Source organism: Nelusetta ayraudi, unplaced genomic scaffold, assembly GCF_046127955.1.
Source record: "Nelusetta ayraudi isolate G7.1 ecotype Tasmania unplaced genomic scaffold, CSIRO-AGI_Nayr_v1 ptg000018l, whole genome shotgun sequence".
Taxonomy (NCBI): Eukaryota; Metazoa; Chordata; class Actinopteri; order Tetraodontiformes; family Monacanthidae; genus Nelusetta; species Nelusetta ayraudi.
The window spans coordinates 157,904-228,712 of record NW_027466068.1 but is presented as its reverse complement, the minus strand read 5'-3'; the positions used below and the strand labels follow the sequence as shown (position 1 = coordinate 228,712).

The window sequence follows — 70,809 nt, the reverse complement described above, 5'->3', positions numbered from 1 at the left end:
CCAAATGGAGTTGCCGTAGGACCCCGGGCACATTCCGTAGCCCTAGACAGATTCTGTGCCTACACCAGGAGCAGCCGCAGCCGTAGACTGCGCCGCCATCTTCTCACTAACTGGGCCACTAGTAAGGCCCACGTGAACACAGTTTGCGTTTGCGCAGCAGCAGTTTGGCAGCAGATTCCTTGTCCCGTCGCGCTCTGAGTGCTTCTCCCCACTTTTTTCATGTTTCAAGATGTTACCGGAGCGGAATAAGCAGATGCGTCTTCGGCGGTCCGGGGAGCAAATAAAAGGGCGGCTTGTTGAGTTGAGGTCTAACACGCTGACCAGCGGAGCCGACGCTGGCAAAATATTATCTTTATTGACGCGAACAGGAACGAGTTTCTCCGACAAAACTCGCGAGGACTAAAACAAACAGGGAACTGGTGGCGGGGGGGTAGAGGGGGATAAATAGAAGGCGTCGTCGGCCTCCACATTTCATGTGCGAGTCGCCCCGGAGGGCCATCAGGGCGTCCAAGCCAAACACTTGAAAGTTTGCTCAGTCATAAATTAAACGGCTTGACAGTCGAAAGTGTTCAAGCTAATTTGTCAAATCTGTCTCTCTCTTTTTTTCCCCCTTTCCATCCTTTAAATTCACTGCGGCAGTTTTTCTTTCTTTCCAACCTGACTTCCAGAAACATTGTTCCCACAGGCAAACTCTTTGCTCTGGCCTTCGACGCAGACTCACACACGCTGAAACCAGAATCAACTGTTTTTTTATTTATAATTTCTTCCCTCTGCACTGAAAGAGGCACAAATGAAATGAATTAATTCCAATTCCGAACCGCTGATTTATCTCCCGGGAGGTTGTTTTTTTTTTTTTTGCCGTGAAGGGATTGAGCCGCCAGGAGCCTCCAGGCATCATCAGATCAACGTTTGGGCGGCGTCATCAGCTGGAAGCGGATCGTGTTTTTCCGCGTTAAAGTGGGACGATAATTATTATTGACGTGTTCACGCCAAACGCGCCAGACGGCTGTAAACACGGTTGATGCCTTTCGGCTTAGAGCCGCAGGCAAACAAATGTCAGAGCAGCCAGATAGGGACAACGCCGAGTTCCCATAATGCCCTTCAACTTCGACAGCGAGTGTGGCAGGACTCCCGAAACCAAGCTAGCTTCAGCCGCCTGGTGGAGATTAGCGCCCTTGTGCTAATATAAACACTTAAGTGATGTTCCTTTGGCAGCGGTGGCGCTGGAATCTGGTCTTCTTCTACTTTTCAAATGGTGCGTTTGTTTTGAATGTCCTCTGTTGTCTACACAACCGCTAGCATCAGTTTATATTGACTTTAATCTCAGGATTAATTAGTGTTAAGTACATTTACAACAACTGGGTCGTCCTCAGATGGGCCTTCCAATGAAGTCTCCAGCCATCCCGATCTTCCATGCATCTTGCAAGTTCTCCAGTATTTTCCGCACCCATGTCTTTCTTTAGTACGTCCACGTATCGTGGTGCGATCGGTGTCCGTGCGCTGGTTCCCACAGGACAAGTTTGCTGGTGGTAAGCTCCTGGTGTCTGTGGCCAGTCTCATTCTCCAAGCTGCGATTTTGTCACCGAGCCTTGGTAGCTCCCCATACAGATGTTTGTTGGTAACGTGCTCACTCTGGTTGATGTTCAGTACTGCACGCAGCATTCTGGTGTAGCACCCGTCCAGAGACCTCTGCAGGGTAGGCTTCATGGTCCAGCATTCACACCCATATAGTAGAACAGACTCCACAGCCACACCGAAGAAGCGGAGGTTGGATTTCCATACACTAGCAATACCATTCAGAGCTTTCCATGCAAGCGCCTTCCTTACTTTAAGGTCCTGCTCTGATGAGTTGTCCCATGAGACCAGACATTTGAAGTCACTGACTTCCTTCAGAGCAGTACCTCCTTTTGTCACGAGGGGCAGATGGCCTGGCGAGCTGACGTTGAACGTAATGACCTCAGTTTTCTTGGCATTTAGCCGAAGACCAACCTTGGCACATTCCGTTTCTACTCTGGTCAAGAGCACCCGTGCCTGCTCCACTCTATCAGATATCATTGCGATGTCATCCACATAATCCAGGTTGGCTGGGACTACAGCATGTACTCGTCTAGACTTTCTGGATTAAATAGTAAAGCCAAGGTTCTGCTCCCTTCCTTTGGTGGCAGTGCATAGTCCAGGACTATTATGAAGAGGAAGGGTGCTAGGGTGTCCCCTAGCAACACCCCCGCTAGTATGTCCCACTCTTGGCTGGTACCAGCTGGGGTCACAACCCTGTCCCTGATGCCTTTATCATTTATGAACTCATTTTTATTATTCCATGCTCATACAGCTTTTATATGTGGTTAAGGAGGGAAGATAAGAGTAAACAGCGTAAACATTGCGATTGGTTGAAAACGTTTGACTTTTACCAACAACTCTAGCAGCTCTGAAGATGGTTGAAGGTTTGGCAGAGTTTGACCTTTCAATAACAAACTGTTTTCTTTTTTTGTTTTAGTTCAGTCGTAGCAAAACACGCCAATCACGCTGCACACATCAACGTCGTCATCCTAGGCTAATCACAACTTGAAAGGCACTCGACTTTATCCCCTCCATCTGCGCGGCTTTTTTTACGCTAAGCTAGGCTAGCAAACGCTTAGCGCTAATGGAAAAAAAGTATTCACACGTCCAGATCCCTCTTTTCAACGTCGTGTTTCTGTATAAAAAAGAAAAGAAAAGAAAAAAAAAAAGAAAAAACAGGGTGGGAAAAAAAAGAACATAAACGAGCACATTCCCTGTCAGCCGCTCATTGTTTTGACGTCCTTAATGCGTCTCCGCTGCTCGTCTGCGCAGCCGGCAGCCTCCGCCGTTGTCCTCGTTAAAACCTGCTCTCATCCACAGCCTGACACGTGTCGGCTCCCATCTCTCAACATCGCTTCTGGAGCCACAAACACATCCATCTCCCCCCTCCTGGCCCGTGTGTGTGTGTGTGTGTGAGGAGACAGGCAGGCAGGCAGGCAGGCAGGCAGGCAGGCAGGCAGGCAGGCAGGCAGGCACGCGAGCATGAAATCCAGCGAACCTCCTCTAATTCCTGCTGTAATTTATGGCTCTCAGATGCACGTCAGGCTGAAGCTAAACAAACGGGCCTTTGTCGCTGACAGCAGCCTTTGATCAGGATGAATCGTCGACATGCTGCCGAAACAGATCTGCCCCTCTCCACCGCCGCCGCCACAGGATTCCTGCAGAGATGCACACACATACACACACACACGCACACACATACATGCACACAAGCACATGTGCAGCCCGACAGCGCTGAAAGATTTCCAGAAACACCTCCACTGACACACACACACACACACACGCTCCTCCTCAGCCCTCATCAGTTTACTGTGAACTTACGACCCTGGATAACACCCCATTACTCCCTCCCTCGCTCTCTCTCTCTCTCTCTCTCTCTCTCACACACACACACACACACACACACACACACGCACAGACTCACACAGATGCACGGTTTCGCTGTAGGACATCTTTACAGCAGAACCCAGTGTGCGGAAGTTCTGGGAGGAGAGTCGAGGTCAAGCTGCAGCAGCAACAGCAGCAGCAGCAGAAGAAGAAGACGATAAAAGCTGAACACACACACACACACTAACATGACCTTTACACAACCTGCTGGGCCAGTCAGATCACACACACAGACACACACAGACACAGACACACACAGGCTATCAAGTCTTAACCGGTTTAATGGACTTAAAGGGCAATTCCAACCATTTCTATTTATTCTTTATTCAGTATAATCCACACTATGGGATTTTGCCCCGGAACAGCAGTGAACACACACCTGCACTCAGACCTCACACTCACGTTCACCCGTGTGATTAAACGTGACTTCAGGCGGAGAAACAAACACGGAGGAGGAGGATCAGCTGGGTCGTGTCACACACACTCAGAAACAAGGAAAAAGAAAGTCCTGGCGGAGGAATCCTGTCTCAGAGCCCGGCGACGGCAGGTTGGAGCGGCAGTTTGAAGAGCAATAGCTCAGAGTGAAGAAGAAGAAGATGAGGGAGGAAGAGGAAGAACGAGGTCTTTAGCATTTTGTGACGGTGCGGCGCATCATGCGAGATCCAGGCGTGTTGGTGTTTGGTGGCCTGATGCGTTCAGACGGGAAGGTGGAGGTCGACGACGGCCGCAGCTGCAACTCTGAACCGTAAATATTACCCACAAGTCTGAATTTTGTTTTGTTTTTTCAGGGTGGGGGTGGGTGGGATGGGTGGGAGAAGAAGAGTGGCTGGTGACAGTCACAGCTGAGGGACACTGGAGGTCAGGGAGACTCACACCAGCGGGGACAGCTCACTCAGCAGCACAAGCAAGGACGGGTGTGTGTGTGTGTTTGTGTGGTAAAGTGTTCATTCACATCATCCTCCTGGATTTCTGCAGGACCTTCTGATGATCCGGCCCTGAGGGAACCCCTCCCCTGGGGTTAAAGGGTGGGGGGTGGGGGGAGTGTGGGTGATTAGCTTGCAGCTCTTTGCCGTCACACAGCGAGACGGCAAAGTTATGACACGCACTGCGGAGAGGAGATAGGAGCGACACGTACTCCCCCGGCCGGCCTGGGGTCACGCACTTCTCTATTTCAAAGCAGACGGGGTCGCCGCAGAGCCAGGCCCAGCCCCATGGAAGCCACCAGTCATGTGTGATTTTCCAGTCCAGTGCGCCCTGATAAGCAGGTCCGGGATGTGGCCCCTCCCCCGCCCCTGCCGGCCTTGGAGCCGGTCCACCTTGTGCCCCGGCTTTGTCCTATCATTGGTAACGAGGGCTCATCATCGCCTGCCTGCCTGCCAAAGCCGGCAGCAGCGACACCGCCTCCGCCGCCACCGCCGTCATCCCCGAGCTCGCCGGGGCCCCGGCCCTGCTAAATTATGCTTACCCGCACCATTATTAGACTCATTATAGAGCCATTTGAGTGGCTTTCAGCCTGTCACGGCCGCTCAACTATGTCTTCGACTGGAGTTGATTCCCTTTGACAGGCTTTTCTTAAACTAAAAAGGCAGGGGAGGAGGGGAGCCGGGGGAGGCAGCAGGGGGTGGGGGGGTGGGGCGGGTGGAGGAGAATGCGTCTCGGAGGAGTCAAGCCTGGGCTTTGAAGGCCGATGTCAAGCACTCATTTGTTTTTTTGATGAGGCACATATTGCGGGTTTTGGCACGGCCGACCGTATTTCAAAAGCACGAAAAAAGAGAAAAAAAACCAACATGTTTCTGCATTTGACTTGGAGATGAATATGAATGGCCGGAGGGGCAGGAGAACTGGCAGGTTAAGTCCATCTCTGCCGGTTGTTGACACATTTTTAAACACGGTTGAGAAATGACCCTCATTTCTGGAAACCAAAGGCCTTTCAATTTTACTGCACTTGGCAAACCAACGCGGCTCACTCGGATTTCCAATTGCCTGTCAACCGGCGGGTCTGCCATCCATTTATTTCCCAGGCCGTGTCCCTCCCCCGCCACATCTCTCATCCTGTCAACGCCAGATAGGAAATTCCCCCGGAAGAAACGGGAATCTTGGTTGGGAGCGCCGGTAGAGGGGCTCTGGGGTGGAGAGGGGGGGGGGGGCGAGTACCAACCCCCCGTCCCCTTGTTGGCCCTCGCAGCCAATATCTCTCAATCGGTTTTTGGAACTGAGGCCCTGCGCTCCGGTTCTCCCGCAGTCTCCGCCAAGGACAATAACTCTTTCTCATTTCTCTGGTGAATTTAATAATTTTGCAATTTTTCACTGTCAGCTCTGGTCTTTTGAGGTACTTTATTGAATTTCCTGCTGGACTTGTCCACTTTTGTAGCCTTGCCCTTGCGTGGCTCTTGAATCTTCTCTCCTCGCAAGAAGCACATCCTTTGGACTCTCCTGTCACGTCACTTTCCAAAGAAACACACTTCTGAACCTTGCTGGTTTGTCAGTTTCAATCATTACCTCTTCATCTGGATCCCTCATCATTGTCTTGGATATTTCTTGTTTGGCTTGCCAGCCTCTTGTCGAGAGTAGCCGTGGGATAACGTTGTCATCTGCGGTGCCACTGCTCGTTTGCATCAGCCGGACTGACAGCCAGGCCCGGGCCAGCTCTGCTTCTGATAAAGGCTGATCTAATCCATGCCGCCGTGTACTTTCTCCCACTCAGCCTCCCTGTTCTTGGCACCCGATTGAATTTAAACCCAGAAAACCTCTTGCTCAACCCCCACCACCACCACCATGTGTTTGCAATTCCCCTCTAGGGGGTTATGATTCAACAGCGGCATCATCTCAATTCGTCTCAACGCATGAAGCATAGCAAGAGAAATGAAAAGTGGGAGACAAGACGGCCCTCTTAGTCGCCCTCCTCCCCCATTCTCAGAGGGAACGGCTCCAGTGCACTTGGCGGAGTTGGGATGTGGGAGTTTGAGACGAGAGTGGCACGCTGGCCTAATCACATTACGGGTGCCATATTATGTGTCAAGCTGTCACTTTCAATTTGAGCTGCAGCGGCGGGCCCTGGCTTTACTTCGCATTTATGTTTTGATTGGGATTTGATAGCGACAGCACTGGAACTGCGCGTGCAGGATGCTGTTTGAGCGTGGCGGTCCGAGGACTCCGGTCACATGTTTGCGATTAGCACTGGTTGGGCAGTCCGCGGAGGGTGAAATGCTGGGCAATAGTTCCCGTTGACCTCTTGGCTCCAAGTCATGGCTAATAGTATTCTCCCCCCCGATATCATACGTCTGTCACACTGGTTGACTGGTGGAAGCTGTGACGAAAGGCCGTGGTGGTGGAGTGAGGATTGGAGGAGATAGGGACTGACAAGAGCAAACGAGAGGGTTGGTTGGGTTGTGTGTGGGGAAAAGGGCAGGGCGCGAGTTGGTGCGCAGCCAATTGTTCTCCAATTGAGTGGAATGACTCAGAGGAATTGCAACGGGAGTCAGGTCTTTTGTGCGCAGGCGGATGAAACATTTGAGCGATGGAATTGAAATCCCCTCGTCTCCAAGCAGCTGAGTGTCTGTTTTTACCGCTTTACTCCAGACTGAGCCTCCCCTCAGCTATCTTTGTCCTCCCTTACTCTTGTCTTTAGCCTCTTTCTCACTTCAACTCCAAAACAGGAAAGGTATGTCTAGATGCAGCAAGATTGAATATGTATATATATAATATTGGCTGAACTAACATGCCAAAAACAAGTGTCTTTACACTGAGCTCAGCAGAGGGTTCTAGTGGGAGTTGTGGGGAAAAAGAGTTTTTGAGATAGGAAGGAGTGTTGCCATGGAGGCACTGATGTATCAGAAGGGAGATTTCATAGTCTACTCTAAATCTTCAAATGTGACACACCCTCTACATATAATATATCCTTCAATTACAATACCCGGAATTCATTCCTTCTTGGCAAACTCTACAGATGTTCTGGGTAACAGTGCATGTCTGAAAAGGGTCTTTCTTTGCCTCCCTCCTCTACCCGGTCTCTCACACCATCCCACCATCTGTCTCCCTCTGGTACATCATCTGCTTGGCACCCTGGACCAGGCAGCGACCTGTCAAGGTTGGGACCCCTTTGGAACAAGGCTTTTGACAGTAGAAAGGAAGGCGTGAGCCGAGATGAGAGGCTCGGCTTTGGTGGCCCGCGGTGCATCCTGGGACATCCAGCTGGGCAACTGTCATTTCCAATGGCTTGTCATCTCAATCTCCTCAGAAGGTGTTAAATATTCCCTGCTAGGAGAGGGCTGCCTGATGGCCACACGGCCCAACGAGTCAACCTTGTTTTCTTGCCACAACAGAGCGCCTGGTGTGTGACTTTTTTAAGTGGTAAAACAGGAATTCACTTAGGGTGCAGATGGCGAAAATAGAATAGATCCAGTGTTTAACTCAACATCCAACTCAAATGTCCAGATTTTATTCTTCTTGGATGCTCTTTGAACAACCCCCCTCCGTCATGTTGTCGCTAATCCAACACTAACTCCTCTGGCGACGGTCAGCAATTCTTCCCACTGACATCCTGCATGATTTCTGGCCATGCCAGAAAAGGACAAATGATGTAGCACAAGGACCTGATTATCCAAATGCAGTTACCCAGGCATGTCGTTCAAAGTGCGACCCGCTGGCCGTGCCCAGAGTGCTTCAAATGATCTGATTTATCATGCCTTGTTTGCATTCCAGCGTCTCGCGGACGCTAATGGGCCATAAATCCTGTGCAGATAACATCCGTAGATTAAAGTGAGGAAAAACAGACGGCATAAATCAAAAGGCCAGTCGGTGGAGTCATCTGTTCTTTTAATAACGTGCGCCATTAATTTGAGAGGCAGCCTTCAGCGGCACAATTTCCTCTTCTGCCTCTTTGGCCTATAATTCTTCATTGTAGTCACACATGAGAACCTCATTAAGTTTTAACTCTCCGTGTCTATTGGTATCCTCAAACTGCCGTCTCCCATAAAGAACGCTTCCATGACAAGTTTTGACATGGTCGATTTGGTAGTGTTTTCTCAGTTCAGGGCTCTCCGTGTTATAAATGTAATCCGCTTTATCCAGGATAGAGAAAAAAATCCCCCCAAAAACTGGGGCCTGAGTGATAGTTCCTCCAGTGGTCACAGGCCAATTATCCAGTTTCAAGATCTATAAAACCAGACTTATTTTCTGCCACCGCTGCGGTGTGAGTGTAGAGATCCCTTCATGATTGTCTAGTTGACTAAATGTCCTGAGTTTTACTGCCATTACACAGACATTAATGATTAGTCACCACAGCAGATTATAATGCGCTGTGTCCTGGCAGACGCAGGACCTCTGGCTGTATACAGGTCAAGATTCATTGACAACCGTCTTTTGATTCAGGAGGCTGAACTGTGGGTCTTCGTCAAAATGTGCAGCAGAATTCTCCAACGGGGGCTTTCTTCCCGTTTCAGCCGGTGGGAATGTTCCGCCTGACTAGCTACAGCACGTCTTAGCCCCTAACACTCACAATGGAGACATTTTGGAGGGCTCTGCAGTGCTAAAATTAAAACTGCTCATTGATTTCAAACAATCACAGCCACACATCGTATTTTCGCTGTCTCTACTTCTGACACAAAAAAAGAAACATCATGTCTGTCTTTAGACAGACAGACGGAGCAACATTCGCCCTCACACGGACGCAAGAACACAAACAAACCCATTGACCAACACACACACACACACACACACACACACACACACACACACACACACACACACACACACACACAGCCCAGTGTGAGTGGACTGGACAAAAAAACCCCAGCCCTGTTGGTTTATGAGCACACTCAGCACTTTGCAGCAGTTTTATGAGAAAAAGCAAAAGTTATGGAGTGAAATAAAATATGCTCAGCGTTATTGGCAGCAGGAGGCCCTGTTAATATATCACATTAAAAGCAGAGCAGACCACCCGTTGACATGCAGTGTCAGACCCTGTGAGAACCTCCTGCACTCCACCCTTGTTTTCACACACTTGACAAAAAGTTAAAAAAAAAAAAAAAAGAAAGAAAAAAAAAACCCACACACACGTGAGTGAGTGGAATGTTTTCCCACCTTTGCTTTTCATCCTGCAACCAGCTAACTAACCGTCACAGAGTGGTTGCTCATGCACTGCCAGCACATGTTTCCAGATCCTGGATCCTGGTGGTGGGGAGGTGTTGGGGGGGAGGAAACATCACAGAAGTGGTGTTCCTTCTTTTCTTTCTTTCTAAGAGGGCTTCATTTAAAACGCTGCTTCAGTCAACAGCCTCCTCAGATCCTGCCAGCAGGAGGTTCTCCTCAGAGGAACCCACCCCCCCGACACCCCATCACAGAATAGAGGTGATTACTCCCCCCCACCACCACCTTCCACCTCTTCTTCTCTGCTTCCTTCCAACTCAGCCCCTCTGTTCCCCTTCATGTCTTTCAAAGGTTCCTCCTCCTCCTCCTCCTCCTCCTCCTCCTCCTCCTCCTCCTCCTCCTTCCACTCCTTCAAACAGCTGTTTTGTTCTCGGGGAGAGGTGGGGATGGAAGGGGGGGGGCACTCTATTCCCTGTGTTTTGCCACTTGACCATGGCCCTGGTTTACTGGCAGACTCACCAGCCAGTGTCACTCCTACGGGCCTCGGCTCGGGGCTGCGTTTCTCCTCCTCCTCCTCCACCTTCTCCACCTCCTCCTCAGTCTCGGCTCAGCTCTTTTCAGGAGCCGGCTTTACAAGCTCCTCGCCGCTCTCATCCCCGGCTGATCAAAGAGGCCTGCTCTTCGCCCCCCCTCCCCTCGCAGACAATGCCTGTTCTCAAGGTGCTGTCAGGTTCCCTTCTTTGCTCTAATTTCATCTCTTAAACTTTTTTTTCTCTCTCACCCCCCTCCTCTAATCCCTGCAACCCCCCTGCCTCCCTTCCCTCTTCTTCCTTTGTGCGACCTGTCAGCCGTGACAGTTTGTTGCCAGGAGGGACTTGTGGGAAGGGAAGCTAGGTGCGCTTTTACAAAGAGCCGCCGCCCAGATTCACCTCACTCAGCCTGTCACTCAGAAACATCCCGGCACGCACGGGCGAGGAGGAGGTGATGCACCGGGCTCTTAGTGCGCACACACACACACACACACACACACACACACACACACACACAGACACACAACCACACACTCGCAGGAGCCGGAGACACCTTGACCTTGTGTTTGTTGTGTCACGTAATCCATCAGCGGCGAGGAGGGGGGAGGGGGCGACGGCGATGGTGATGGCGAGCTGTCTGCACCCCCCGACTGCCCGCCTCAGATCACGACTCCAGGAGGAAACGCGGGGCGACAGAGGCGGCGGCGGAGGTGGCGGGGGCGGAGCTGACGGGTCAGCAGGTGATGGACAGGAGCTGACAGGACGCCGACATCTGGGCCGTCGCCTCGGGGAGAAACGAGGCCCCCGAGTGAAACTTGAGGAGACTCCGCCCACTGCATCCGCCGCCGACCACCACCTCGCAAGTCTCATCCCGCACAAAGAGGCGGAGCTGACGGAGGGAAGTGGGCGGAATGAAGAGGGTTTAATTGATAGAAACGAAAGAAAGACGATGAAGAGAGACGTTCTGCCTCGAGGGGGAGAAGACGGTCTGCAAAACATTAATTAGACATTTCTTTTCCTGCCTCTTTCCCTCCCACCACTGTCTGCCCCTCCTCAGGTCTGTGCGGTGGCTCGGAGGAGGAGAACGTCTCCAGGAGGAAGCAGGAGGAGGGCGAGTCTAGGAAATATCTGAGCCTCGCCTGTGAGCAGCAGGTTGGTGGAGGCTGGAAGACCCTCCAGCAACTTCTCCAGCTTTAGCTGAGATTTGCAGAAATAGCTAAACAAACAAACAAACATAATCTTGACTGTCCTTCAAACTTGAGCTTTCAAATCAAAGTCTGATTGGACGCAGAGGAGGACTGCTGTCAGGAAGATTCAGGAACTGAGCTACTGCGGCACGATGTACAGATTCACTCACCGCAGGAGGTTCAAGAGGAAGTGACACAAGTTTCAGATAGCAAATTGTGCATAAAATGCAACCAGGAAATATTCAAGTTATGGATTCCGAGCTTTTGAACAATTCACTTTGCATATGAATTATAGATTCGGAAAGACAGACCGTCCCCAGCAAACGCAGAGACGCACAACAACAACAACAACAAAGGACCCAAAGTCAGATCTTTGTTTTTTCAGATTTTCACCTAACCAAATATAAACACTTATGACTGGTGCAATAGCAGAGTGCTAATGCTAAGTGCTAACAGTGGGGGAAAAAAAGTTTGGCAAAATCCAAACTTGTCTGCAACTGTTTCTGTTTTTTCAATTTTCAGTTTTCCTCTTTTGGAATTATGTGTGTGTGTGTGTGTGTGTGTGTGTGTGTGTGTGTGTGTGTGTGTGTGTGTGTGTGTGTGTGTCTCCTCAGGAACAAGACGCCTCGAGGATTTTGTACGTGATTTTTTTTTTTAATGTCATGCCATATGAAACAGGATCTATTTCACAGAGACGCTGATTATCGTCAGAAAACAGAAGGAAAGTGAACGCTTCGGAATGCGAGACTTTCAATGTGCCGCCGCCTCGCCCTCTGTGAGCGCAGGCTTGAATTCTGAGTATCTCTGACATGTCACACACACACACGCGCACACACACACACACACACACCAACTCTCTCTCTCTTGGCAGCAGACAACACGTTACTTTGATTGACAGCTCCAATCACTCCGTGTCTGTGTTTGCTTGTCAGGTTGAAACTGTGACTGACACTCGGCTCATTGGATGGAGGTCGGGGGTGGGTGGAGGGAGCGAGGGGGTAAGGAGGGTGAGGGTCGGGGAGGAGAGGAGGGGAAGGGGCAAGAAATGAAACGGAAAACAAAATCCTCCCTGCTTGACACCCCTCACCCTCTCCCCCTCACTCCCCCTCACTCCCCCTCCTTCCCTTCCATCATCTTCCCATCGCTGTCATTCCCTTTTTTTCCCCTGCCCGCCCGCAAAATCCGCCGTGATAGCGAATCACGGCAAGCGCCGCCAAATGACAGATAATCCTTTGCCGTTTTATCGCTAAAGCCTCTTCTTCTTATTTTGTCTCGCAGCATGTACGCCTGATGCGATCTGCCAGCCGACGCAAGCTGAGGCACGTCGCTCAGCAAAGACCGGAGGCCGCTCGCCTCCGCAGCCATTTCATAATAGTAACGTTCACCGAGAGGAGGAAGAGAGAGAGACAGACAGACAGACAGACAGAGAAAGAAATAATTTACATGTGTTTAGGGGCTGACGTTCAGCCACCTCATCCTGACCCTGGCTAGAATAAACAGCAGTATAAATAGACGTTGCAGGAAGTAACCAGGGGTTTACGTAATTTTAATATTTTTGGTCCATATTAAAAAAAAAAAAAAAAAAAAAGAATATATGTATATATATATACATATATATATATATATATATATATATATATATATATATATATATATGTATATATATATGTATATATATATATGTATATATATATAAAAAACAGTTTTTTATGGAATAGCAGGTTTGATAAATGCTTTTGATTGGAGTGAAGTTTGCCAGCTAAGTATTGACACCCTTCTGTATGGTGGCTACAGTGGCGGTACTGCAAACAACTCGTTAAAACTTGAGGAGGTTTTATCCATTGAGGTTGTTGAGTTGAGTGACCGGAGCCAAGTGACATTGTGTGGGCGGAGCCAATGGGAGGAACGGAATTTCAAGATATTTTCTTTATGACAAAAGGTGACAAGTGACTCACATAGTACTTACTGACAACTTAGAAACAATAAGAGACAGAGTTTCAGTGGAAACGATCATACGGCTACTCTTCAGTCGTCGAACATTTACGCATACGCTAAACAATGCCGATAATCCCTGAAAACCTACCTGGCAGGTGACGCGCCGAACACCTTCTGGCTGCAGATGGTCTGACAGAAAACTCGGCAGAGGCCCAGAAACCATCAAGTCTGTGGAAAAAAAACAAAAACACAAGAGCAGCTGTTTGAGTCAAACACCATTACAACACAAGTTCCAAGACCAAACAAAAACACACAGGTTTCTGTTAGGAGACTGTCGATTACCCTCCGGACATTATCAGCCTTGAGGCTGCCTGTCACTCAATGAAATCAAAATAAGTGAAAGATGTCGTGACACGTTTGAGCAGGAAGCCAGGCAGCCCGGTAATTTAATCTGTTACAAGTCAATTATTGCCTTCGAAAAAGCACAACGTGTTTTGCCGCACATCTGCATCACGACTGATCTCAAATTACTGCAATTTACTGCTGTCAGACATCACAGCCAACAGCAGAACAGGTCAGTGGAGGGGAGCAACGGAGCCGGCAATGACAAATGTTTGCATCAGGAAAAGTAAGAGGAGGAATTAAGCAGGTGATTTAGCCTGGAAAAAACTGCGCCTGCAGTGACAGGTCGGCCCGAGGAGGCCACTCTGATCCGGGACGAGAACCAAAGACGGGCCAAAAGACAGCCGGTCCTCCTCATTGTAGGGAAACGTTCAGTGCCGCCATGGAGAAATCCCGCCAAGCTGAAAAGCTAAATTCTTCTTCTTCTTCTTCAAACACATTCCTGTCAGTCAGCACACTGGGGACAGGAGACAGCAGAGAAACCTCATCATCCACAGAACCGGAGAAGGACAGGCCGATCTCCAACAGTTCAGGTGTTGAAGTATCCCTGGTTGGTGAACACCTCCCCCTGAACTCTCAGCGCCTTGTTGTGAATGCTTAATACTTCTTTAAATAGTCAATCAAATTTAATTTGTACAGCCCAAGCTCACAACATACAGTTTGCCTCAAAGGTCTTTACTTTATCCTGTCCAGATGCAGACGGCTTACTTTGGATTTACCCTCTACCTCGGAACCGCAAACAAGAGAGTCTGACGGCATTCCGAGGGTCCAAGCACTTCACCGTTGGACCCACAAACGCACAGAAACCTCCAAATCTTTTCTGAATATTGAACATCGAAACACCAGATGTGATGATGAGGTGACTGCACATTTAAAAGCTACATAAAGGTTCCAGAAGGGCCGCAGTAGTTCATGTCACATATGAAAAACGTTGGAGAAGTTCAGGTTGGAGTCAGAGGCTAAACAAACTTGAGCTCCTGTCTGCAGTGAAGGGTGTCGGCTGCTGCGGCTGCCAGGTATTAGCCCAAGCCTGCAGGTTTGTTTTGTGGATTGGGCTGACAGACAAAGGAAAGCAGGTATGAGATCATTTCGTGTGACTCGTCTGGCACGAGGAAATCTTGTTTGCTTGTCAAACTAGACAGATAATGATTCCAGCTTGAACCGCTTCAACTTTGCCTTCCAGTGGAGACTTGAGCTTTGGTTCCCCAAAGGAACCAAAGTCAAGATCTGGAACTGGCTGCTTCTGTTTGGTTCCTCTGGTTTCCCTGGATAGGAACCACTACTCTTTACGCACCTTCATAGTGGGTCTTCCAGTTTAATGGTGCCTCTCTCTGTGTCACTGTGCACCTGCAGCTGCAACGCACTGAGGTTGTTGAGGCAAAAATGACCTTTGGGAGGCATAAATACAGCCAACGCTCGGCTATGTTGATATTCTGCACACGGGTGCACGCTTTAATTTTCTCCCGTCTGTCAAACTCGGCTGGACTGAGAAGACAGGCAATCAGTCAGGAGAAGACCCGCCCACCGCCACCTTCAGCAGGGCCTGCAGAGATAAACGAGCCACGCTGGGCTAGTGGATTCGGTTTTAATAGCACCTCAAACACACAAACACAGGGAATTTACAGCCGGGAACGGAGCCGCCAAGGTTCAGTCAGCAGCCTCTCGCTCTGATTGTTCCCTCTCTTTCTCCACCTCCTTCTTCTTCTTCTTCTCTTCTTTCACGGCCTCTGCAGGACCACCCAGGACACAAATCACTGTCTTATCACTATTTCTAGCATCAGCAGCAACAGATTTAGTTCATTTGGCAGATTAGCAGCACAAAGGCAAACCTCTAACCTGGCACGGCCCATGGAAGGTTTGCGCAGTGTTTTGGATCATCAAGCTGGAAATGATCCTGTAGGACGAGTTCGGAAAAAGGGTGGAAATCACACTAGTGCGGACCAATCAGATGAGCTCTGGTTTGGCCAGGTGACTACGCCTCTAGCCTTCCTACTGGTGCAGGGATAGCTGCTGTTTTTTTTTTTTTTTTTTATCTCTTTATTGTACCAAATTCTTGTTCAAAGTTGTTTTTTTGGTCAGAAATCAAGTCAAAATATTATTTTTTTGATTTATCATCCAGCTCGGATGACAATAGATCTACCACAATACAACAGGAGGCTTGTTAGCGACAGCTAAGCCGGCAGTCTCTTCCTGTATTTCTACTTTGTCTTCTTCTGGGGGTTTGGGCTTGCCGTTTGCACCAGTTGCTTCCTTGTTTTGTCACAGACCAAAAAACATTCATTGGAAATGATATCCAGGAAATTTAACGGCTGATTAAAAGTGTTTGGTGTTGGAAACCTGAGATCAAAAAGCAAGGTGTGATTTTCTGAAATCTCAGTGGTTAGCGACTTCCGCCAAAACCCTTGTCTATCATCACATGTCAACATGATGTAACTGCTGATACCAAGCGCTGCTGTGTGGGTGACACTGCTTTGTCATACGGCTCAAACCCGTCCCACGGTTAATCCAGTTCATCTTGCGGGAAACCATAAGAAAATGTCAAATAAACACAAAGGCCAAGCAAAGCAACTCTTTGTGATGATACATTTTGATCTGTACTTAATCAAAACACACACAGTGAGCAACATAACTGTAATAAACACTCCAACTGGAGTTTTCCCAGCTGTTCCTTCAGTACCAGCAGTGGTTTGCACCAGCAGGACTCGTGCCTCTACTTGTCACTTCTTTGTGCACACTCATCTGTCATTGTTGAGCATTTGAGGAGAACAAGTGTTGTCATCAAACTGCAATGTATAAGGGGAAAAAACATAACGCTCAACAACAAAAAGATGATAGAGTTTGTTTCCTTGGATGGAAGGAGTTCTTTTCTTAAAAGAAAATAAAAAAAGAAGAAAAGCCAAGAGCAAAAAATGCTGTTTATTGTGTAAACAGGAATAATTTCTGTAGTTGCAAGTAAACACCTCACTGAGACACCCGCAGGGTTTCCATTGGAAATGCACAAACTCCAAATAGTGCCAAAAAAAAAAAAAACGGTAACGGAAACACTTGAATTTTGAAAAACTTCTCAAACACCACAAGAAAAGTTTTTATGCTGTCATGAGGCTTTTTTTCCCCAGACGTCTCAATACGGATGTATCTTGGGTGTCATGGAAACTCATTTTGCTTACTTTGACATCACGCGACCCAGCTCAACATCATAAGATGAGTTTGTGTGTTTGTCAAGGTAGGACAGACAGAACCATTGTCTGAACAAGACACAAACCTATGAAAAGTGAAGACATAATGAACACAATCGAACTCCCATAAGATGAGTTTTTTCTTCTTCTATGGAGTCGGTTTTGAAAGTGTCTTAAAGTTTTGACTTTGATGCTACCAACATTTTTAAAGGCACCCTGGCCGAGGAGCCAGGTGGAAGCCGGTAAACTTTTCAAAAACCTCTAAACATTCCACAGCGGAACAGAGCTGCTGGTGTTATTAGTATGAAAGCGTGTGTGTCCTCAGTTATTCACACAACACATGCTGGAGTTCTGTTTCAATTCTTTTTTTTCTTCTTTTTCTTCTCTTCTTTTAATTTCCCCCCGCAAAAATGTTCCGCACGGCTTCTCGACTCTCCTGGAATTCCGCTCATCCATAAAACACCTAATCTCGCTGAAACACACTTTTCCATAAAGGAACCTCATGGCCCAGTTTGGAGCCCGAGCCGCTCTCGTCAACCTCGTCACTGGCGGCGGCACCGCTAACGGCGAGCTTTGAAACAGCAATCAATGCCTTTATACCGCGGGGAGGGCTCGTAAAAGTGTCGTTGGGAGGAATATACGACGCCGTATTTCACTCTCCCCTCCCTATTTTTAAACGCTGAGTTATGGCTGCAGAAATGCGCAGCCATTAAAGGTGATATGATGTATTTTCTGCCTTGTTCGGGAGGCCATTCATCACCCGGGGACCAAAAAGAAAACTGCACTTACTCTTTCACCCCTTTCCTCCGCCGCCCCACCGCCGCTCTCGTCGGCTGTCGCCGGTAATTTACGACACACTGGCGGTGCAGCCTTCTGGCAGGAACCACAGGGCCGGCCGGCTCGCTCTCTTTCTCCCCTGGCAACTAAATAACCTTTCATAGGAGGGCGAGTGAGTGCTGCAAGAAGAAGAAGGTGGACGAGGAAAGAGCGGAAGAAGGCGTAAAAGAAACATCTCCGTCCTGTGGTTAGCATGTTTATGCATTAATAAAGCGTTTCGATTTTTATACTTTTTTTTGGCCTTCCAGGTTGTTTTCAGTTACAATTTCACATATTTTCTTTCCAACTTCCAAGCCAGACGGAACATTTGCCATGTTCTCTGGATTTATCTCACACGTTCATCAGGAGAACAGAAATCTCTCGAAAAAGGGAGGCCAAAACTTTCTTCCCCATCGAATGTGTGCCAACAGTTCAGTCAGACCTGTTGCGAACCGCACGCTCAGCCAGCTAGCTAGCCCTAGCAGCGTCCTATTGGTGCAAAAAGCATGCAAAAGTCTTGCTCCAACATTTTTGGAGTCTGGCGGAAAACAACTTTATGCTCCGTGAAAGACCTCCATAAAGATCCACGCTATACTCCTGAGCAGCGGCCAGGCTAGCAGTCATTTCCTGTATGTCTTCTTCATCCATCTAACTCCCCCCATCCATCACCCTCCCACCTCCCTTCTCCCCCGTCCGCCCCCGTGTGACTGGCACTCTGTCAACTCTGGACAAAATAAAAAAGGACCTGCAATAATTCTCCAGTGCAAACAGTGCTGTCGCTTTTTCTGTAGTCACCAAAGGCAGCGGGTGTGTGTGTGTGTGTGTGTGTGTGTGTGTGTGTGTGTGTGTGTGTGTGTGTGTGTGTGTGTGTGCGCGCGCGCGTGTGTGTCAACAGAGGATTAATCTCTCCGGCTGAGCCAGTAGCTAAGGTCAGCAAGGGAAATATTTCATAAGTGTCAGCTTGGCCCGTAGCCCTGGACGCTGGGTTCGAAATGAGAATTCAGTGTCGTCGCATAACAAACGGCCGAGTGCGACTTTGCAAAAGCTCCCACAGAGAACAAAGTGGGAGTGGGGAAGAGGGGAAGGTGCAGGAGGGCGGAAGGGGGGGGGAGGTTGATGTATTGCACTGCTTCACTTTCATGTATTCGTCTTGCGCAGGTGAATTACGGCCGGGAACGGGCTCGGCGGCGGCGCTATTTTGTGTGTAGTGAGACAAAAATATTTTGGGCCACACCGGGCCCCAAATCTGCTTTTTCCATTTAGGCGGAATCCATAAAAGTAAATCCCGCCGTCTCCGTTTGCCGCATTTAGTTCAATTTTCCGTCGGCTCTTGAAAGGCCTTATTGGCTTTGTCATCTTTCCTGGATTTACAGCTGCAGCAGCAGGTTTTTTCTGCTCCCGCGGTGACCGAGGCCTGGAGGAGGTGGGGAGGGGGCACGCAGACAGATTAACGACGTGGGCGGGGCTTTCATCTGATTGATGTGCCAGAGTTGGAAATTTGCTGATCGGCTTCTGCTTGAAGCACATTGGTTTTTCGATGCCTCCCACTGTGACAACCAGAGGAATCTGCGGTCGGCAGAGTGATTGACGTGAGTGACCCGTGTCGGCGGGACTGGCAGGAAGTTGGCCGCCGCCACATCCCCCCACCCCCATTACCCGAAGACACACTCACTCTCCAGGAATGAAGCAGAGATTGTGCAAGCATTACACACACTTGTACTTTTGTTGTTGCTGTTCTTCCGTCTCCTCTTGAGATTTTCTGATGAGAAAATATGTGAGTGGTTTTGGAGGAAAAGACTGACACACGCACACGCACACACACACACGCGCGCACGCGCGCACACACACACACACACACACACACACACTTTATCATCAGACAAATGACCAAAAAAAAACCCTCCACCACTTGATTTCGTCTTAAATTTCACACAACTTGGCGGGACGATCTGATTGGACCGTCCTCGTCCACTCTGGTTTCTCCGTCTTCCTCCTCCTCTTCACCTACGTGCTCCCGATAAAGTCCCGCTGCTGCTGGTGGAGGACAAAGAGGGCTTTTGTCTCGGCGGCAAGGCCTCGCGGTGCTGTGTTGCGTTATGGGCGACGTGCCTGTCGGCAGGCGAACCTGTCCCAGGTGCTCGGCGAGGAGGGGGCGGCGGGGAATAAAACAGTGCCAATCTGCGAGCGCAGAGAGGGGAAGCCTATTATCCCCGGCGTGATTATAACGCAGACAGATAGACGACAGGTCGGCCGAGTGGATAAGAGCGTCAGGCTGCGAGACGCGAGCGGCTGACAAGAGAGACAATCTCCCCCCGAACTGCAACGATAAGGTTGTCAGCTGAGGCTTTGACTCTCACGCACACGCACGCACACGCACACACACACAGATATACTTTGTAGACAATCAGATTGGCGATAGTGTGTGTGTGTGTGTGCGTGCTACAAAACAACACACACACACACACACACAGTGATGCTATCGTGAGCAGTGTGGGTCGTCTGTTTGTGTTTGTGTAGTTTCCTGTGTGAGTGGAAGCACGTCCCACTGTGAAAGGATTAGTGTGTGCGTGCGCACGTGTGTGTGTGTGTGACAGACAGAGGGAGAGGCAACCGCAGAAAGATAAACGAGGAAGTGTGAATACATTAAGACGGCTGTGTAGATGTTGTTTGTGGACCTTTCAGCTCAAGGAAATCCTTGTTTCAACATTCTGTCCAGGCTGGAATGTTGCCTGTGAGCCTTTTTTTATTGAAGTGTTTGGGTCTAAATGCCATGTCTGCTACACCCCATCAAACTGTCTTAATCCACTTTTTTTTTCCTTTTTGGTTTTATTACAGCGAGAGTGGGGGTGTGAGGGGGACCCAGCGGAGGCAGAGCAGAGCTCCAGCCGGAGGCCTCTGTTCCCATTCCACACACCCCATAAGTCAGTCACAGATAATTAAATAGGAGTTATTTACACTTGTTTTTTTTTCTCCTCCTTCGCCTCCCCGACGCTTTTATGGCTCGGCTCGCCTTCCCTTTGTACAGTGCGACACGCATCCAGAGCCTGGCTGACATCAGCAGAGGCCTGCAGGGGGAGGGACCCGAGTGTGTGCGTGTGCGTTGGGGATAAAACAGGCCCTTATTGTCGTTAAACAGTCTGTGTCCTCGCGGTGCTAATCGTCACACGTTGCACCGACACTTTCCAACACCAGGAGATCAGGATGAGCTTGTTAGCACGACCCGGCGGCGGCAAAGTGGGTCGCATGACTCAAAGAGTCCATCGGGAGCGTTTGGAAGTGGGAGGAGCTTTCACCAACAGTCTGTCTGTCACTTTTAAAGCCTCACAAATCAGATTGCATTTTTTAAAAAGGCGTAGGGGCTGCGAGAAGCTCGAAGCATCCACGCTGACACGGACCCTGCTTACTCGCTCAGCAGCAGCTTCCTGTTTGGCTGTAGCTCCGCCTGCTTCCCCCAGATTCACACTCTGAACATGAACGACTGATGACGATTCAGATCGGAGCTTCTCAAGATGGACGTGTGACCGACAGCACAGCTGAACGCTGGATGCAGTCTTTCATTTATCGTAACTAGTAAACAGGAAGCCAAGTGGTCAGGTCACATTCTGACCGTGCAGGGAAAAATCCCTCACAGCGGAGCTTTTCAAGACAGGCTTCCTAGAAAGTTCTTGAGATCTGTGAAGCGCGGCCGCAGGGTCGCCGCCCTCGGCCCACAGCCACAGCTGTTGCAGAACAGGAGGAAGACGCAGTTCACACCGACGCAGCAACACTCTGGATGTGACCCGTCCTCCCAGATCGGATATTTACACACGGCATCACGCACCGGGTCTTTTTAACGCAGGTGGGGGGGAGGTGGAGGAGTTACGAGCTTCTGCCGAGCGATGGCGTCCGTTACAGGCCTCAGCAGTGCTGTAAATCACAGAAGCCTTTCGACCGGCTTGCATGCGAGTATGTGTGTGCACATATGTGTGTGTGTTTGTGGCCCACTGCTCCTCCAGAACCAAGCCCTTGGCTTTGATACGACCATGCAGAGGCATGGAAATGGCCCCGTCCCTGAGGGCCCCGGGCATGCTGAGAGCGCTCTTTAAGCGGGGAGCCGTCCCCCTTTTCCAAAAAAAAAGAAGAAAAAAAAAGAACCCCACCCCCCCAAAAAAAACATCCACAACAGGAAACGGCCATCAGTCATCGACACGCCGAAACAGCTGTTTCCAGCCGACATCAAGGCAGCAGATGAAAGGAGTCGCTCCCTGTTGTTCGAGCCCTCCCTCGTTTCATTCTCTGGCTGCCTTTGTCCGGCCGTTTCCCAGCGTCCTCCCCCCCCACCCCACCCCCCACCCCTTCTTCTCCTCTGTGGTCCCCCTTTCTCTGAAACTGACCCCTGCCTCCGCCGCCACTACGACCCCGCCCACTCCTACTCGGCAACGACCCTGCCGAGCGCCCACATGATGAAGGGTCCAATCGGCAGAGGTGGGAAGTAATGAAGAACAACAAATGCTTTGTTAGAGGAATTGAACAGATTTTTCAGGTATCTGGGCTTTGACTCCCTTCAATCGTACACAACTATCTGTACTTTCTGCTCCTTACATTGGAAAAATGTACTTTTGTGTTTAAAAGAGTTGAAGATAAAAGTTCTGTTGAAAGTAATTCACGTATTATTATTATTATAGTTGCTGTTGATGTTGCTTGAAGTGGAGCTGTTTGAACTATGCACTTGAATATAAGAGTGGATGATATTTTAGAGGGAGACTATTTTAGAGTACCTTGGCTTTGGGGTCACTGTTCAGTATATTTTCAGAAGAGACAAAAATAAAATTGTTGGAAATTACATTGGTTCTTGATGTTAAAAGTGTCAACATTCAATAATGGCTCACTGGTCAGAACTATAACTGAATGCAGTTTGGTTATGCGGCAGTTGAAAAAAGTAATCGTACTGGGAGTAGCAAAGCTGTTCAAATGCCCATCACGACCTCTGACCCCTGGTCAGTTCAGTCCAGATTGTCCTGTCACACACTTTCCATTTTTCACAAAATGATCAACAAATGTATTGTTTCATCACCCACGTTCATTACTTTTTCCTTAAATTCATTACTCTTACTTTTACTTGAGTAAAAGGGTTAAATCGTTACTTTTACCCGAGTATTTTTTCTCTGTACACAAGTATCCGTCCTTTTACTTGAATACAAAATGTGAATACTTTGCCACCACTGCCAATCCCCAGTGGAGGGGAAACAGGCCTGAAAAAGCCTCGCTGAGATGCCAGGTGGTTCCACGTCACCTGTTTTTTTGCCCGGTGCCGCCGCCGCCGCCACCACCGCCGCCGCCATGGCGCTGACAGACAAACACTTGGTGTTGACAAAGCCGCCGGGACGGTTGCGGCTCGTTGAAGCGTTGAGCGGCGGCGTGCCGGGCGTCGAGTGACGGCCCAGCCAGATGATGACGGGTCAAACAGTGGCGGCGCCGACTGACGCCTCCTCCCTCGCTTCACTTGTCGGCTGCCGTTTCACGAACCTCGGCTATTTTTTTGTTGTTGTTGTTGCAGCCATCAGGAGTGTGTCGCCACTTTTATTGACTGGCTTTCGCCAACGACTGCAGTGAGTAAAACAGCCTTTCACACTAGTTTGTTTTGTTTCCGAGACTCTGGGAGCTCTTTCAGAACCATTGGGGGGGGGGGCTCATGTTTAATAAAGATGCGACTTGGAAGCCCTGCTGCTGCTGCTGCTGCTGTTACCAAGAACATTTATAGCTTTTACATGACACAAGACTTTCTTTTTTTATATTGCAAAATAATTTTCAAATTCATTCATTCATTCATTCATTCATCTTCCATACCCGCTTATTCCTATTCAGGGTCACGGGGGTCTGCTGGAGCCTATCCCAGCTGTCTTAGGGCAAAGGGAGGGTGACACCCTGGACAAGTCGCCAGTTCGTCGCAGGGCAATTTTCAAATTGGGTGTGAGTATTATCAGACAGATTGTCGTGTGAAAGCGACCCTGTTACTTTTAGGACTGAGGTTGATATTTCAGAAAACAAGTTGAGTGGGCAAGTTCCATTTAGAACTATTGGCAAAGTCCACCGTGCTAGAAAGCAGTGCAGAACAACGAGGTTGGCTACGATTCCCTTCTCGTTAAGCTTCTGTTGGAAAGGAAATTTCAGCGAAAAAGTCCAAACGATCAAGTAAACAAACCCGCAGCGACAACCACACAAGGTGTGCTTGAGCTAACTTTGACATTGTGCAAAAACTAAAACTGCTCACAGAACATAAACCTTATGGAAATATCAAAAAGATTCAACCATAGCAATAAGTTTGCACGATAAGCGATTTTGACTGATAGCTGACGCGTGACCCCTAGACCAGAAGGCAGTGGTTCCCACTGTTGAACATCGGAACATTGTGACGCTGTGCAGCAAACATTACGATCATCGACCGAAACTGGATGGGGAAATCACCGAGGATCAGTACCGAGACCGGGAATGCACCAGGATTATGATTGATCAGTGTTTTGGGTGTAAATTGATGTGACTGAAACTCACTTAGTCCTCCAGCTCCAGCTGTTCTGTGTGAAAGGCCTCGTCTGTGACGTAGCCGCTACTGGCTCTGAGCTCCATCTGGGTCGGACTATGTTGCGAAATGTCAAAAAGCGATTAGGGCTCTGAAGAGAAAAAAAGGAGGGGGAGATGAGGGCAACTTCTCTTTCGGCCACTAATCAATGATCCATGACACGACTTCACGTTGATGCCAAGCCTAGACGGAAATCCCCCAACACAACACCACCGGCCATCCGTCTCCGGAAGACACACACACACACACACACACACACACAAACACACACACACACACACACACACACACACACACACACACACACACACACACGCACACACAAAAAAGAACTAGATGAACTTTGCCGTTCATCACACGTTTTTTGATCTCAGTTACATTGACAGAAAACCACCAAAAAAGGAAAGAAGCGTACAGTTATGTGTGACTGCCTGAAACTGAGGATGTCTTTCATGCATATTACCAGCAAATTGAATCACGCCAATTTGTTTTCATCTGGGGGGGAAAAAAAACGGATTAGGGCCCGCAGCAGCTGCACTTCGCTGGATTTAACACAATAAATCCATTACCATACCAGAAACGTCCCGTCAAGAGACAGTTGTTATGACGTCCGGACGTCCAGGACGTTGTGTTTCTACTGCTGCCTGGTCACTCCATGAGCAGGATTTAAAATAAAACTGCACAATCAAATGTGGGAAATCCTGTCTTGTCGATGTTTTACGTTCACTCCACCTGTGACATTACCAGCGTCAGCAATATTAGATTCCAGCGCTCATTCGCTCACCCTCCCTTTCCCAAGCTTGCCAGTGAACTACTGTGACCTTTGCACACATACCTCATCCACCTTCTTCTTCGTTGGTTTATCTGAGGATGCGAGTGTTCACCCTCAATCCGAAACAGGTTTAGAAACATGGCAGTGCAAGATGGCAGCTAACTGGAAGCAAGACCTTTGCTCTCTGCTCTGGCTCTGTTGTTATATATAAATAAGAGCTGTTCAATGGGTAGGAAAATCAAATCTCTTCTTGTACTGTGAGTATAGACTTTTATTAATATATTTACAGGAAGTATTAAGCTTTTACCAATATAATAATCTGAAATCGAGCCAAATTTTACACGCTGGACCTTTAACTAAAGTTAGCTTTTAGGTTTTTGTGCGTAAGCAGACCAGCAAAAAAAAAGTTTCTTCCGTCCATCTGTTTTCTTTTTAATACTAAAACAACCTAAAATTTGAAACGTATCCCTTTGCCTCCTTGACTCTGGATGGATGAGCTCTCAGGTGGAAGCATGACAGCTCGGGGATCAAGTCCAGTTTCTGGACGTTCTGGTGATCATGCGACTACTGCAGGTCAGCGACACCAGCTCACCCCCCCCCCCCCCCTCCCACCAAAAAACAAAAAACAAAAAACAAAAAAACAAAAAACTCCCCTTCTCTCCTCCGCCGTCCCTCCACTCCGCCTCCAACCTTTCCCCGCCCCTCTTTGTGGACACAGACACTTGTGATTGGACAGCGGCGGGCCGCGCTGGAGCCCCTCCCCTTCACGTCTCCGGTATGTGGCAGAGAGAGGAGCGGCACAGCGAGGCTGCAGCAGCACACCGAGAGAGGAGCAGCGCACCAGCGGACGGACTCACGCACAGCGGAGCACAGCTCCGCAAGAGGGATTTTTCCCCCCTTCTTCTTTTCTCTCTTCCTTCCACTTGTTCCGCGTCTTAAAGAGCAGCCTTGGCTTCTCTGTTGAGTTATCTTCTCTCTCCCGTATCTGCACCGGATTAGAGGAATACCCAGGGATTACTAGAGGATGCGACCGGGGCAGTTTCTCGCTCTTTAGAGACAGCTTGGTTCGGACACGGTGGACGCGCCTTCACCTCTGGATTACAGACACGTCCTCCTCCGTTGATTTTTTTTTTCCTCCCCCGCCGTGAAATGCTGCCGGGAAGTGTTGGTTTCGCAGTCGCCGGAGTCCGCTCCTTCGATGCCGCCGTCTTCCTGTGAGTCCTGATCCAGATGAGAGATCCCCCCGTTGGATCTGACGCGCTTTTACGCAGCCAGTCCCCGGAGCGCAGCGGCGATTCGCGCCGCACCGCAGCAGTAGCAGCGTTCGCCCCAGCACGCGCGGATCCTTCCCGACAGGCCAGGAGGCTTCCCATCCGGATCTTAAAGATGTTGACGGCGCACGGCGGCCACTTGCTCCACCCGGAGTACCTCCAGCCTCTCACGTCCGCTCCGGTCAGCATCGAAGTAAGTCCGTCACACAACGACGCCCTTGCCTCGGCTTCTTTCTGCTCTACTCAGACGACGACGTGCGGTTTTGTGACTTTCATCTGAAAAAAAAATCACGCTCTTGTGCACCGGGCGGTGTTTTTATTTTAACATATTTAACGCCATTTTACGCACGGCGATCTTTTTTCTCCACTCGGCGACAGTTCAATAATCAGTGCGAGAAGAGATAAAAATAATAAGAATAATAACACATCTGCTTGTCTGTCCGAACTATGCAGCCCAACTTGTTTTAAACGTAGACTATCGGCCGTCCTCGTGTTCTAAATAGATCATTTGATCCACCTTGTCCTGTCTACAAGTTAATCCACTTCAGAATGAATTACATTTTTGTTAAATTTTTTTCACTAAACTATTTTGATTCTGTATGATCTCTCTAAAAGGATGTTTTTAATATTGAGTCATCTTGAACTGTAATTTTAACCTTTTGTCCTCCGCCCTTTCCAGCTGGATGCCAAGAAGAGTCCTCTGGCTCTGCTGGCCCAGACCTGCTCACAAATTGGCAAACCAGACCCCCCCTCCTCCTCCAAGCTGGCCTCCCTCTCCTCCGGCGCTCTGGGGGACAAGGAATCGTCCGGCCGCTCTTCCAAATCTGGAGAGCAGCACCACTCCCTGGAGGACAAGTCGAGCTTCAAGCCTTACTCCAAGTCCCCGGGCGACTGTCGTAAGGATGTCCCAGTGACGAAGGGGTCTTCGGAAAAAGCGCCTTTCAGGCTTCCTAATGGAAGCTTGGCCGGCAGCGGTGGTGCTGCTGCCCCGTGTCCGCCCTTCCCGCCTCATTCTCGGTCACCCAGCTCCAGCTCCCCTCCCCTGCCACACAGGCAAAGCCACTCCCCCTCCGCCACTTCCGCCGCCACGCAGCCCCTGCTGCATTCCCAGGCCCTGCACACAGACAGCAAACCCAGCGGCTTGGAGTCGGCCAGCTCGGACAATAATAACAGCGCTGGTGTCAAAAAGGACTCGGATGCAACCAAGTCACTGATGGATGTGGCTCAGCTGGCGAACTCCAGCCACGTCCGGGCCAGCGCCAACTCCAGCAACGCCAGCTCCGCCAGCAGCCCGCGGCCGGACAGCAAGGCTGAACTGCAGCCGTCCTCGCAGCCTGGCTTGGCCTCGGGCCACATCGCACCCGTCTCGCCGTTTAAACCAGGACACTCTGTTTTCCCTTTGCCTCCTGCCACAATGGGCTACCACGGTTCCATTGTAGGGGCATACGCAGGCTACCCATCCCAGTTTGTTCCGGGATTGGATCCTACAAAGTCTACTCTGGGGTTAGGACTTCCGGGGAAGCACCCCAGCTCAAGTCCTCTGACGGGGGCCTCGCCTCCGTCCCTGATGCAGGGTTTATGTAGGGACCCGTACTGTCTGACCTACCCCAACGCGCCCCACCTGGGAGGAAGTAACTGCACTAGCTGCGTCCACGACCCCTCCAGCCTCAAGTCCGGCTTCCCCTTGGTATATCCCTCCCATCACCTGCACTCCCTGCACTCCAGCGCCTTGACGTCCAGCACCACCCCCTCCCTGTCCCACCCTCTCTACACCTACGGTTTCATGCTGCCCAACGATCCGCAGCCCCATGCCTGCAACTGGGTCTCGGTTGGTGGCCCCTGCGACAAGCGCTTTGCCACCTCGGAGGAGTTGCTCGCCCATCTGCGCACGCACACCGCACTACATGCGGGGATGGTGGACAGTAAGTTGCTGTCAGCGTACCCACCCTCGTCTACGGCCTCCTGCCACCTCCATCTGCCGCCACACAGCAGCCCCGGCACCCTCCCCAGCTCCTTTTCCCTCAGAGGTTCTCCCTCTTTGGGCCTAGCACGGTACCATCCCTACAGCAAATCCCACCTGAGCGGAGCTCCTGGGCTCGCCATGCCCACCCTCCCCTCTTCCTCGGCCTATTACTCACCCTACGCCCTGTACAGCCAGAGACTGGGATCAGCGTCGGCGCTCGGCTATCAGTGATAAGCAGAGGCGGTGCTGACTGCTACAGTCTGCAGACTCCAACTCTCCAGAGACGCCTGGGAGATGGATTATAAAAAACTGGGGGTCACCTCCAGTGCAGGCACATCGGCCCACCGCCTGCCTGCCTGCCTGCCAGGAATACCACCTGTTAGCCTCAGGATTGTGACTGGCACTCGACCAAAAGGCCAAAGACTACATGATGGAAGGTCTGAGAGCAAAAATAGACCAGAGTCCTTGTTTGTGTGTACAAACTTGGCCAATAAAACAAATTCTGGTTCTGTGGCACAGATCCCATAAGACTTTGGAAGATAGCAAAGCTTGAAAATTATGGAGTTGTGGGATTCTAACAGCAGCCCTGATTTATTATTATTTCTTTTATTCCCTCGATCCAGCCTCTCCCAGAACTGAAAGTCTGTATTTATTTTCCACTCAAGCGCTTGGTATCCAACCCTGGGGGGAGGTGGTGGTGGTGGTGGTGGTGGTGGGGGTGGGACTTTGCTGTCCAAAACATTGAAATTGTTCTGAAGTACTTCTAAGTTCGGGTTTGAAAAAGAGAATGATTTAAGTATAGTACCATTATGCCTATCATATCATACACTCTAAAAATAAAAATGTTGCACCACGATGAAGATGGACTTTGAGGCTTTTATTCTGGGGACCTCTTTTCATCTCTGCTGTCGTGTCTCTCTTCCTCCATCTTACCCAGACTCTGGAGAGTTGCATGTCCACCAGAATAAATCTCAAAATTGTCTAAATGTTTTTTTTTTTGTTTGTTTTCTTATTTGTAAATATGAAAAAGATGTAATATTTTTTCAAGCTTCATTTGTGGGCTTCGCATTCGGGGTGGGGGCATTGTCTGCTGGTATAAATGGTACAAAGATTTAAACCCCACTCTCCCCCAAAAAAATGAAAATGAGTGGGAACAAATAATGATGGCTGTGCTTTCCAATCACCCGAAGAAAACAGGTCTTATTTTGTTTAAAATAAATGATACTTCATTGCATCTGAATTTGTATTTATTCTCTGGCTCGTCACTATTTATAGCATTGTGTGGCACATCCTTGTCAGACGTCATCAGAGAGTCCAGAGTTAATCTTGCCGCGCTGCACTTATCTCAGCCCGTGTATCACCGTGCCGCGCTGTGCAATATTTCATGGCCACTATCGGCTGACAGGACCTTCCCGGGGAGGGCAGCCGGGGTCACATTAGCTCTATTAGCTCGTCTCCAAGGACCGACGCCCCTCTCCATGCCGCCGCCGCCACTTTCCATCACCCTTTTGTTGTCGCCGGTGTAGCTTTTAATTGCCCAAGTCTGCTTGTGAGGCCCGAAAAACAGCTTCCTCAGCAGAGTCGATGGCCCCGGCGGCTCGCTGGGATTCCAATAATGACCTGAGGGAGGCGTCGAGCCTCCATCCCCCCGCCTCCGCCGCTCTTGACGGATTGGCCCGCAACACAAAGGCCAGCGCTGACAATGGGAGGCCGGCTAATAGAGAAATATTCATCAAAGTGCTGACACCTTCCTCTCTGACCTGCCCCAGAGGCCTCTAGGGGGGCATGGTCCTGATGCCGAGGGTCCAGTTACTTTGCTTGCTGTAGATTGTAGTCGGTGTCTACTCCCTTTACAGACCAACTAAAGCGGGAGGCGTCAGCGAGTCTCCAAGAAGAAGAAGTGGCGGCACTGCCATTAGCTCAGCGAGGCTCTAACTCCACTCAGGCTGACAGGGTGTGGCTGGCGCAGGGTGAGGACACTGCAGCCGCCGCCGCCGCCGCCGAGGCTATTGACCCCTCCGACTCCTCCACTCTCGCGCTTCATTAGCGCTCCAGACAGGAGAAAGGCGAGCACAGGTGTCACTTGACAGGACCATTAACAAAATGGATGACCCTCCCCAAACCACATCCAGAACTGCTCCCGCCTACTCGACACACCGGCAAGGTCACAGCGCCCTGATGGCCGCTCTGGGCAACTCCTCAGCTCGCTACGCTCTATTTTCCTTCTTTAGTAAAGGGGCAGGACAGAGTTGTTTGGGTTTTTTTTTTTTTTTTTAATCTCAAGCAGGTCAAGGATGTTCCACCTGTCCTGCAGAAGAGTTGATCCTCTGGACTGTGTTGCCCCCTAAAGGTGTTGTTGTGAAGTGCAGGTGGTGGCCGTTCCTCAGGTTCCTCTCTCCTGCCGTGGTATCCGACTTTGTGTGTGTGTGTGTGTGTGTGTAGGACGGGGAGTGGTGGTGGGCTGGTGTCGCTGCTGGCTGGAATCTGACAGCGACTCGCTGCGGAGGTCACTTAGAGGGGAGAACCTTCCATCTTGTCGGGGAGGCTGGAATTAATTCCGCCACTGCCAGTTTACACTCGTTCATCAAATGCCTCACTATTCTCCCCGTTCCTGCAGTCATCAATCTCCTGCACGGAGCCTCCTCCTCCTCCACCCTAACACACACACACACACACACACTGAAGCAGCTGAGTCAACACACACACACACACACTCCATTCATGTCACCAGTGTGTCTGGAAGAGCTTTTAAAAAGTAGTGATTGAATCCTTTGAGTTTTAATTTTCACCCTATTTTAGCCTTGAAATTGCAAAAGTTTGCAGCTTCTATTTTGTTTGATTTTTTTGTGTTTTTTGTTAAATGTTTTATTTTGAAGAAAAAAAAATAATTTCGCTGTTTTTTTGTTATAATTTACATGATCGAAATAAAGTATTCAATTCAATTCAATTCAATTCAATTCAAAGTTTCATTTGAAGATAATGAAATTCCAAGTTCCAAGTTTAAACACCAGTAGTTAATCCGGTGCTGAACGTAAGGGATGGTTTTGAAAAGACTTGAGTGCCTTTACATCTGAGAAAATGCAGCAAGGTTAAAATAAAAAGCACTGAAAAATACAATCCGAGACTCGTTTTAGTGTTTTGTTTTAAAATAATTAAGTTTCTTCAAAAAGTTGATGGCATCTGTCCTTGACACTCACAAAAATAAAACTGCGCGGTTTTCTTGTTGGCAGAAACGGAAGACAGAATTAAAAAATTCACCCACAATTTGATTTTGCCTTTTAGCACAGAGGGAAATAATAAAATATAATAACAGGTTGTCCTTATAAAGCCACAAGGTTTCAAATAAACAGGAAATATTGTTTCAAATCAAGTTAGTCAGTCATTTATTCGCTGGAACTTAAAAAATGGAAAACGCCCCACCATAAAATAGGTTTGATAGGTTTACTAGCCACAAATCTTTGCAAAACAGGCAGTAAACCCAGCATCAAGTTGGCCTCACAGCTTGTGTACCAGCTGAACCTCAGACCAGAATCTTCTCTCCTCTCCAACGGAGCCGTGACAGTCGCCGGTCCTGCGGCGATGCCGGCGGTGGAGGTGGACCAGTGTTTTCCCTGTGAGCCGGCTGCCGCTGAGGGGTCCAGAGCAGCCGGCTGACAGGCCCCATGATTAATGACGACAGGCTGCCGAGCGGCTCTTCAATTAGACGGCGACAGGCCGCTCGGCTCGGCCTCGCCACTGACAGGCAGTGAGGGAGGGAGAGAAAGAGAGAGAGAGAGAGGCAGAGGGGAGCTCGCTCTTCCCAGGGACAAAACATGAGCCCAGGCTCCATGACGACCACCTCCGTGTTTGAACATCGGGACACAATAGAGCGCGGCGGGCTTGCAACGGCGGCCGCAGCGCAAAAGGAACCCAGATGGCGGCGACGCATCACTCAGCTCATGGGGGTGGACCCGAGGGGCGGGGGGGGTCTCATTCTTACTTTTATTATTTTTATTATAAGTTTTATGTGCAGAACATCATGACCTCCTCCTCCACCACCACTACCACCATCTACCACCGCACGGCGGTAAACACTTCCAGGTTGTGCCGTGGGTCGCTAGAGAGCGACTTCCTGCCGCTGTTCTGACTGCGGCTAGGATCTGAGCCGTGACGGAACCGCAGGGGCTTCGCCTCATTTCACACAATCCTACAGTCCGAGTTTTCCGGCAGGAACCGGGCCAGAGCGTTGTGTATTTTAACACAGTCACAGAGGTGAAATATCACTCAGTGGCCTCAGTTTACGTTCAGTCTTGGCTTCTTACGGAAACAAGAGTTGCAGTGCAGAGGGGTTTTTTTTGTTGATGTTGTCAGTTGAATCAACACTATCATGTTGTCAGAAGTGTTTTGGTTTTCTAAACCCATTGCAGTGTGTTTGTTGTTGTAGTATCTTCACTGGTAGGGCCACAAACGAGACGTCAGTGGCTAAAGCTAACAATGCTACGTGCCGCATGACCGCATAAGAATGAAGGAATACCAGGAAAGAAAAACTTGAGATTTCTTTTTCATTTATTTGACATATTATTCCTTTTCCATCTTGGTACAAACCCTACATCAAACAGGCCATACAAGGAATGGGTAAAGACAAGGCAAGTACATTTGTACAACAGATTGCACCAACAGATGGAACTTTTGATGCGACCCGCAGCGTTGCTGATATAGGCTCAACCCTGCTTGGGCCAGAGGTGGAGCGCCAACAACAGTGCCGCAGCCGCTAACCGCCGAGGGGAGAGGTGACCGTTCCAATTAGAGTGCCCGCCACTTTAAACTAACGGCGTTCCGAGCTGGCGTCCATCCAGCAGCAGATCCGATAGGCTGCGAGGAGATACCGCTGGGCCCTCAGCGACGACCGTGCCTTGGCGTGGAGCGCAAGGAGACGCTCCGACGGGCCTGATTAATTCCTGGATTGATCGTTTGGCGTCCTCTTCTGCAGTCTGGTGCATGCACGCACGCACGCACGCACGCACGCACCAACAGGAAGGTCACAGCCGTCACAGCCGCACGTGTTTATCTGAAGATCCAGGACAGAGCGCAACGAGAGCCTCCTCCGCTCCGAACATCTGGTCCCGTTTGCTGCATTCCACGATAGGATGATGACTGTTGCCGCGATTCAACAGCGACGGGCTGTAAACGGTACCAGTGGAACCACGCCGTCTTCCTGTTGGCCCTCCGGAGGACTGATCCTGCACCAGGAGGTAAACAGACGGCCGGTGGGTGGACTCTGTTTGTGTGTGTTTAAAGGGTTCAGCCCGAGAGAAAAAAAGAAGACAATCGCAGACGAGAGAATCCGGCCAGTTCACAAACACTCGGCATCCTGGACTGAGGTCCAAACATGTGGTCCGGGGATTGGGGACACCTGAGGATTCCTCGTGTCTGGAGGATCACATCATGTTTGAACGTTGGAGCTCCAACTTGTTCCAGTGTTCCAGCAAAAAAAAACAAAAAAACAGAACTGTTTTTGTGTTTTCTGCATCCAACTCATGACGAGAGGTCAACAACAATCATGTTGGGGCGTTTCCATGACAGTTTTTCGCAAAATAAAAGCGATATTTCTAAAATTTCAACAAAGTACTAATGCGATTTGCAGGTGTTTCATAAAATTTGTTGCATAAAAATTAATTAATATTTGCATTAATAAGCTTTCATGCATTTTTCTTGGGGGGGGGGTCTCTGTTGGGTCTCCTGCATGAGTGAGTGACCAGGAGACAAGAAAACCTGAACATGCATCCCTCAGAAACACAGCGGAGCTGCTAATGTTTTGTTTTATATTCATTACTGTTCCTGATGACCCACGCTGACTCTTTAAAAGGCTTTTAAACACCACTGTGCTGCATTGCATCGACCGCGCTTAAAACGTGCCCCAGCAGTTTATTATTAGGCAGCGACATTAACTTTAGCCAACTCACTGGAGACGCACTCATAGCAAAGAGCCGGCGCCGAGATATTTAAACCACTCTGCATCCAATATTTCCCATAATGCAGCCTCATGGAGCGTCATCAACTTATTATCTGTTTCTGCGCTGCTTTTTACGAGGCGGTTCCTGCTTCTCACCGCTCCTTTCTGCTGTGCAGCTCAGCAAACACGATGGAAAAAGTAGGTTTGGTGTCAGCATCCCACAATGCACTTGGGTTTTGAACTGAACAGCAGAGAAAAGAGCCTTCAGTGCCTTTGGTTCTTTACTTACTTTAGTCTTTTAAATTGTGATCAGACCGCAGGCTCCACACAGACACACACACTGTTTACAAGCTTGCATCAGCGGCAGCTTCCTGTCACAGCTGAACCCCGGCTGTAGCCCCGCCTCTTCCTCCTCAGAGGACTGATTGGTCTGGTCAAATTACGACCAGCTCAAAAAGATTTGAGACCTTTTTTTTTTTTTAGAAACGTATTCATTGTGTTGACAGTCAGACAGACGAGGTTGTTTCTATAAACATCTTTTTACCTTCACGTTTCGGCCGCCGTCTTCCCGCCGCCGTCGCCCCGGAAGAGTCTCGTGGTGTCACCGTGACGCGTCTCACCAGCTGCTTTACTTGGGTTTGGCTGTCCTGTCACGAAGAAAGCGGTTGGAAGAAAAATATCAAAGTCAAAAAGATTTTTGTTGGGGAGGAAGAAATGCTGCAATGAGTATGTCTTGAGAGAGCTGAGCTGTTTGCACAGACTGGACTGTGTGTCAGCACTCACTGGAAGACATGAGGACGAGCTGGACAAAGAAAGTGATCCGTGATAAATGTGACAACTCTTTGTACCTTTTAGAATGAAATACGTCATGTAAATCTGCTACACTGTTGCTCTTATTGCACTGCAGCCCCGAGCTGCACTCTGTCCTGCTGCTGCTGCCCAACGGGAGAGAAATAAAGTCTTGCAACATCTTTAAACTTTCAGGAAGTACACTTTCACAAGTATGAAACCATCAACTTAAAAAAAAAGAAAGAAAAAAAGATTCATTTGTTATGAAACACAAAAAAAAGGAAAGCAAATTTTTTTCCGCCATATTTTTGGAGAAATATTCACGACTCCTGTTTGTAATTTAGCCGGACGCTCTGCGAATGTGCACGCACGCACACACACACACACATACACACACACGTTTATACGAGCTGAGGCCTTTGCGGTTTGTTGAGGGAGAAGCAGGGGGGGGGAAAAAAAACACTTTTTTTTTCCACAAGCGGCGTGATTATTTTGACTTTTTGAAAAAAAAGGGAGAAAAAGCAGTCGCTTGGGGCAAAAAAATGAGTGGAAAAAAAAAACCCGGGCAGGGGGATTGGAGGGCGAGCCAGCCAGCGAGAGGGCGGGAAGGGAAACTGAGCTGATTATCCAAATACAGTCATTAAAGGGGAAATGTGTTTTTCAAGCTGTCAAGATGATTAATGGGCGAGAGCAAATCCTCACAAATGCTCTTGTTTAGTCTAACTGGCAGACACGATCCTGCCCATTGATTTATGGCAGGCCTGCTGTGAGAGACCTCGTGAGGTTACAGCTTGTGTGTGTGTGTGCGTGTGTGTGTACACAGGGGTGCATATGTGCGCGTCTTGTATGAATTATCTCGGGTTTCCTTGCCGCTTAGTGTGTGTTCCAACACACGCACGTAATTTGTTCAGATTTTTTTTTCTTCCCTCTCCGACAGCGAACCAGAGGAGTCGGGGAGTCGCAGCGTTTTGCGGCTCGGCGACCGAATGCCGGCAAAGAGGGCCGATGTGAACAGGACCTCGGCAGTGAATCTTTGATTTCTGCACAGGTGTTTCGGCTTCCATCCATCATCCATCCCAAAAAAACAGCATCATTCTCAGGAGGCGGCCGTAAACAGCGGCCTAAAAGTGCTGTTTTTCCTTCTCATCTGGAGAAGCTCTTCTTGGGTGATGAATCGTGGGAGTCTGTGTGTGTGTGTGTGTGTGTGTGTGTGTGTGTGTGTGTGTGAAAAATGAAGATCTGGAAACGGGAAGTTTGTCATTTGTTTCACCAGTCGTGTTTTTCTGCTCGAGATCGACGGCGTCCTCGCTGAACAGACGGATGGCCGGTCGGAGCGACTCGACAGGGGGAAGTCCCTCAGCACACACACAACACACACACACACACACACACACACACACACACACACACACACACACACACACACACACAGTGGCGGTTCGGAGCGGTCCAGATCCAGATGGATGGCCAGCAGCTGTTGGCCTCGCAGCCTCGTCCCTCAGCGCTGCCATTAGTCCGGCCCATCACTGCTTTCCTCATTCTTCCTCTGAAGTCCACTCCCGTGGCTTTCCCACACCCACACAGCAGCAGCCTGGACGCTGGCTGCGTCGGGCTGCATTCACGGCGGGCGATTAGCCCGTCAACCCAACGCAGACGTGTGCACGCACACACACGCGCAACACACACTAAAGAGTAAAAAGTTAAGACAAATGGGGCTTTCCCTGCTTGCAAAACTAGGAGGGTGAATGGCCAGACCACCAATCGTTAGCATTGGTAAACCGCTAGCATTAGCATTAGCTAGCCCGTACCCGGTGTAGAACAGTTCACTATTTGATATTTTGTACGACAAGCAGTCGGAGAAACAACACATTCACAGCTTGAACCTACACAATACCATTTGTCCAACTATTTAAATGGCTCCATAAAACAATGTGAGTAGCTCATAAACATCAAACTCACAGCTTTGAGTCAGTGTTGAAAACTGTGGCAGACATATTTGCTTGTGAACTCTTTGAACACTGAACTGTTTGGGTTTTTCCTTGGACATTCCGACCTGAAATTCGGACTTCCTGGGGCATTTAATTGCGCAGTCAAGTTTGGAAAATCCTGATGTGTAGATGAACATAGCATTAATCACAACAAACCGGGCAGTGTTTAACGGCTTAACAGAACAAAAAAAAAACAAAAAAACAAGTTAACTGTAGAGCATTTTTGCAGTCATTAGTGTTTACAAAAAACAAAGAAAAATAAATAAATGGGGGAAAAAAAGCAGTCCAAAACTGGGAGGGATAACGACCAAGTCAGGGTGTTGTGATTCCCCCCCCCCCCCTACAAATTTATTAGCAAAAACGGAGGTTTGACCAAAGCGTGAAGCTGAACTCGTCTCGAACAAGAGTGAACAACATGTTGACTTTTTCAGCTGCACACACGCAATAAAGTGTGAAATGTGACCTGAACTGACTCTGAATCTGCTGGGTTCAAGTCGAAATCTGAAGCATGTGGCTCAGCTGTGAGCTCATCTTGTGTGCGTCCACACACGCGCACAGAGAGAGAGAGAGAGAGAGAGAGAGAGAGAGAGAAAACACACTGTGCACATGTATATTCAACAGTCACATACATGTTCTGATTTATTCCATCTGCGATCTCAGCACAGCCCCTCAAAGGCGTGTGTGTGTGTGTGTGTGTGTGTGTGTGTGTTCAATGTGTCAGCAGCCGGTGATTAATGACCCGCAGCCTTCGCTCGTTCAGCCCCCTCCCTCCGCACCCGTGTCACACACATCATCACGCGTCACCGTAATAGACGACGGCGGCAACACAACCGAAGCGTAGCCACACACACACACACACACACACACACACACACACACACACACACACACACACACACACACACACACAAAGAAGGAATTTAACTCGTCGGATTAGCAAGAAAAACACAGTAGCTAAGGAACTTGTGACGCAACGAACATTACACTTACATGACGGCTATTGACGACACTTTCATTTCTCGAAATTTATCCAAAAGTGGAGGCAGGTCGGCCAGTTGGGGGAGCAGTAATCTTACCCTAACCCTAACCCTCTTCCGGTCACATCCGTCAGAAAACGTCGTTAGACCAGCCCGCCCAAACTCCAATATGGCGGCCACCATTCATTTGAGTGGAGTTGTTTTGCTGGGCCGAAAAAGTTTTTGACTAATAGAGCATGCACAGTTCACACCATGCCGCTAACTCCCGCGATAACATCACGTACACAAGAGTACGTACAACGCCGTGACGTCACGCTGGGAACGCGCTCTTTTCTGGCGATTTTCTGGCTTCACATGTATATATATATATATATATATATATATATATATACATATATATACATATATATATATATATATATATATATGTATATATATATATATATACATATATATATATATATATACATATATATATATATATATGTATATATATATATATATATATATATATATATATATATATATATATTTTTTTTTTTTTTTTTTTTTTTTTTTAACATTCTTTTTTAACAACTAAAAGACTATGACTGAAAAATGTCCAATTCGAAGGCGTTTATTTTTGTATTGTGGTCTTTGAGGGAAATGCTTTTTTTTTTTTTTTTACCTGCACTGCCCTTTACCAACTAAACTATTGAAGTTCATCCATTTCGAAGGCGTGAAAACAGTAAAATACAAATAATTCTTGGCTTTTCTTGCAAATAGAATAGACAGCGTGAAACATTTTCCCCTCTTTTTGGTGTCACATGACAACTTCAGGAAGTCACTGTGAAATTGACCTATCTCCTGTTGTGTTCTTGTGCAAAAATAATTATAATAAAATGTTGTCTTTGTTTTATTGCCAGTGTTTATACAAAGCTAACACAGTCACATCCTGTATTATCAATGTGAATTTTGCCTCGCCCATCGTAAAATAAATTCTTGTCAACACCAGCTGACTTTTTTGTGCTAAATGAAGAAAATCCTCCGCCAAAGTTCCTTCAAATCAGTCTTTTGCGCACTGATGCCAATGAGTCAAACGTAAAATATGTAACGTGACATTAATGTTGGGAAGCTGGGATCAGGCTCAGCATGTGGACTGCAGCTCCTCGCTGCCAAAGAGGCCTGAGAGACGTCTGAGAAACCAAGAATACCAAGGAAGCATAAACTACATGCTGTCTGCGTGCGCACGCTCTCGCACTCTCTCCCTCTCTCTCTCTCTCTCTCTCTCTCACACACACACACACACACACACTGGCTGGGTGGACACATCTCATCCATCAGAGAGCGACTTTTCCAAACCTGTTCTGTCAAACACACTTATGTAAGAAGAAATAAAAGTGCTGCAGAAGGAAAGTGTGTGAGGACATGAGTGTGCTGACACGCTGCAGTGTGTGTGTGTGTGTGGAGCGAGGAGGGGGGGGGCGGGGGGGTTAAGAGAGAGAAGGAAGGAGGCAGAGCGAGGAGCGGCTGTGTTGGTTCCCAGCCCTGTCAGCCTCCTGTCAGCCGGTGATTTATGGCACCCGGACTGGGAGCAGTCCTCGCTGCCAGCTCTGTATTGTTACAACTGACAGCTAATGAGGCCGGACGGGCTTTCAAGCACGGCACTTAACAGAGGCCTCCGTCTCCACGAGTCACCAGTTCCTTCTCCCCTCGCTCTCCCTGCTTCTCTTCTCGCCGTGGTCGACTGAGGCCAAGGAGAGCGACGCCGTGTTCCAGTGACGCTGCTGCTGCTGCTATGACTTCCTCCTGGAGAATCAGCTCAGAGGGAGGACAAAAAAAGAGGAAGTGGGCCTGTAAACTGGGCCACTAAATCTGAATCCTCTCAAAAAAGTATCATCGAAGAGCTAGTCTGTTTGATTAGAACCGGATCAGCCCTATCAGGGCCCTTTAAGGAGGAGGGGGTGGAAGCCAGGTTCTGTGTTGTTACCCACCAAACAGCATCAGGAATCGCCGGAACTTCGAGCTTAAACTCTTGCAGCTCCACCTTCAAAGAGCTCCAAGCTGGTCAAGCTATCATGGCTGCAATTCCATCACTCCTCGAATTGCGCAAAACCTAAATATGGCAATAAAACAGTGGTGATGGAAACACCTAAACTTCGAAAAACCTCTCAAGTATGGCAAAAAGTTTTTTACGCTCTCATGAGGTGGTTTTCAGACGTATCCATATAGAGGTATATCATAAAAGTGTCCTGGAAACACTTGTTTCGCATTCACACGTCAGCGGACGTGACGTACAGGGTCACATGACCAGTTCACTTCAAGTGAAAATAGCACGTTATGTTTGGATGGAGGAGGAGATGGATTTTTTTTTTTTTTTTAAGTAATCAAAGAGAAAATATAAAAACCATTCTTGACAGCAAACAACATTGAAATGTTGTACCTCCATCCTCCTCACAGTGGGGTCTCGCAGAATGACGGCTGATGTGCTTCACACCATTCACTGGAAGCACCTGCACATCGTCAAAATTTTAGAAATATTGCTTTCATTTTGAGAAAAACCATTATGGAAGCGCAGCTAGTGTCCCAATCAGGAGGAGAAAGAGGCGGAGCTACAGCCAGTGCTGAGCTGTGACACAGACAGGAAGCTGCTGCCGGCTACGTAAACAGCGGCTGTGTCAGCGTGGATGCTGCTGTGTGGTCAGTTTGACAGTCAGACAGTTAATTCGTCCAATCAGCTTCCAGATTTATATCAATTGACCCCTCGTCGCCCCCCCTCGTCCAAGTACTTCCTCCTCTTGTCTCTCGCAAATGGACCTGTGAAATGAATCACATGACTTCTGGTCCCGTCCCAGCTTTGTTCTGTGCTTCAAAGTCACATGACCCCTGCATACCTGTACACCCAGTTTGTCTGCGGTGCGTTTTTACCTTCAGCGCCTCTAAAACCCCCTCGGCACCGCTTGGACCTCCTTCCATAATCAGGACCAGAGTCTCTGGCAGAGCTTTCACCTCCTCCACCACTGCCTCCCCCCTCCCCGCCGCCTCTCCCTCCTACCCCCACCTCCCCCTCCTCGGCCCCTGGTTTCTTGTCAGTCGTGATTAATGGCACCAGGGCCCCGGCGCGGCTTACGCTGCCAGTTCCAGCGATGTTCCCTTGATACTTAATGAACTCTGACAAACTTCTTTTCCCTCGCTCTGTTGTTCCCTTTTCTCCTCGGCGCACCCTCCCCTTTCCTCCTGACCGCCTCCCCTCCCCCGTCTCTTTAAAATGCGCGGTGCAGCACTGCCACCGCAGCACCTAGGGGTGAGCTCTGGTCGTTTGTGAGCTTCTCAAGCAGGCCGACGTTTGAAAATAAAGCTGTGCGGCCATAAATTTTTTCTTTTGGTGTCAGCACCTCTAGGTTGTGTCACCTCCGGCCCCTTGCTGCCTGCTGGAGGTAAAACAAATCAACCGTTTGAGTTTGTCAGAGAGAGAAACTGGAGGAATGTCAAACGTTCTTGCAGACAGATGTCCTGTCAACAGAAATTTATCATGCAGGCAGAGAAACTGCGCTGGAGGCTTTCAGAAGGTTTAATCAAGGATAAGCGATGATGGTGATGCTGCAGAAAAACAAAGGCCCATTTAAAACTGTCGGGCCGGTTCAACGAATTACTGCTGGTCTCTGTCGCTACCTGCTGGTCTCAATATGAACAGCAAGTGGGCCTGAATTTGTTCACTAAGGAGGACCTTATAAACCTGTCGGTAGTGCAACAGAAGACACAATTATAGGTCAGATTCTCTGGTTTGTGTCTAGAGAAGAGAACAATTCTGACCTGCTTTTTCCAACATGGTGGCATAAGTAGACCCCTCTGTACTTGTATTGCATTTTGCATTTAAGCAAATTACACACACAGTTATTACTGATTTTAAGGGACTTTATCTTACCACATTTCTGCCACATTCCCCTGCACATTTTACACACTGGGGATTTAAACCTGGTTGTACAGCATTTTATAAACTAAAAAGAGAACTGGGTAAAGCGGAAAATTAGGTATCAAGTTTTTTTTTAGTTTTTTTTTAAGAACTCCCACAAAGTGACATATTAAAAATATGATCCTGAATGTTCTGTAGTAAACATTCTTTGGCTGCTATGAATATAAACAGCAGGGGGGAGATGGGTAACTACTGTGTAAGGACTTCCGAAATTAAAACGAGGATGGAAGGTATTCATTCTATAAAAAAAAACCCAATAAAAAAAACAAACAAAAAAATATAATATGTATATAATAAATGAATAATGCAATTTCTTCTATGGATAAAATAGGAGAAATTGTATTTTTTTTTAATTTTTTTTTTTTACGATGTACCTTACCATTTAATATAACCACACATTTTGATGTGTCTTTTTACTTATCTTAATAAACAAGTAAATAAAAAACTGGGTGAAACCTCTTCATTTAAAAGCTGCTGTTCATAAACCACCCACGAGACGGTGGTGATGTAGCGTTTCAGAATAGTCCAACAAAGAAGAAGAAGAAGAAGAAGAAGAAGAAGAAGAAGAGAGGGGGAGGAGGAGGAGGAAGAGCAGGAAGAGAAGTGCGGAAGCGGGTGCCTGAGGTGCCCGTAGCTGCTGTTGTTGTCCTACTGAATTAAAAGCACAGGTAAGAGCTTGCAGAGTGGAGACAACACGACGCCTGACCTATTTTTCCCCCAGACAAATTTCACCCTGCCGCTGGCCATTCTAATTTAATACGACAACACCGTTGAAACCGCCGTCACTGCTGCTGCATTGGCAGATTAGCAAAGGCAGCATCACCACTTGGCCCGATACGGAGATTCCTTTGAGGTGATTCCTTCGAAACGTCCCAGCGGTGACTGGCTGGTGAGGTGGAAATTATTCTGTGCTTACCAACCTGATAACTTTGTGAACTATCTTCCTTTAGCGCAGCGGCCAATTCAGGAACTTTGCTACCAGTTAGCATGGTGACCAAAGTCCCTTTAGCTTTTCTTGAACATTTTCGGTTTCGTCCCCGGAGTTTAGAACTAATGGTATGATTTGGCTATACAGTGACACCACAAGAATGTTTGTCCTCTTCTCTTTAATTCGGCTAAAATTATATAGACCTGTGAGCATAAAAACTTTATCTTAGCTGGTCGGCACAGATGGAGTGGCTTCATTTTCATTATTATTACACATTGATATGTATTTCCCATAGATGTGTAACATTAGAGATCCCTAAATCAACAAGTTAGGGTGTTAAATGCTTCTTCTTCTTCTTTTTTTTTTCTTCTTTTTTTTAATTATTATCACACTTTAGTTTTGCACTGATTTGCCTTTCTGTTATCTCTGAAGTGCTCTTGTAACTAAAATGAACATCTTGAGTCCAGGAATTAAAAAAATATACGTTTTGCCCATCTATGAAAACAGAACTAGCAGTGTGTATGCTAAACATTCTTGTAATAATTTTAAGATTGTCATTTAATTCAATTTTTTTTTTAAATAACATTTTCAAATGTTTTCCCCGCACAGGTTTATGAGCTCAGTCAAAAACAGGAAGTTGTCGTTACACCTTAAAATAAGGAAGTGTACAGCTGCTTAATACCAAAATTAAACTTGTTTAGTTGAAACAAACTTTAATGGTGTAAACACTCCTGTGAAGCTCAGTCAGAAGCTGAGTCAAACTTAAACGGACCTTTTCCCACCCACCTCATACCTAATACTAGCAAATTAACGGCAGGTTGTGTGTTAGCCCCCAATCCTCTTTAAGGTTGGCAAGGTCACCCGCTCCCAGATGATGCCCTGGCTAAGCCTGAGCCCCGAGCAGATAAGGACTCCAGTTACTACGGCGACGCATTACCATTACTGTTGTCGCTCCACACACACACACACACACACACACACACACACACATACACAGCGCCTCGGCACTGAGGAGGACCTCAGAGAAAAGGTGCTGCTGATTTTCACATGCTGTGTCGCTGTCATCCTGTCTGCCGGCCAGGATGGCTCAGTGGGGGGCCGTGTTCTCCATCATTGCCGCTCTGGGAGGCGCCGCGCTCTTAGCCTCCGTGCACAAGATCGACGAGGGCCACACCGGAGTTTACTACAGGTGAGACGGCAACACGCATACACACACACACAGGCCCGCTGCCAATACGTCCGTGTTGTAACGGTGTGAAGAAAAAAAAGAAGTGTCTGCACCAAAGGTTTTAGCACAGCTTCACTCTCTCGCTGTGTAAACACGTCTGTGAGTAGCAAGAGTGAAACATGAGTCAGAGCCCTCAGGGAGAGTTTGTCCTCATCACTGCAAAGTAAACACTGGGCTTTATGTTGCTTCAATAAGAGGAAGAAAACTGAGTCTAAAGGTCCCGGTCGTGCACTTAAAAGTCAGCAGCGTTTCAACTCCGGGACATCCGGTTGTTTTTGGAGTGAAATCAACTGGCAGCATGTGCGATTTGAGCTCAAAAAGCAAAAGCAAAATGAAATTGCAAAACTTGAATCATGAAAACGAAAATAAGACGCTGCTGAGGTGAAAGTTTTGTTCGGCATGGAAATTTAATAACTGAACGTGGATTTTTTTTTTTATGTCCAAAAAACTATCTTCAACAATAGCAAGCCTGCGTAAACTCCAGGTAGCTTACAATGATGCTTTGCAACTCCTGCTGAGAACACCTTGTTGGTGTAGCACCAGCAAGATGTTTGTGGCTGCAGGTGTTAATACACTGCAAGCCACTATGAGACATTCTATGCATGAATTTAAATGTCGGCTGAACTGCTCAGAGAATTGGATAACCATGGCATTGACAAGCATCAAACTTAGCACTGCATGCTATCAGTCCAAGATGTGGATGCAATGGTATAGTAGTCTCCTCTGAGGGCATTGATTGAATACTTACTTTTTTTCACATTGCATTGTGAATGTGTTTGGTCCTTTTATTGTGCCTTTTATATCTTTTGTATGCATTGTCTTGCTCTTATCTGGATCATTTGTGTCTGTAATTAATGTTTTTATTATTTATTATTATTAATAGATTGTGACTCATACTCTGTCTGTGTGAACCATGCAGGGGAGGGGCTCTCCTGACCACCACCAGCAGCCCGGGTTTCCACCTCATGCTGCCATTCATCACCACCTATAAGTCAGTGCAGGTGAGTCAAGTCAAGAAGGTTCTCATTGGTCAGTGCGGTTTGAGATTCCGCCCCCTTCTGGGGCCTCCGTCTGTTAACAGCAAAAAATAAGCAAAAACAAGCAAAAACATTCGCAGGAGGAATTAGAATTAGAATTATGCAACTCTGATGTCAGGAAAAGGACGGGTGAGGCAGGGGTGAGGCAGGGGGAGGACAGGGGAGGGGTCAGTTCAGTTCGGGGGAGGCAGGGGTAAAGCAGAGGGAGTTCTTGGCTCTCTAATTAAGCCAGTGTGATGAACAGATGTTTCGTGTTGCCTTTCGTGATAAAGAGCAGCACTTCCTGGTGCTGGAATCCAGCCAGCGGGTCCATCCAGTCCGAATCCATCTTCCTTTGGTTTCACGCGTTGGATCGAGTGACCCGATCCTGATGGCTTCTCACTCCTCAACGCTGTGTTTGTGCTCTGATGTCAGGCCTGCCGTCATCCGTGGCGATGCATCAAATGTGAAACCGTGTTCTGTTTTTCTGCCCCTCAGACAACGCTGCAGACGGACGAGGTGAAGAATGTACCGTGTGGCACCAGGTAGGAGATCCGTCCTCGTGTTACAAACACACACACACACACCTGCACTCTTGATGGTCTCACATGGTTGATTTTGTGTTTTCTTTCCCCTCAGCGGCGGAGTGATGATCTACTTCGACCGGATTGAAGTGGTGAACTTCCTCGTTCCATCTGCAGGTAACCTCAGCAGTGCCAGAAACATCAGAGTGTGTCGCTGCCACGCCTGGAAACACATCTGGCTGCAGCACAGCTAAACACACCTGTGTGTGTGTGTGTGTGTGTGTGTGTGTGTGTGTGTGTGTGTGTGTGTGTGTGTGTGTGTGTGTGTGTGTGTGTGTGTGTGTGTGTGTGTGTGTGTGTGTGTGTGTGTGTGTGTGTGTCGCCGCCCCGCAGTGTACGACATTGTGAGGAACTTCACGGCCGACTACGACAAGGCTCTGATTTTCAACAAGGTCCACCACGAGCTCAACCAGTTCTGCAGCGTGCACTCGCTGCAGGAGGTCTACATCGGCCTGTTCGGTGAGACCAGACCGCCTTGTTTTGTTTGTTTGTTTATAAACATGCCACACCTGCATGCCTTCCTCTCAAACAGAACCCCCCCGGGTGTATTTCCTTTGCTCGACATTAAATGCTACAGTCTGTAGCACACCTGCAGGACAGGCTTTTATTAGCAAGCATCCGCCTCATAAAAAAAACGCCGGTGTGATGACAAAGATCTTATGCAACCGTGAGCTTCAGTTGCAAAAGCTAAATATTGCAATAAAAAAAGTGGAGATGGAAACAGCTCAACTTGGAAAAGCCTCTCAGACAGGACTGAACGGTTTTGAGGCTCTCATGAGGTGGTTTTTCACACGTGTCCATGTAGAGGTACATCGGAAGAGTGTCATGGAAACACTTTTTTTTTTTGTTGGCATTTACATGTCAGCTGACTTGACGCATGGGGTCACGTGACCAGTTCACTGACCAGTGACCAGCATCTTTTCTGTGGCAGAGACTCACAGGCACTAGCATGCAAACTGAAAGATAGCAAGTGCTGCATATCAGCAGACAGAGAGGGAGTCATGTGACGCTCCGCCCCAGAAGAAACCACACCGCTGGAGCGCCACAAACACACTGATGAAAATCATGCAAGTGAATTTTTCCTCCCGTCTTCCCGTTTGTCTCCCAGACCAAATCGACGAGAACCTGAAGCTGACGCTCCAGAAGGACCTGACGGCCATGGCCCCGGGACTCATCATCCAGGTAGAGACAAGCTGCTGCTGCTGCTGCTGCTGCTGCTGCTGCTCTGCCCACTGCAGACAGCCCATTCAGGATTATGGTCTTCAGGGTCAAAAATAGCAGTTTAAACACCAGAATCACAGTGTTCTGCAGCCTGTTGTTATGGTCCTGCAGCCATGTGAAGCTCCCCCTCCCCCGCACAGGTTTATCCCAACAGTCCCAGCAGAGTTTCTATTAAGCACAACATTATGTCTGACTTTGAGACTGCTTTTGCTCAGAGGGGTGCCAGTTAATTTCCCTCCAATGTTTCCTCCCAGAACTCTGCGTCTCCAGCTGATACAACAGCCGCGTCTCTGTCTGAGAACAATCGCTGCTACAGTGTTGGAATTTGGTGTGAACACCAGGTTCTTTGTCTCGCTACAACCCGATTTGAAAAGCAAAGTCTGAAATTGTCCGCCTCCGAGTTATTTCTGGTATGTTTCTCCCCAATCTGTGCTTGTCCTCAGGCGGTTCGTGTCACCAAACCCAACATCCCGGAGAGCATCCGGCGGAACTATGAGCTCATGTGAGTTTTCTTCCACTTCTTCTTCTTGACTGTGTTTTCACCCCCACGCTGTTTGTCACTGACTGGACAGCTCCTCCTCTCCCTTTCCCACTTTAGTTCTGAGGAAGGTTTTACTCACATAAACAGTCATGTAAAGTCATGGATTCCTCCGAAAAACTCCAATCTGCCTCACGAGCTCCGTTCAGGACCCCAGTTAACAGCTGAACTTGTGCCAACAGTCAGTGCGTTTACATGGCACTAGAGAAATTCGAATTATTGCCTTAGTTCGATTATGATCGGAGAACTCACGTGCATGTAAACACCTTAGTCCGATTCCAATCGGACTATTAACTGGACAATGCGAGTGCGCACGCACCACGCCTCCCTCTCGCGACTCATCACCGCACAACTACGTCGTCTAACAAAACCGACGGCGCGAAACAACCTGGCAAACGCGAATAAGAATGTTGACATGACCGGGGTGATGCTTTCTCTTCTAAAAGAGATGGACATATTAAAATAACGCGCAACGGAGACCTTTTTTTTAAAAAGGTAGCGCAGCAAATGCAGGGCTCCGGCTTTGCGCAGCCCTGAACAAACACGTATTCGTTCGTATTTATATTTCTACCTTTTCGTTCACATTTTTTGTGAGTTAGAAGAATTTTAACTTTGTAAAGCACACCAAAGAGATGTTTTTCTGATTTGTTTTTATTTCGGTAATTTCGCTGTTATTCTGCTGGAAACGGCGTGCAGCGGCACAAGCTTCCTCCACGGTCGGCACTTTAATGAGCGTGTGTATAACTGAAGACACCGTTCCTTTGCAAAACCTGTACACAAACTCTCCCACCAGTCTGATCCGAACCCGAATCCAACAAGAACGAGAGTTTCGGGTCCGTAGCGACGGCACAAAGCGTAGCATCGAAGACATTGTGTTGTTGTAGCCCTCCAACAGCAGACGACGTTCTTGTCTGCCTTTTAAAATCACCATGAGCACAAGAAATAGGGTACACCTTATCTGCTAAGCAAGTAACACGTACATTATGAACTATCGTTCCATATCATAATGATTTAATATGTCAACCGAAAGCAGCTGACCGGCTGAAAAGACTCACTCAGCCTGTGCAGACTGCAGCAACAAGGCTCGTGACTGGAGTTGGGAAATGTCATCACCCCAATTCCACAATATACACAAGTCTGTTTTATACACAAGTCTGTTTTCAAAATATTTTCAGTCGTATTTGTTCAATAATATTGATATACGTGTCGTACGTGTTCCATTAGCTTCCTAACAAGAAGCAGCAGCGTCAGCTGGAGATGATAAACCTTTTGGGTTTCCACGGAAAGGGGGCGGTTGTATTTGGACAGTTTGGGCGCATTTTTTTTTCAGTTCAGTTCTGTGTCCGGGACGTCGGGGTTTGGTACTATTATTGTGGGAGGGGGTGGAGGGGGGGGTCAATCACAGGGTTATCGCCGAAGTGCAGCGCAGGCACGGCCTCCTGGTGGCCAGAGTTTTAACTACAAAGAATGGGAATAAAAAACAACCTAAAAAAAAACAACCTTTCAGTGTCTCTTAGTTCTCTGCTCTCCTGCTGAGCTGCTGTCCAGTTGTGATCAGAATGCAGAGTCACAGCTTCTGCACTTTGCACAGCCAACGTGTCAAGAAATAGTACATGGTAAATGGACTGCACTTATAAAGCGCTTTCTCCAGCACCTCTCGGTACCCCAAAGCACTTTACAAAGGCCTCTCATTCACCCATTCACACACATTCACACACCAATGGGTTGCTGCTGCCATGCAAGGTGCTGCCTCACCCCATTGGGAGCAATTTAGGGTCACATGTCTTTCCCAAAGACACAACAACAGACTAGGATGGAGCGGGATTTGAACCGCCAACCTTTCGGTCATTGGACAACCCGCTCTTCCTCCTGAGCCACAGTCGCCCTAAGAAAGTCAGACGTCACTCTCCTGAGTGCTGTGACTCAGGGCAAAGTGACTCGGTTGGAATTTCTCACATTGGGAAATTTGTGGAGAAACCACGAGGACTCTGACTGTCGGCTGACGAGGCATTGACGCTACTGTCCATCCATCCATCTTCTCCCTCTCACCGAGCACTGGGTTGTATTTTCCCGGCTTCTCCAGGGTTTTTCCAGGACCCTCTCTCCCTGGCTGATGGTTCTTTCGATCTCTTTGGTCTCTTTGTCTTTCCTGAGAGATTTTTCAAATCGCTCCTTCACCTCCTGCCACCTCTTGGGGTCTTTGATCTGCCGCCTCGACCTCTTGTTAAATAAACTGCAAGCGTTGCGAGAAAGAAAATGAAAAATAAATAAATAAATAAACCCCTCCTGTCTGTAATCATCAGCCCATTGTTCAATTTGCAAGAGGGAAACATCCTGGTGCAGGACGGGAACCTGCTGTGATCTTTATCTCCTGCTGTTGTGATCTTTATTTGAACACGCCAGTTCAATCAGACAGGAAGGAAATTTTTCCCAGCCAAATGATCAACACTTTCTTCACACTCATCATCATCATCATCATCATCACATGACAAATTTCAACAAACAAAATCTCCCCGTCTTTCTTCATCGTCCTGATATAATTTCGAGAAGCTGCTCCAGTTCTGGGATTCATTGATCAGTTTTTCTGTTGTAATAATAATAAAAATAATAATAATAATAATGGTAATAATAATTTTGTGCGTCTGCAGGGAGAGCGAGAAGACCAAGCTGCTGATCTCCCAGCAGACCCAGAAGGTGGTGGAGAAGGAGGCGGAGACGGAGCGTATCAAGGCCGTCATTGGTGAGACCGCTGGCTGACAGTCGGCTGTGGTTGCGTCGTCCAATGTTGTGTTTGTATTGTATGTATTTTTTTTTCATTTTTTTTTTTTATGCCCACAGAGGCGGAGAAGGTGGCGCAGGTGGCCGAAATCAAGTTTGGCCAGAAGGTGATGGAGAAGGAGACGGAGAAGAGAATCTCAGCCATTGAAGGTTTGCCGGAGAGAAAAATACACACAAAACAACAAAATACTTCATTGCATGTTGGAGCCCTGCATGACATCTACTGCCCAGCGTGTGAGATTCAGAGCCACTAGTGGTAGTGAAGTGCACTGCAGATAAATATGTAGATAGAAACTATAAAGTATAGTATAAAAGTACAGTATAAAATACAAATAACATTAAAGTAAAGTAAAATAATCCATCATTCACGAGATGCCACTTTAAATCCAGCTGTTAAAGTAACTATGAAGGGCTTCCTCACAGAGAGCTGAAGATGTTTCCAGACATCATCGTAATTTCCACTAAGCGCTGCTAATAGCCAGCGTGTGCCCCCCCCCCCCCCCCCCCCCCCCGCGCGGAGCCAGAGTCTAAACTCTATCCGTGACTGGTTTCCTCTTTTTGTTCAACAGTTTGTTCTGGTATCTTTCTTTGTCCCCCCCCCCCCCCACACACACACACACACACACACACACACACACACACACACACACACACACACTAAACCGCGGTTCTCCTGCTCTGACTCGGTGCAGACGGAGCCTTCCTGGCGCGGCAGAAGGCCAAAGCCGACGCCGAGTTCTACACGGCGCAGCGAACCGCCGAGGCCAACAAGGTGAGAGGCCACAGGGCCCCGCGTATCCTGAGAGCTTTATCAGAGTTTATCCTGGACTGCAGCATCGCACAGGTTGATTACACCTCACCAGAAGCTTCCTGGAAACTGTGTATTTAGCCCTCTGTTTACAGCCGCCTGCTAATAGTGAGCATTTGTGGGAACTTCCACAACAAAACTAGAAGGAGGTGTCAGAGGGTGGAGCCAACACCTGGCCTTAGGGTGTGGTCACCAACATGGGAGGGGGACCAGTGCCCTTTGTGATGTCACAAACGTTGACTGACACAGATGGGTAAAATTTAGAAATTGCGAAAAAAGGGAAAATGTTGCAGAATTAGATTACGATTGCACGTCGCAAGTACAGAGCAACAAAATGATGCAGTTAGTTTGTGCAGATGAATAACTGAGCTGTTGCTGTAAAGTGCAGGTATGAAATAATGAAAAATTAATGATATGTATCAGCATAAGTATGTAGAGACTGTAACAGGCTGAAAATATACACATCAGATTTCTGAGTTTAGTAATATACGGTGATTTTGTTGTTTGCGATATGGACAGTGATGCAAGGAAGAAAAATGACAGTAGTTTAGTGAACTGGTCCAGTTGAGCTCCTGCTGAGGTGGAGGGATGGGGGACCTTGGACTGGAAGAGGGTCTTTGTTCCTCTCTAACGTCGACTCTCTCTCCACCTGCACAGCTCAAGCTGACGCCAGAGTACCTGCAGCTCATGAAGTACAAGGCCATCGCAGCCAACAGCAAGATCTACTTCGGCAACGAGATCCCCCACATGTTCGTGGACTCGGCCTCGGCCGGGGGCTCCATCAAGAACTCGGCCGCCGTGGACATTCTGGCCGAGAAGACCCTGGACCTGGAGTAGCCCCGCTAGGACCGTCCCCCACAGCACCGCCAGGACCAGAGTGGACGGAGGACAGTCCGCCGGAAGGGGCGGAGCCTGGACGGAGGGCTGGCTGAACGGCCACCACCCCCCTCCCCACCTCTGGCCCCAGAACAGCTCTGTTGACCAGGGCCCGTGTTCCTCAAACATCAGATTAAACTTTGAAAAACTGTTGTCACCGCAGAAGACCCGAGTTTATTTATGAAGAGAAGATGGGCCAGGCGGGTAGCAGGACTGACAGCAGAACAGCAGCGCCACCTGGGGATGAACGATAAGCTCCAGCTGCCGTTTAGCCAAAACTATTTGTTCCATTTGATTTAATTGTGAAGTAATGATGGTTGTAATCAGTTGTAATCAGATTTCACCGTGTTATCGTTTAACTGTGACATTTGCCGGCTCCGAGGGACGTTAGCGCACCCGTTTTGATGAGCTCCCTGTAGCAGTAGTTTCAATTTCAATGTATTTATTTTTCAATAGGACGGTGTACAATGTACAGCAAACCCATGTTGCAGGGATGTGATTGTACCCAATATCAGACAGGGCCTGATTTCCATTGGGGGTCCCCATGCCAGTGTTCTAGGCACAGTACCTTTGAAAGGAGCTCAGCCACAACAGTAAAGAGCAACAGTAATAAGGCGGTCGTAGTACAATCTAGCACAATGGCAATACACAATCATCAAAATAAGGTAAAGTCCCACTGACTGTCACATTGTGAAGGATGTGACATTTCCCATCGTCCCCTGAGGGAGCGGTGGGCAGCAGCGGTACTGCGCCCAGGAGTCATTGGCTGATCGAACCCTCCAGTTCCAAGCCTGGACACTGAGTGCCAAGCAGGGAGCCGGTGGGGACCTTTTTACAGTCTTTGGTCGGAACCAGCCGGGCCTCGAACCCACAACTTACCAGTCTCAGGGTAGAGCGAGAACAGAACACACAATGAAAAAAAGCAAAGAGAGCAGAAGAACTGGCAGAAGAACAAGCCATAAAAACAGAGAGAGGGGAAAAAAAAGTTTAAAAAAAAACGAGCCGCCATTTGTCTGTGTGTCTGTGACACGTCGGCACAGCAGCCGTGGCAATGGCGCTGAGCCCGATGTTGGAGCGACACAGAATGGGAAATGGTTGTTGAAATTGTGAGTTCTAAATTTGACCTTTTTTGATTTTTTTTCATTCTGGGTGTTTTGGTAAATTCTGAGGCCGACGTGACTGCTGGAGCGCTGCTGTTTTAAGGAGAACAGGGGAAAAGAAGACAAATCATCCAGACAGGTTTTTAATACATCGGGTATTGTGATGAAACCTGTTTTTGTTTTCTCCTTCTGCTCCTCAGTCAGTTTGCACGCCAGTCTGAGCCGCTCGCCTTCACAATGTATGATGAGGGATTTGACAGTATGATGACACTGAAATGATTCTTTTCTTTCTTCTGATAAGGGCTGGTTTTCTTTTCACACTCGACTGGCACAGGCTCAGACAAGCTCTGATGAAACTAGTGGGCCGTGAATTTATCGCCCTTCAAACTTTGAATTATTTATTTTTTTCTCCTCCTGTCCAGAAACTACTGTAAAAATGTCCTTCCACCAGACACCTGGATGGACTGAAAATCATTTCCAGCTGTGCACGGCCGGTCTCCTTGTTCAACATGTAGCACTCTCCATGTCTGTGTGTGTGTGTTGAGGGGGTGTTGTAATCTGTTTCTATTTAGTTTTGTTTGGGGAAAAAAAAAAAAATCCTTTTTGATGTTGCTGCCATTTTCTTTTCTTTCTTTCTTTGTGAAATTTTTGGACACCCCCGGACAGTTTTATAAGAGCCCCGGGTCCTGTGTCTCCCGCTCTGGGATTGATTAGTCAAGCTCACCGAACCACTTTCCCACCGTTCAGACACCCTTGGCGCGTTACACAATTGGGGGGTGGGGGGAATGTTCACGGGCAAATTGCAAGCAACCAGTTTGTCTGTGTGTGTGCGTGCGTGTGTGTGGGTGGCTGAGCTCGGAGGTGTACTGTCTTGCCCAGGCGTCGTCTCTGGGAACCACGCCAGGTCCTCCTGAAGGAGCTAATTGAGTGTGTGTGTCTGTGTGTCTGTGTGTCTGTGTGCGCGTACAGTCTGACGGTTGCTGTGTTTGTCGCCTGGAGAAAAGGTTCCTGCACTGACCTGTGATGCTCGGTCAGGTTTGTAGGTGAACTGCAACAAATTGATTTTCCTTCCTCGATAAAAGTCGAAGCAAAAAAGCGAGCAGGACGGCTTTCACTTGTTTTTAAGGCCTCGATCACGCAGCAGCAGCTCGACACGTTCAGGCCACGAGACACGAAGCAGATGTTTTTTTGTTTTTTTTTAAACTGACCATTTTCTCAACCGCTCTGAAAAAGTCTGTTCCTGCTCTGATGAAGGTCATCAGGCTGAAATGTTACCATGTGGTTTGACATGGCAAAATAAATTGGTGCAATAAGACAGCTGTGCTACCTCGTTGCTTATGGACAGTGGAGTCGCCTCTAAAATTGTGAGCATCTAGATCAGGGCTGTCAGAGTCAAATACACAGCTCGATACAGCTTGATATTTATTGGGAAAAATGTTCCTCCAATGAACCTTTTTATATGGTCCCAAACAAATTTGCTTCAACCTATAAATGGAACAAGCAAAGCTTAATACTGTACATTAAATAACTTTGAATTGCACACATGCAACTAATTTCAACAGTAACATTTTTCCACGTGCTAATAAAAAGGAAAATAGCAATAAACCACTTAAGTTATTATAATATCCTTCAATTTACATCCTGTGCTGATTGAGCAGAGCAGATTCAGAGTACTTTATTAATTCATTCATTCATTCATTTTCCATACCCGCTTAGTCCCGAGCTCAGGGTCACGGGGGTCTGCTGGAGCCTATCCCAGCTGTCATAGGGCGAAGGCAGGGGACACCCTGGACAAGTCGCCAGTTCATCGCAGGGCCACATAGAGACAAACAACCATTCACACTCACATGCACACCTACGGACAATTTAGAGTCTTCAATTGACCTCACATGCATGTTTTTGGAGTGTGGGAGGAAGCCGGAGAACCCGGAGAGAACCCACGCAGACACAGGGAGAACATGCAAACTCCACACAGAAAGGTCCCAGGCCCGGAATCGAACCCACAACCTTCTTGCTGTGAGGCGGCAGCGCTAACCACTGCGCCACCGTGTCGCCACTTTATTAATTCCTTAAGGGCAATTCACAATTTTACACTCACCTTCTCTACAGAGCATTCTGGGATTTGTAGTATTAGCGGTACATGTGCAGTATGATACCGGAGTGCCAGGTCTAGTAGTGATTTTGTATTGCCTCGCGGCCCAAATATAATTACACTGGGGCCAGAACTTGACGCCTATGATCTAGATGGAACCTCTGACAATGACTGAACGTGCTGCAGCACATATGCCAGGCCTTGTGTGGCGCCGTGAGGTCACTCCCTGAAACCGCAGCGGAAGACCTGGAGCATCAGCTGGCATGGTGTGTGTTGTGGAAAAGAGCAAAGCTACTGAGGCAGAAATGCTGAGTGAATAAGTAATTTAATGAACAGAAAATAAAAGATCGGATATCCGAGGCACAAGCAAAGTACAACCAACAGAACAGATGCAACAGGTGCAACAGCTCGAATGAATGCAAGTGCAAGTGCAAAGAGACAAGGAAGATGTAGGTCCTTTATCCCTTGGACTGGGAAGGACGAGGATAAGGAAAGGGGAGGGGAGGATGAGAAGAGACAAAACAACGAATACATCACCCTGGCGGGCGACGAGGAGATAGTCTCGAGAAGACATACAGTGACCTCACCCTGGCGGGCCACGAGGAGAATGTCTCGAGAAGACATACAGTGACCTCACCCTACCCACGGGGAGAATGTCTCGAGAAGACAGACTAACAGATTACACGGGATGCCAAGAATACTTATTTTCCATTACAGTGTGGTATTTACCAGATAAGAAGCTCCTACAGCGATAACAACACACAGAACGCACGAGGACGTGCGAGAGATGACAAAGTTGATCTGAAGAAATCTTTACAAATTTTTTAATGTATGAATTGTAATGAGTGGTTTTCAAACTTTCCCAAAATACTTTTCCACTAGGGAGCCCAGTTTCACTCTCCAACCAATAAGACAACTTTTCCATTTATAGAGAAACCTGGCCTCATGTAAACAGGGCCCAAGTTCTGTGGATACGGATGAGAAGTTCAACCTAAGCCTTGCTGAGGACCACAGCCATCTCCTCCACTGAGAACTGGACAGCGTTCCTGTTGGCACCAGAAGTCAAAGGAGAAGGTCCAGACTGGTCCTGGGTCACAGGAACTCAACAGCACCAATCAAGCTGTAGAAGACATCTCCCAACATTGGTTGGAGGAGATGTTCTCCAGCAGCAGGAGCCCACTGGGTGCCCTCCACTGTCCAACCTGACCAACAAGAAACTAAGGACGGCACCATGAGAACATGGTTCTAAAGATCTGAGGTCCAGCAGGACCTTTGGGACGTAGTGGTGACGGGTGTTTGGCATCGTGGACGTTCAGTCGAGCAGGTGTCAAAAACAGAGCAAAATCCTCAGAGGGAAGTTTCCAGAACCTTGTTGAACCTGAGCCAATACAGATTACAGAATACATTTTTTTTTATGTATTTTTTTTAATGTATTTACTTACTTATTTTTAAACTGTTTTCTGGGATGTTTTGTGTGTGTTTGTATGTGCGCGTGTGTGTGTGCGTGTGGGGGGGTGGTAACCTGTATGTGATTTGGGAGGACATGGGTGGATGGTATTTGATATCTTCACTAATATTTGATTTTAATTTCTGTTAAGCACCTTGAGTTGCAAGCCTTTGTATGAAAGGTGCTATATAAATAAAATTTGATTGATTGATTGATTGAGATGTAAGTTCTGGGCCTGGTTCTAGCAATGTGGTGCCGATCAGTCGAAAAGTTAACCAGCATCATCACAGCCGACATTTATTTTCCTTCAAAAATTCGTTATGCTTCACCTTCAACTGGAATGTAGAAGGATTAAATGAAGGCAACTGGACTTGTTCTTGTGATCTTGGAGGCGTTTCGCCTGTCATCCAGAACGCCTCCTCAATGCCTTCACAGACAACTGGAATATAAATAATAATATTTCAACTATATTTCATGCTGGTGTTGTGGAAGAAATGGATAGATTACAAACTGGGGCGTGTTTCTCCGGGTGTCACGCCACGCTGAACATCCAGTCATGTGTTTTTAAAGCAAACTGGACGAACAAAGATGGATGAGCTACAACACAAGCAAAGGCTGCCGCCGCCGCTAGTCCAGGATGTTGCACAACTGCAGAAACATCTTTCTCACATTAGGGAGGTTGCGCAACGTTGTGACACAGCACTGCTGGGTGCTTTGGTTCAGTGGCTTAAGTTATGTAATGGTGCTTTATCCCCTTTTCAAAAGAAATTAAGGCAAAAAAAAAAGAAGGGAAAAGTAGAAAAAGTTTAAGTGACTTTTAACTGTTGGTGGGGGGGGGAGCGGTAGCAACACCTCTGCTTCCTTGGACTTCAGTCGTCGGGTGGCAACATGTGAGGCGCAACTTGCACGCTGACCGTCGACCTTTTCACCCCGAGGGACTTGTGACAGGACGTCCGCCTCTTCCAGACTGTTTTTATTTGACTTTGCCAGAAGTGGGGTTTTATCTTTTATCGTCGGGGGGGGCCGTTGGTTCCGACCGCCGTCACGACGTGACGTTCCGTATATTTGCTTTATATTACGTCCAATGCGACGACAAAGCTTTTTTTGGCTGAAAAAAAAAAATTGTCTGGCTTTTTGGGGCGGCAGTTTATTTGTGGGCCAGTCTGGTGAGCTGATGTCGAGTGGCGGGCTGCAGATTGTCATCTCGCTGGAGTAGCAGAATTCATCTGATTTATTATCATAACTTATTATTTACATTTTTTTTTTTTTTTTTGCCTACGTTCACATCACTATTATTGTCAGGTGTTGGTGGACTCAAACGCACGACAACCACTGATGCAGTTTAAGGTGTTTAATGAAGAGTAGAGGTCGGGCAGTCCAGGGTCGAGAACCAGTGCAGGCGGTGAGAGAGGCAGGCGAGAGAGGCGTCGGGGACGGGCGGAGGTCGATGACAGCGACAGGGTCCAGACCGGGAAGACGAGGAACGTAGTCTGAGGCGAGCAGGGTCGTTACCGGGGAGTCGGTTCGAGGACGAGGCGGAGACAGGGTCGGAGACGGGCTGTTGTCAACCGGGGAACAAAGGAGTACAACAAGGAGACAGGCGCTGGATTACTGGTGCAATGCAAAACAGATACTCGGGGGAACACGGGAGACTGGTTAATGAAGGCGCTGCAGATCAAAGGCGAAGATTGTTGGCTATCAAGATCATAGGGGCGTTGGCTTGGAGACCGTGACAATTATTCCTACCAGAAATCAGTGAAGCAGCCTGGTTAAAAAAAAAAAACAGAACCAAATCCAGCATATTTAGCCCTCTGTTTGGAGCCACCTGCTAAAACCGTAGCTCTGTTGCACCTGCCACATGTTTAGGAGTCAACGAAAACAAGGCGGGTCTCAGAGGGCGGAGCCAACACCTGGCCGGGGGGTTGTGGTCACTGGCAGCGGTATGGGAGCCTTTTGTGACATCACGCAGGGCGACATGGTGGAGCCAGCAGGTGGATGGACAACTTCCTGGTTTCTGGACGGTTCGCTAATGGAGAGAGAGAGAGAGGGAGAGAGAGAGTGACAACAAGCTGCTGTTAGAATACATTCGATTTTGGACAATGTGGGTCTGTAAAAAACTTAACACAAAAACTTTTTTGGTTTGTGGAGAGGAAAAAAGAAAGCATCCACACGCTCCATCACATCCTCTCCATAATTACGGTACGCTGGTTTTGGTTGGAACTTTGGGGTTGTCAGCATCAGTGAGAATCAGTGTGAAAGGAAAATCGAAAGTTCCTTTTCATTTTCATTTTCTTTCCAAGAGCCTGAAAACTTCTTGTTTCCAATGCTGGAAAAATCCCCCTCAGTCTCATGGGTTCATGGGCACATGACTCATGAGGAGCGATAAAAATACTCATCTAATGGGACGATAAAAATCCTCAGGACCGCCTCTGCACTGTGTGGGTGAGGCCAAGTTTCAGTACGTCAAAGCAGCAGGGCAGGCCGATCAGGTCAGGGTGGGCGGGGCGGACCGTGGGTGGATGGATGCTGCGGCTCCTCCCACCTTTGAAAACTACCTCCAGCCTCCTCCATCCCGGACGAGACCCGGCGGCCGCGGCTGAGCAAAGCACAGCCGGTTCATCTCCGCCACCAGACTTCCTCTCTCCCCCCCGTGACTTTTTCTTTTTTGTTGTAAAGTTTCATGTTGAACCAGCAATGTGTGAGACCGGAGCTCCGCGCTGAGCAGCCCGAGATGAACGCATCCATCGCCGCGACCCCCTCCGACCTGCTGCTGCAGGACGTGTGGGACGCGGTGCGGGCGCGGGACGTCCTGCAGTCCCGCCACCTGCCGGCGGCCTACGCCCTCCTCACCCACGTGCTCCTGAGCGCGCCCTTCTTCGCGCTGGACTCGCTCGCCGCCGTCTGGCCGCGGGTGCGGTGGTGGCGCCTGGCGGCCGGCTCGGGGCCGCCGCCCTCGGCCGCCCAGTGGCTGCGCTGCCTGGGGAGGCTGCTGCTGCGCTACGCCGTCGCCGTGGTGCCCGCCACGGCGCTGCTGCAGAGCCTCGGAGACCCCGAGCTGCGCGAGCTGCCCGAGCTCGCGCCGTCCTGCTGGCGCCTGTGCACCGAGGTGGCCGCGTGCCTGCTGCTCTTCGACGCGCTCTTCTTCGCGTGGCACCTGGCCATGCACAGGTGAGTGAGCGTAAAACAATAGGTAAATAATGAGTAATAATAAGTAAAACAATCAGAGCTGCAAACATTGTGATTGTATGATCATGGCTGGTTCTTGGTTGTTGTTGTTGTTGCACGTTTTCAACAGAAGGCAAGGCAGCTTTATTTATATAGAACAGAACTTAAACACACAAGGCAACTCAATGTGCTTTACATTATTAAAAGTTCAAACATTTTAAAACCATTAAAAAAACAAAACAAAGAACACAGTCTTCAATTGCATAAGTAGAGCAGTAATAAAGAAGAACAGATTAAAAAAAAAAGATTGTAATGAAATATAATAAGACGAACAAAAGCCCTAAAGCAGTGGGGGGAAACTTTCTGACGGGTGGGACACTAGGAGTTATACATTTTGACAGAGGGGGGTGGCGGAGCAGCAGCAGATGGATGTGTTTTGGTGAGCCGCCTCATAGAAGGAAAAAAATATTATGGGATATGTAGAAACAACACTGGAAAAAAAATGGCTAAAATACAGCTATTTATTAGTATTATGTATTAGTATTAGTATTAATATCATTTCTTCAAGTTCAGCGAACCAATTAAAAAACTTAAGTGGCTGCATGTGGCGCCCGGGCAGTAGTTTTGCCCATGCATGTCCTGTATGTTCATCTTGGGTTTCCTGAGTAAATTAAATTGTTAAAACGTATGAATGCACGAGCGCTTTGGGCTCCCGTGTGTTTCTGTTCCTCCAGGATTATTTTCAAAGTAACTGTAGTAACACATTGATGTTGTTTAATCTTAAACTTGCTGGCGTGTCAAATTTGTATTTATATGAAAACGGGATAGTTTCGGGTGATGATGAGCTGCAAGTCTTAGCAAGAGGGTGAATGCGTTCACATTTAGGTGTAGGTTACACATCATTTATAGATTCCAGCTGTCTCAGGGTGAAAGCGTGAAGGTGGGACGGGCTCCAGGAACCCGGCGACCCTGACAGCAGGAGCGGCGGTGATAGCTGATTGTTGGCGGATGGCTGACTCATATAGGAGGAGCTGCTGTTTGAAACTATTGGCTGTAGATACTTGGATTGTTTGTTTGCCGTGTGTGGCAACTTTGTGACTCTCCTCCGGGTAACGATGTGTGACGAGAAGAGGAATTCCATGTTTCTTTTAAAGTGGAAGCAGAGCTGGATCAGATTGCTTCAGTGCCAAACAGCTCAGAGCTTATTCATTTTATTCACCAATTCATGTATAATTATTAATTATTGGTATCAGTCTGGTTTATTCTAGTGAGTAAACTCTGATTGTTCCCCCCACCCAGCCTCGTACACGTCTGTACTTCAGAACAACACCAAACAAGAAGCACCGTCAGACTCAGTGAAAGACTTGATGATGTCATTGTCTAAATGTCAGTGTATTGTAAGCAACACAAGATGTACAGGTACTACCCAGAAAATTAGAATATCCTGAAAAGGTTGTTGTATTTCTGCAATTCAACTTAAAAGGTGAATGTGACATATTATATAAAGGAATAATATGCAAATCAATATATTTCAAGCTTTTATTTCTTTGGATTTTGCTGATCGGGTCTTGCAGCTTAAAAAAAACCCCTCAAATTTTATAATCATTTTCTGAGTTTGTGGGTTTGTGGTTTGAATAAGCTGAAAATCTTAATCAGCAAAGTTACAACAAGGAACTGCTTGAGATGTCAATTTGCGTGCAATGGCTCAATAAAATGTGTTGGTTTCATCTTTTATTGCCAAAATAAAACAACTTTTACTTGATATTCCAATTTTTCGGGTAGTACCTGTATAACGGTCATTTACATGCTGGACTTTAATGAAGTGACCAACAAGACAAATTTGTGAAAATAAAAGAAAAATGAATAAATAATTAACACTTGCAAAAACAATAACGTTTCAGCAATCAAATGCAAAAAGTGGTGCAAACACACCAATAAATTCCCCAAAGCGCTATTAAAGCAACAGCTGACTAACAGATCTGAACATTGAACTTCCTTTTCATCACACTGGGTTAAGTGAACATTGTGTCCAATAAAAACATGCTGATAGGCATGTTGACACATTTTTTAGTGGTTGTACAGTAACTCAGAACCTTTTCTAGTGGTTATACGTGCATATATACCTGCGCATTTCCTAGACTACACCACTGGGTGCAACCAGAGGGCGAGCCCAGTGGCGGCGCCGTGGGGGTGGCGGTGGTGTTAACTCAGGTGTGTCCAGAACCCAGGTCAGAAGCTGTTTGCTTCTGAGGAAGTGCTGCATACTTCTGATCAGACCCAGCAACTTTTACAAGTTAGCTTGGCTGATTTTCTGCTCCTCTCCCCATTGGCACCGCGGCTGTAGCTCCGCCTCTGGATGAGTCAGTCCGGATTTTTCCATGGAGTAATTTGTTTATTTCCTGACTGACCGTCTCTCTCTCTCTCTCTCTTTCTCTCTCTCTCTCTCTTTCTCTCTCTTTCTCTCTCTCTGTCTCTCTCTCTCTCTCTCTCTCTCTCTCTCTCTCTCTCTCTCTCGCTCTCTCTCTCTCCAGAGTCCCATGGCTGTACGTCCACGTGCACCGGCAGCACCACCAGCAGCAGGCGCCCTTCGCCCTGGCGGCGCAGGATGCCAGCTGGGTGGAGCTGCTGTCGCTGCTGCTGCTGGCGCTGGCCAGCGCCCGCCTGCTGGGCTGCCACCCGCTGAGCGAGGTGGTCTTCCACCTGTTCAACAGCTGGCTGGCGGTGGAGGACCACTGCGGCTATGACCTGCCCTGGGCCCTCAGCCGGGTGCTGCCGTTCCTGGGGGGGGCGCCACACCACCAGGCCCACCACGGCCTGTACGGCGTCAACTTCGCCCCCTACTTCACGCACTGGGACAAGCTGTTTGGGACGTACCGCTCGACCAGGAAGGACTGACGGCGTTCACGCCGATCGTAGCGTTGACGGCTGACATTCAGCCAACTGCCACCGAGCGTTCTGATTGGACAGGAGTCCTTTGGGGTGGGGTGGGGGCCTTTAGCTTCCTCCTGTTGTGGAAAAGAGCGAAGATGCCGATGCAGGAATACTGAGAGAATAAGTAATTTAATGAACAGAAGTTAAATGATCGGAGCTCCGAGGCACAAACACAGTACAACCAACAGAACAGATGCTCAAATGAATGCGAGTGCAAGTGCAAAGAGGAAAGGAAGAAGCAGGTCTCTTATACAGTGGACTGGGAGGGGATAAGATAAGGAAGGAGGAGAACAGAGAGAAACAAAACAACAACTATACGATTAGTGGACCGATTTCACAGTTCATATCCTGTACAGGGGAATCATGAGATTCGGGGGCAAAGGACCCCATAGAATGACAAGGCCCAGAGGATGAGCACATGAGTGGCAGGCCATAAGACAAACATGAATACAATGTGTATATGTGTAGCAGATAACAGAAGACTTCTATATGGCAACTATAGTCATGAGCGCCTGTGCGTCATGAGCCCAGGATAAAGAATAACACTAGAATGCTTTTCCATTACACTCCTCACAGGCCAGTTCTGCCTCGTTCAACACTGTCTGGAGACTCTGGGACCCATTTATCGTGACTGTTCTTTTATTTTCACTTCAGCGTCGGTCGTCACCAGCAGCTTGAACATTTACGGAAAAAAAGGGACTTAATGGATTTTGACTGCCGGGCTAGAGCTGCCGAGCCACATCAACGACTCAGTGACTGTGAATATACTTTTCCATGTGATGTGAAATCGTCCTCACTCGTTTCTAAAACTGCTGCTCAGTTGAACCTACATTTATTTTTCATATCCTGGAACTGACTGCAAAAATGGCATTTTGAAGTTTATATAATAAAATATTAAATTTACTTTTCAGGGTCTCGCAGCTGTGTGACTAAAACTTCATACTAACAAAGTCAAAGTCATTTCCTCGTTTAAATGCAGCTCGGCCTGTTCCCTGAAATACTGACTGAAAATGACTGACTTCTCTGTCTCTGAAACTCTTCTCAAATCCTCATAAAAAATAAATGGAACCCAACCAAAGCTCTCAACCAAGATCGGATCCTCCTGATCTCCCTGTTCGGTCCTCACCCTTCCTCAGAAGGTGAAGGCAGACCTGAAATCAGGTCACTGCAGGGTCCCTCCCATCCAACTGCAGCTGCATTCCACCAAAGTAAATGTAGCGGGAGATGCAGAAGATGAGTCACTGAGCCGAGTCCAGAGCGCAGCTGCAGATCAGGCCTGCAGCTGCAGATCTCTGCGGACCTCCTGCTGCAGCTGACGAGGTCAAGAACAAACGTCTGACACATTCGATTGGGTTGAAGCCTCTCGTGCGTCGGCTTGGGGGCCTCTGCAGAGCCGGCTGGATGCTGCAAGGGAGATCTAATGCACATGTGGATCGTGTCCTGCACGAGTGGCGGACGAGGGTGTCATAGAGGGCAGGAGGAGGAGTCAGTCACAATAAACGCTCACAGACAACAATGCATAAATATTTCAACTTGAACTTTCCCGAAACATTGCATAACTGCGACAGTCGTTTCCAAGAACCTGATGAGCCTGAGAAAGTGGACGAACGAGAGAGAGAGAGAGAGAGAGAGAGAGAGAGAGAGAGTCGGACTGGTTGTTTATTGTTGCTTTCGCCCCCTGGATCGTGTTTCTGTAATGTCCTGCCGCGGTTACTGGTTCCACTGGGAGCCGACCTGCTGATGTGAACCACATGTTTCTGCTTGTGAGTAGCTTTCAAACTCACTCTGCTCACAGCAGCGGCAACCTCTGTGTGATTAGAGGCATTAGTCATTTATAAATACCCCCCCCCCCGCCCCCCCCCCGCCACCCCAGACACACACACACACACACAAATGCACAAACGCGCACGCACACATCTGCAGAGGTCGTCCCTCTGCTGGCGGCTGCAGGAACAGTGCAGGGTCGCTCTAACCGCAGCTGGGAGTTGATGAGCTGTGATTTAAGAGCCGCCAGCCAGGTTTCTCCTTTCACAGCCCAAAACATGTCTGGTCTCATCCCCACTGTTTTTTTTTCCTTTTTCTTTTCCTTGCATGGATCGGAACACGCCCTCCACCCGGGTCGCTGCTGCTGCACCGAGGAGAATTTTAATTTGCTTTCAGCTGGGAACCCGCCAGACGACTGGCTGAAATCAATCTGTTGGTTTTATTTTTCACATGAAAACACGAGGGTTTTGTGATTTTTACCGTCTGTCACACACGTCATTATTGTTGATATGGGCCAGAGAGATTTTATAGCTTGACCTCAAGCTGCGTTTGACCACTTAAAATGATGATGAAGTGCATTAAAAACTGTCAGGCGTTGGTGGACTCAAAGTTTATTCGTACGGGAAGCCGGACAATCCAAGGTGGAGAGCCAGTGCAAGCGGTGACAGCGGGGGCAGGCAGGAACGGCGTCGGGGACGGGCGAGGGTCGATACCGGGGACTCAGTCCGAGGCTGAGGCGGGAAGGCAGGGTCGTACGGTCGGTTGTCAACAGGAGAACGAAGGGGCAGCACGACAGGGAGACAAACGCTGGATTACTGACACCAGGCAAAACTGATCATCTGGCAACGAGGGAACACGGGAGACCGGTTTATACAGGCAGTGCCACAGGCGCAGCTCACAGGCGCAAATTGTTGACTGTCAATACTGGGCGGCACCAACTGGAAGAAACCAAAACGCTGGGAATTGGAGGCGGGCACATGAGAGGTGATGAAGAGGCCGTGACAAAAAACAGCTTAAGATGAAAAAGCCTGCAACTTTTTGTTTCTTTTATGTTGTGCTCGAGTGACATAGTTGAGACAATCTAAAAAATATTGAATTTTTCTTTTTTGCTTGTTGTTTGTAAATTAAGGCAGGATTTATGATCTGAAACTTCCAGGGACCCAGGCGACAGTCAAAGGTCATTGTGGGGTTTTTTTCATATTCTTTTTTCCGGGCAACATGGAGGGAGAAAAAAAAAAAAAGGTTTGCAGGAAACTTGTGTGGTTGCTCAGCTGTGAAAATGGACGAGAGCCATACCTTCAGAGGTGAGTCTGAGGCCCTGTTTTCACTTGGTCACTTGTAACTGTTTTGGGGGATTGGATCATGAGAACGGATCTCGCAGCATCTGTTCGCACTTAGCCATTAACATGCGTCTCGAGCATGCCATTTGTGATCGCATCACCCCCATCAACCGATCGCATCAACCTTTATTTTCGGATCAACGGTGGCTGGCAAATTTTCGGATGCCACGTCGCACATTTAATCACATATGTGGGGAAACTGCGACCGCTGCTCCACTGACAAAATACGCAAATGCGGAATGAAATTTATTAGCATCCTAATAAACGAGTCTAACAAAAATGATTTGTTTTCGCTTCTTGTTTGTAACTTTATAATGACGACACAGGGAGGTGGGGCGCCGACCAAGTACGTACACGGGAGAGGTGAGTGGAGTAGGCGGTCGTTAATGTGGACTGAGCTCGCATTCTGTTCGCACGTCCGTGACGAATGCGTTTTTATGCGATGTGACCATGGTATTCGGATGTCAAAACGGATTTGGACTGTTTGCACTTGGTCATTTCATGCGTTTTTCGTATTCCGATCGGCAAAAAACGCATGAAATGACCAAGTGCAAACAGGCCCTCAGTCACGGGGCCGCAAGTGAATCAGCGCCACGCGAACAAGCCGTCCTCAATGGGATGCTGTTCCCTCGAAAACCCAACTGACATATGCAGGCAGTGGTGAAAATCATCAGCAACTTCCCTGACTGGCAGCCTGTGGAGAAAAAAAACATTAGTGAATAAGTATTTCTAACTATTAAAATATAAGTTGCCAAGAAATACACAAAAAACAAAAAAATGTTATTTTAATCTAATCCACTGCCGCTGCTTGCACAGCCCGCTGCAAGTGCTGGCAGAAAAAGTGATCAAACAAGTCACATCAACTTCATTTTTCAGCTCCACAAGACAGAAAAACTCACACACACACACACACACACACACACACACACACACTAAGTATATGTCCGTGTGTGTGTGTACACTGACGGGAAAAGTTGATGGAAACTCGTGCAGCTAACTGACAGAACTGGCACTCGCCACAATAACAGCCACCAAAACGCCACCACCTACAGCATGTTGTGCTCTCTGCCTCCCTCTGCTGCTCAGAAGGAGGAATGACTTGTGTCTCTGAGGGAAAAAAAGACGGTGGAAAGCTGCCACTCATCCTTAACTTCAAGAAAGTGTAGCTGCATGTGCGTGTGTGTGTGTGTGTGTGTGTGTGTGTGTGTGTGTGTGTGTGTCTCAAACCATCTGTCCCAACATGGGAGAGATCAAGTGTGGGGGGGTAAAACTTGAAGTGTCGGGCAAGCTGGTAGACAGACAACCAACCTCAGCTACACGTTGGCATTTTGATGTTGTTGTGGTTTTGATGCCACTTTTTTAATTCTATTTTATATCTTCACATTTTGTGTTCACGGCATCAGGACCGCTGACTGTTCAGTTTTTGACGGGACAACCTTAAAGGTCACCTATTATACAAATTTTCGGGCTTTTGTATTTGATGTCTGGCCCCTCCAGAGCAGCAACGCACGATTTTCCGCGCTGAAAGCTTTTTAGATTTGCGTATCTCGCGGCTCGTTTCCTCGTATTTACTGCGCCCCGCGAAAACTCTCTGTTGCACTTCACTCCACCCCCAGCCTTGCCGGTGCACACCCCCACCCGGGGTCACACTCTTCGTCGCCGCTGAGCCTCACTTCCTCAGTTTGCCGGTGCGGGAGTGAAGAGTAAACGGCAAACTTTATGAAACAGGCACAATTTAAACACTTACCGTCGTGAAGGCTTCACTCTTTAGCAGCTGTTAACCTGCTAATCCAGCTTCTTACTGACCCAGCGCGGCCTGAGTTACAAGTTACGGCACTTTTTGTGCCTTCCGTGTCCCCGGAAATATATTATACTTTGTGTACTGACCGTGTTTTTGTTTTGTATTTTTGCGAGACATCTTAATAGGGCTTAGAATGATTTGGTTTCATACTGTTGACTTGTATCAAAACACTGTCCTAGCAGAGAAAATATGTACGCTGAAACGATCACTTCAGTCATAGAGTCGTTTATTATTAGACAAGAATATCTGCACAACTTACGTCCACACCAAGCACAAAGCAGGAAGAGCTCTATACAACCGATGTTACCATGCTGGCGTGAACATCGCTATAAGGAGCGAAACTTGCGAGTCAAAATCGCTGCCTCTTCAGTTCCGCTGCCAGCGAACACAACACACATAACAAGCAGAGCACGGAGTTAGCGGTGGTGGCTAACAGTTCATCAACACGATTCAGCGGTTGTACGTTGCAAGTAGTCTTAAAACTAATGTTGCTTGAGGTCACAATACACTCACAGTCCTCATACATGTTTTCAAATATTGCCGTGGCTGATTATTCTCTCGTTGTCCACCAGGGGGCCGAGTTGAGCCCGTCTCACTCCCGTTGCCGACCGGACGAGAGGGGTCTGGCTGCAGACCGGTGTTCCATCGCATCCGCATATTAGGCTGAACAAACCTCCAACATTTTCTCTGTTCGTTCTACTCCAACGGTTGTGGTCCTTGGTGCTTCGGTAGTCGCTCGGTATTTTTTATTTTATATTTTTTAATTTCCCTGACACCGAAAAAAACATTTTCTTGGAGCAGCGCATTGCGGAATCACTTCCGGGGGAGGGCGGAACCAGTCCGAGAGGGTGCCGGAGCTTGGCCATGAAAGGAGATCTGGCACACAATGGCGTCATTCCGTGCCCAAATCTCCGTGAACAGAGCGTTTAGAACCATGGCCAACAATTTGCAGGGCTCACGTCCAAACGCATGAACGTCATTATTTGACGATATCGAGATCGTTTGACGATAGGGTTCAACATTGTAACAGTTTTTAAAGCTCAGAAAAGTGGAAAAGCATCATAGGTGCCCTTTAAAATTTTTAGTTAAACCCAATTATTGTCCAACTTCGGCGGTCCCTGCTGGCCAAACAATGGAATGCAGGTATTTGGTGCTCGGCCTCCCTTTTTGGGATCGGCACACAGCAGGATTTTCTTCCCATCTCTGAAACTGCTGAACTACGCCTGACGGAGCTATTTGTCATTTTTGTTGTATTTAATTATTTAGTTTTTGTACATCACCTTTAAACGAGATCACGGCCCTTTTCTAGCCATCTGACCAGCCGATTCCTCTAAACGCACTGAGGTCAGTGAAGAGTGACAGCCACCGCGCACCAGAACCGGGACTTCCAGAGAACTCGGGCTCACTCTGCTCAGTCCGTTCCTCGTTAGCAGGTCCTTCCACCGGCCGGTTTTGAGTTTCGCAACGATTAGATTAAAATTTGTATATTTATTCGTTTCAGAGGGATTTTATTGCTTTCGCCACAGTGGTGCGCTGAGAAGGGCACTTTTCCTGGAAAATGGGAGCAAGAGGGTCAGCTGCTGGTGGAGCTGGTGGGGAGGTGCGGGGGGGCTGCTGGGTGGTGGCAGCGTGGCCGAGAGATGCAGCGATAAACAGCATGTGACCCAACGAGCGGAAACAATCAGCCCCCCCCCCATTACAGAGCTGCACGTCACAGCCGGGGGGGAGTCGCCGACACTCGCCGAAACTCACGTTCACACTCGGTGGCAGCGACTCTGACGCAACCTCTTCTGTACATGGAGATCCGGCCGTCGACGTTGCAGCAGCCAGAGATCAGAAACTCCCACGGCGAGCACGCACTTCCCGCCCGCTGGGGAAACGTTTCAAAGCAAGAGGCCGAGACTCCTCCCACTCTGGCAGCAGTGGCCAGATGCACATTTTTACCGCCGCTTTGTAAATATTCAATTAGGGAGCGTCGCTATTTATAGACGACCTCTGATCCGCTCGTACGTGAGAGCAGCAGATTTGTTTGCTTGGTGAAACACCACAGTGCACTTGTTGTTGGTGGGCCGCTGCCAAGTGATTATAAATTTCTTTCTTTCTCACCCCGAGGGTATCAGGAGATTGAACAAGAACCGTGACTCACTGTCTGAAGCACGAGAGCCGCGTCACCGCTCATTGCACTAATAAAGAACACTTTTGCCGCCAGTGGCCGAGACTACTTCAGCAGAACCTCCCACGCACATTCCTGTCAAGTGACATACGCAGTAAATGTGACAAACGGGCACTAAAAAGAAAAGAGGTCACAACCTGTCGAAAGCTAGCATGATGTCACCTGCAGGTAAAAGACAACAAAAAAAGTGCTCCAGCCGTCGTTTTACAGCAAAGCAAAGAGCCGAGCTTCCGGGTTCATGAGAACACAGTGGTGGAAAAAGTTCTTGTGGTTAAACACTTGCAAGAGAATTTCTGCGTGTGTTTCCAAAGACTTGGCTGCATCAGAGGCAAACACAAAGTAAATTGTTTTTTTTTTTTTTTTTCCAGAGCATGCAGTTCCCAGCTGGATGGAACAACATACATGCAGCCAACTGCACTTGAAGGCTTGAAAGTGATTCTTAGTGCAATACAGTCATTTCTGCATTGAACTCCATTATAAAAAGCTTCATAAAATAATCGACTGGAACACTAAGATTAATTACTCTAACTAGTGCGTGAAAATCAGCAAGGATGTCCTGAACACATGAAATGGCTTTGACAGTTGTCGCCTTGATTAATTGAATGTGATTTTAAAGAGTGAATATCAGGTGTGCAAAATCTTCATCATTAAAGAAAGAAGTTCAATGCTTTAAAATCTCACTTCCTTGCGTGCTTAACTTTAAAGAGTAAAAAAAGCACCCTGGTTTATATTTCATGCTCCTTAAAACAGAGAATTTCACACACTTTGAATTCTGTCCATCGCTTTTAAGTAGACACTGAAAATGGATTTTTAATTAAATGCCATATTATTTTTTGTGGAAGTCCTCTGATGAGGAACATTTCATTTCCCCTGCACAGACCAGCTGGCTGCCGAGTTAGCAAGCTAAATGTAACCATGAGTATTGAAGCGCAAAGCTTATGCAACATACACACACACACACACACACACACACACACACACACACACACACATTTGGAACAAACCTTTCCAGAAAGTTCCTGATGCCGCCGCTGCCACAAAGTTGCGACCTGCTGCAGAAGCTGCTCCTCTCCATCTCGCAGAAGTTCTGCTTCTGATTTGTGCACCTGAAAAAAAACATCCAAGAGTCTAAATGGCTCTTCGGAGGATTGTGTTGAATGAAACGGCCAAATTGTAGAGCAACTGTTTGTTTTGGCCACTTGTAGCTGAACAAACTCTTTGCTCTCCTGGTCGAATTTGTCC

At 48.1% G+C, this 70,809-nt stretch overlaps 3 protein-coding genes and 1 long non-coding RNA gene across 4 annotated transcripts; 3 read left to right on the top strand and 1 right to left on the bottom strand.

Annotated features, from left to right (window-relative positions):
• Positions 1-25,706: 25,706 nt before the first annotated feature.
• Positions 25,707-29,373, top strand: znf703 (zinc finger protein 703). The gene is made up of 2 exons (XM_076025470.1): positions 25,707-26,369; positions 26,856-29,373. Exons 1-2 carry the CDS (start codon positions 26,136-26,138, stop codon positions 28,368-28,370), a joined length of 1,749 nt encoding a protein of 582 aa, XP_075881585.1. The 5' UTR covers positions 25,707-26,135; the 3' UTR covers positions 28,371-29,373.
• A 2,824-nt stretch (positions 29,374-32,197) lies between these two features.
• LOC142887675 (uncharacterized) lies at positions 32,198-37,910 on the bottom strand. Its single transcript, XR_012926577.1, has 3 exons — positions 37,839-37,910; positions 34,616-34,718; positions 32,198-33,358 (listed from the first exon to the last, which is right to left on the bottom strand). It is a non-coding gene; the product is annotated as an uncharacterized LOC142887675 (long non-coding RNA).
• Positions 37,911-42,344: 4,434 nt separating this feature from the next.
• On the top strand, positions 42,345-53,251 carry erlin2 (ER lipid raft associated 2). Its single transcript, XM_076025469.1, has 13 exons — positions 42,345-42,445; positions 43,787-43,894; positions 44,853-44,934; positions 45,448-45,494; positions 45,589-45,650; positions 45,867-45,992; positions 46,642-46,715; positions 47,198-47,256; positions 49,941-50,032; positions 50,131-50,220; positions 50,763-50,842; positions 51,536-52,292; positions 52,340-53,251. Exons 2-12 carry the CDS (start codon positions 43,788-43,790, stop codon positions 51,713-51,715), a joined length of 999 nt encoding a protein of 332 aa, XP_075881584.1. The 5' UTR covers positions 42,345-42,445; position 43,787; the 3' UTR covers positions 51,716-52,292; positions 52,340-53,251.
• Positions 53,252-58,978: 5,727 nt separating this feature from the next.
• ch25hl3 (cholesterol 25-hydroxylase like 3) lies at positions 58,979-62,840 on the top strand. Its single transcript, XM_076025468.1, has 2 exons — positions 58,979-59,561; positions 62,090-62,840. The coding sequence occupies exons 1-2, from the start codon at positions 59,074-59,076 to the stop codon at positions 62,451-62,453; spliced, it is 852 nt and encodes a 283-aa protein (XP_075881583.1). The 5' UTR covers positions 58,979-59,073; the 3' UTR covers positions 62,454-62,840.
• The last annotated feature ends 7,969 nt before the right edge of the window (positions 62,841-70,809 follow it).

What these genes read in the sequence shown, in the direction of transcription:
- ch25hl3 (XM_076025468.1), top strand. Translation starts at nt 59,074, where the DNA reads ATGTTGAACCAGCAATGTGTGAGACCGGAGCTCCGCGCTGAGCAGCCC. An exon ending in TGGCACCTGGCCATGCACAG is followed by an intron (nt 59,562 to 62,089) that starts GTGAGTGAGCGT and finishes CTCTCTCTCCAG; the next exon opens with AGTCCCATGGCTGTACGTCC.
- znf703 (XM_076025470.1), top strand. Translation starts at nt 26,136, where the DNA reads ATGAGAGATCCCCCCGTTGGATCTGACGCGCTTTTACGCAGCCAGTCC. An exon ending in CCGCTCCGGTCAGCATCGAA is followed by an intron (nt 26,370 to 26,855) that starts GTAAGTCCGTCA and finishes CGCCCTTTCCAG; the next exon opens with CTGGATGCCAAGAAGAGTCC.
- erlin2 (XM_076025469.1), top strand. Translation starts at nt 43,788, where the DNA reads ATGGCTCAGTGGGGGGCCGTGTTCTCCATCATTGCCGCTCTGGGAGGC. An exon ending in CACACCGGAGTTTACTACAG is followed by an intron (nt 43,895 to 44,852) that starts GTGAGACGGCAA and finishes TGAACCATGCAG; the next exon opens with GGGAGGGGCTCTCCTGACCA. An exon ending in GCGTATCAAGGCCGTCATTG is followed by an intron (nt 50,033 to 50,130) that starts GTGAGACCGCTG and finishes TTATGCCCACAG; the next exon opens with AGGCGGAGAAGGTGGCGCAG.